This window comes from Thalassophryne amazonica, chromosome 20, assembly GCF_902500255.1.
Source record: "Thalassophryne amazonica chromosome 20, fThaAma1.1, whole genome shotgun sequence".
Taxonomy (NCBI): domain Eukaryota; kingdom Metazoa; phylum Chordata; class Actinopteri; order Batrachoidiformes; family Batrachoididae; genus Thalassophryne; species Thalassophryne amazonica.
In genome coordinates this window covers 10,492,206-10,564,294 of record NC_047122.1, presented here as the reverse complement: position 1 = coordinate 10,564,294, position 72,089 = coordinate 10,492,206, and the positions used below count along the sequence as shown (strand labels likewise).

At 43.4% G+C, this 72,089-nt stretch overlaps 2 long non-coding RNA genes across 2 annotated transcripts; one reads left to right on the top strand and one right to left on the bottom strand.

Moving 5' to 3' along the window:
• The first annotated feature begins 16,720 nt into the window (after positions 1 to 16,720).
• Positions 16,721 to 27,005, top strand: LOC117502190. Its single transcript, XR_004558217.1, has 3 exons — positions 16,721 to 16,874; positions 22,807 to 22,809; positions 26,959 to 27,005. It is a non-coding gene; the product is annotated as an uncharacterized LOC117502190 (long non-coding RNA).
• A 4,621-nt stretch (positions 27,006 to 31,626) lies between these two features.
• Positions 31,627 to 43,628, bottom strand: LOC117502481. The gene is made up of 3 exons (XR_004558312.1): positions 43,618 to 43,628; positions 36,294 to 36,304; positions 31,627 to 31,707 (listed from the first exon to the last, which is right to left on the bottom strand). It is a non-coding gene; the product is annotated as an uncharacterized LOC117502481 (long non-coding RNA).
• Between the last annotated feature and the right edge of the window lie 28,461 nt (positions 43,629 to 72,089).

Genomic DNA, 72,089 nt, shown 5'->3' with positions numbered 1-72,089 from the left:
GCATGTACAAAGTGAATAAAATTGGTCCTAGCACAGAACCTTGTGGAACTCCATAATTAACTTTAGTCTGTGAAGAAGATTCCCCATTTACATGAACAAACTGTAATCTATTAGACAAATATGATTCAAACCACCGCAGCGCAATGCCTTTAATACCTATGGCATGCTCTAATCTCTGTAATAAAATTTTATGGTCAACAGTATCAAAAGCAGCACTGAGGTCCAACAGAACAAGCACAGAGATAAGTCCACTGTCCGAAGCCATAAGAAGATCATTTGTAACCTTCACTAATGCTGTTTCTGTACTATGATGAATTGTAAAACCTGACTGAAACTCTTCAAATAGACCATTCCTCTGCAGGTGATCAGTTAGCTGTTTTACAACTACCCTCTCAAGAATCTTTGAGAGAAAAGGAAGGTTGGAGATTGGCCTATAATTAGCTAAGATAGCTGGGTCAAGTGATGGCTTTTTAAGTAATGGCTTAATTACTGCCACCTTAAAGGCCTGTGGTACATAACCAACTAACAAAGATAGATTGATCATATTTAAGATTGAAGCATTAAATAATGGTAGGACTTCCTTGAGCAGCCTGGCAGGAATGGGGTCTAATAAGCATGTTGATGGTTTGGATGAAGTAACTAATGAAAATAACTCAGACAGAACAATCGGAGAGAAAGAGTCTAACCAAATACCGGCATCACTGAAAGCAGCCAAAGATAACGATACATCTTTGGGATGGTTATGAGTAATTTTTTCTCTAATAGTCAAAATTTTGTTAGCAAAGAAAGTCATGAAGTCATTACTAGTTAAAGTTAATGGAATACTCAGCTCAATAGAGCTCTGACTCTTTGTCAGCCTGGCTACAGTGCTGAAAAGAAACCTGGGGTTGTTCTTATTTTCTTCAATTAGTGATGAGTAGAAAGATGTCCTAGCTTCACGAAGGGCTTTCTTATAGAGCAACAACTCTTTTTCCAGGCTAAGTGAAGATCTTCTAAATTAGTGAGACGCCATTTCCTCTCCAACTTACGGGTTATCAGCTTAAGCTACGAGTTTGTGAGTTATACCACGGAGTCAGACACTTCTGATTTAAAGCTCTCTTTTTCAGAGGAGCTACAGCATCCAAAGTTGTCTTCAATGAGGATGTAAAACTATTGACAAGATACTCTAACTCCCTTACAGAGTTTAGGTAGCTACTCTGCTCTGTGTTGGTATATGACATTAGAGAACATAAAGAAGGAATCATATCCTTAAACCTAGTTACAGCGCTTTCTGAAAGACTTCTAGTGTAATGAAACTTATTCCCCACTGCAGGGTAGTCCATCAGGGTAAATGTAAATGTTATTAAAAAATGATCAGACAAAAGGGAGTTTTCAGGGAATACTGTTAAGGTCTTCTATTTCCATACCATAAGTCAGAACAAGATCTAAAATATGATTAAAGTGGTGGGTGGACTCATTTACTTTTTGAGCAAAGCCGATAGAGTCTAATAATAGATTAAATGCAGTGTTGAGGCTGTCATTCTCAGCATCTGTGTGGATGTTAAAATCGCCCACTATAATTATCTTATCTGAGCTAAGCACTAAGTCAGACAAAAGGTCTGAAAATTCACAGAGAAACTCACAGTAACGACCAGGGTGGACGATAGATAATAACAAATAAAACTGGTTTTTGGGACTTCCAATTTGGATGGACAAGACTAAGAGACAAGCTTTCAAATGAATTAAAGCTCTGTCTAGGTTTTTGATTAATTAATAAGCTGGAATGGAAGATTGCTGCTAATCCTCCGCCCCGGCCCGTGCTACGAGCATTCTGACAGTTAGTGTGACTCGGGGGTGTTGACTCATTTAAACTAACATATTCATCCTGCTGTAACCAAGTTTCTGTTAGGCAGAATAAATCAATACGTTGATCAATTATTATATCATTTACCAACAGGGACTTAGAAGAAAGAGACCTAATGTTTAATAGACCACATTTAACTGTTTTAGTCTGTGGTGCAATTGAAGGTGCTATATTATTTTTTCTTTTTGAATTTTTATGCTTAAATAGATTTTTGCTAGTTATTGGTGGTCTGGGAGCAGGCACCGTCTCTACGGGGATGGGGTAATGAGGGGATGGCAGGGGGAGAGAAGCTGCAGAGAGGTGTATAAGACCACAGCTCTGCCTCCTGGTCCCAACGCTAGACAGTCACAGTTTGGAGGATCCCAAAAATTGGCCAGATTTCTAGAAATGAGAGCTGCTCCCTCTAAAGTGGGATGGATGCCGTCTCTCCTAACAAGACCAGGTTTTCCCCAGAAGCTTTGCCAATTATCAATGAAGCCCACCTCATTTTTTGGACACCACTCAGACAGCCAGCAATTCAAGGAGAACATGCGGCTAAACATGTCACTCCCGGTCTGATTGGGGAGGGGCCCAGAGAAAACAACAGAGTCCGACATTGTTTTTGCAAAGTTACCACTTTGCAAAAAGTGGTAACTGCGCCGTGATATCACGGCGCAGCTGTGAGGGACTTTTCTTCACCGTTACACACTGTTTTGAATAATCAGGATGCTTTATGTGGAATATTTTCTTCAGAATTTAATGAATCCCACTGAAACTAATAGGTAAGAATTTATATTTACTACGTGTCTTTTACTCTGCCAATCAATGCATTAATGGACAAATTTCAGTTGTTTAAGCTGCAGGGTTCAAAGTGTGTGAAAAAAGCAGCAGGTTTTAGTTCGTAAATGACAGTGTATCTAATACCGAGATAAACTGTGACTTCTAATACTGTGTTTTGCTGCTTTTGAAAGAGGATGACAGTGTTTGGGCTTTTATTTTTTTATTCATTCATTTTTCATGCGTTCTTTTTGTGTTTGTGATCCTTGAATTTACCCAGCAGCCCCTACCGCACTTAAAGTGAAACTGGTTTATCAGAAACCAACAGTGTAATCTGATGTGGCCGCGTCCGACTCAATACTAAAAGTTATCAGTTATCGCCTATCTGTAATAAAGATACATTTTTTTTTAGCAGTTTATCGGTTTAGCGTCATAAAAGATAACTTTTCACTTATCGGATTAATGGTTATTGAAGCTACGTTTTTGGTTAGCAGGGGCCTCCACTGGTTATTTGTCCATATCTTTTGCTCCTTTGCCATCTAGTGGTAAAGTAGAGGACCATTTATTTATTTTAATATTCCCTAATGAAGTGTTCAGAAATTAACAGATAGATAAGAGCTGAGAAGAACATTTAGCCCCTCATGGATGTCAGCTCACGAGGTTTGTCCAAATTTGTTTTTGTTGAATTGTATTTAATTGATGGACAATTCATATTTTAATATTTATTTTGTTGTATTTCTTTTTGTGACCAGTTCTCATGGGTTGCCAAAGGTTGTGAAGACAATGAGCCCTGTTTTTGCCTATGCTACACTGTAAAAAGTGTAACATGCAGTTGTTCATTCAAACTAAAAACTGTCATTTAAAACAAGATAAAATATTGATTTGATTGTGAAACTCATTTTCTTTACATTTAGTGACATCAAGTTTGATATGAAGTGAACTAAATATACATCTAATGGACTCAAAACAAATTTTTTTAGTTCGCTCAATTGTTTTCTTCTTCTTTATGACCTGCAATTAATATTTTTAGTTTGACTCAAATGTGAATTGCGCATGCACATTACACTGGTCTCTTTCGCCTTTGGGACCCCAGCCAGATGTGGATGCAGTGGGTGGATTTCGTCCAACAATAAACTGAAGTAGCAAAGCTGTTGCTGATAATTAAAGTTTGAGTTGTATGGTCAGAATTGCAAAATAATAGCCTATTATGTTATATTATTGTTAATATTATTGCTTACATCAACATAAAATAATCAGGTCATAGGAAGTTAAATAATTTAGATTCTGTGAAATGAATTAATTTAGATTATGTGAAGTCACATTTTTTTTTTAGTTTAAGCAGGGTTATACTTTTTTCAGTGTAAATCCTTGAGGATGCTACATACACACACACGAGAGTTATCTGATTTGGGAATTGGACTCACACTGTCACACTGAACCTCGTGTGAAGTAATTTGGGAGTTGTGATGACACACAGAGTGAAAACTTTTGAGAAACCCAGTCCTCCTCAATCAGCAGTGTGCCACTTTGATTTTAGAAAAAAGGAAAACAAATGAGACGGGGGACATTGTGTGCACGGGAGCCGCCGGGCGGTGTGAGAGGTGCTGGGTGGCCCTGCATGATTTCATGCTTTTCCTGCTGTGTGAGAAGCACTTTATCGTTTACTAAAAGATGAAGAAATGCCCAACTCACATTGCCTCAGCAGAGTAGCATGTTTGCAATTAAGTAGTCCAAAATCAAAGCAATATGTGGAATGATTAATATTTAATAACATGGAGTTTTTATGGCTCTGTTAATTGAATACCTTATCTTTATTATGCAGATGCTTCATTAATATGAAATATTACACATAGCTGCACTTGGAAACTTCACTGAAGCATTTAGAAATATAATTAAGCTTAGCAATGAAAGCTTTTATCTACAAAAAAATAAATGAATAACAAATAGCTGTTTGGGCTGGGGTCTGAGAGAATGGAACGCTGCCGCTCCCGCCACCCACCACCCGCCACCCGCCAAACACCTCAAAGACAAACAAGCATCCTGCTAAATGTCTGACACATGCATTCTTGCCTTTTGGAACCCCCTCAGAAATACTCTTTGTCTTTTATTCTTTAAGGATCAATATAAGCTCTCTGAGAGGGTTGATTAATCGTAGGATTACATCTGAGCTTAACCACTCACTTTTTCTAAATAAAATGTAATCTCCTCATTGTTTGGTGTTCTGGTCAGGGCAGGCACACTAGATTTATAAAGTCCAAAAGCGATCATCTGCGGTGGATTATAGAAAGCTGCGCACAGTATTAAAACTGTAGGAATGGTGCACACACACAGACGTACCTCACTGCGCTCGTCCACACATCTACAGTCATTTTCATTCTTAATATGAGCTGACTGCAGATGCACAGCATTTGTCAATCAATCAATCAATCAATTTTATTTATATAGCGCCAAATCACAACAAACAGTTGCCCCAAGGCGCTTTATATTGTAAGGCAAGGCCATACAATAATTATGTAAAACCCCAACGGTCAAAACGACCCCCTGTGAGCAAGCACTTGGCTACAGTGGGAAGGAAAAACTCCCTTTAACAGGAAGAAACCTCCAGCAGAACCGGCCGGGGCTGAGGGAGAGAACCAGGAAAAAGACATGCTGTGGAGGGGAGCAGAGATCAATCACTAATGATTAAATGCAGAGTGGTGCATACAGAGCAAAAGGAGAAAGAAACACTCAGTGCATCATGGGAACCCCCCAGCAGTCTAAGTCTATAGCAGCATAACTAAGGGATGGTTCAGGGTCACCTGATCCAGCCCTAACTATAAGCTTTAGCAAAAGGAAAGTTTAAGCCTAATCTTAAAAGTAGAGAGGGTGTCTGTCTCCCTGATCCGAATTGGGAGCTGGTTCCACAGGAGAGGAGCCTGAAAGCTGAAGGCTCTGCCTCCCATTCTACTCTTACAAACCCTAGGAACTACAAGTAAGCCTGCAGTCTGAGAGCGAAGCGCTCTATTGGGGTGATATGGTGCTATGAGGTCCCTAAGATAAGAAGGGACCTGATTGAAGAGAGGCCAATATGGGTGAGATATGCTCTCTCCTTCTAGTCCCTGTCAGTACTCTAGCTGCAGCATTTTGAATTAACTGAAGGCTTTTCAGGGAACTTTTAGGACAACCTGATAATAATGAATTACAATAGTCCAGCCTAGAGGAAATAAATGCATGACAATTTGTCAATTTAACACCTTCTGAAGTGGTTGGTAATGAAATCAAATCAGTGTTTCAGTTAAAAGTAGGGGATGCTGAGCCCATTTGAAAATGGTAAAACAACTACTGACAGTCATAATTTTAAGTGAATAATTGATCATATTGAAGATCAATAAGTACATCCTACTAGGGCTTGAGGCCCATGGCATCATGAGAGTCTACAGCTCTTCCTAGATGGGACATGTTGGAGCAGACCTTTTTATCACAGTTTCACACAACTATGAACCAAAAACATCCACATGTAAATATCAAACAATTTACCTCGGTCACTCCTCGCGCCTTGCAGATGAAGATGAAGATTTCGGAGGCCGGGGAATATTCTTAATTCAAAATTGGGAATATTCATAATTCATAATTGGGATTTGGTTGTTCAAGTGGAACTGTTAAAAAGTGTTTTTCACTGCTCAAACCACAACACGGCAGGCTTATCAGCCTGAAGGACAAATTGCCCTGCTGTTTTCCTCCAGAGGAATGTCTTTGGCCTTGGTGAACATTTGGCTGTTTCTTATCTCAATTCACAAAGACAATAAACTGTTTCACAGGACTGAAACATGCTCCACTCCCTCTCCCCACCCCCCTCCTACCCCCATCACACCTCCCCACTCCGTCTTCTGCCCATGTCACCCCTTCCCTTCTGCTGGGGCGGCACGGTTTTAGCTGCAGCACGTCCCCGTTCCCTCCCCCCAAGCTGATGGTGGCGCAATTTAGGGTTGCTGTGAGATCTTCACCCACTTGCCTCAATTCAGATAACGGACCTCTTCAAATTTAGTGCACATAAACAATGTCAAATGTGTATGTGCTGTCTTTAAGTCTCATGTGTGGCATTATTACGGTAAACAAGTAATAATTGTGGACTAATTGCTGTCTGAGGTAACTGGAGTGTAAACATATTCTCCATTGTGAGATCAATAAAGTATATCTCATCTCCTGCGCGTTCATTTAATGAGAAGACTATGATTCAGACTACTGTTCAGCTTGACCTCGTCACAGTTTTAATAACAGACCTAGTCAAAAACTGTAACAGCAGAAGTTCTGGTGGGTTCAATACAGGCCTGACAGAGTAAATCTATAGACCAGTAAACCTCGCTTATCACTTCTACCTTTCTCTTATATAAGTCTTGATTCCTCCCTAAACTGACACTGCGTCTCTCTTAGACGTTGTCCTTGTCTGATTGGTCTTCTGGACAGCCTTCTTGACAAGTGCCGTTTTTCCCCCACCTTTCTCCATCATTACCTAAGAAAAGAGTTATGTGTGCACTCAACAGATATTCACATGACTCACGGTTTTATCTGACCTTGCTAACTGAAACCAACAATTCTCTAATCTGCTCTCCCTAACAATTCCTGTATCAACAGTTTTCTCACCTGTGCCTCAGTTTCACATTCCTGTGTCACAAACATATTTTGCACAATGAACTGTTCTCTCAACATATCTACTTAGCAACAGGAATAAAAGTCACATCAGGTCACACCACTTCAACAATGGTTACATAGAAAATGAGATAAACATAAAACTAGTTCAAACAGCATATCATGAAAATAAACCACTAGCCTTAGCACAAGCAAGTATGATCATAACCACCAATATATCTTCAGACACTAGTCCATCGCAGATTACTTCCTCAGCCAAAGCTGGGACTTATTTACCGCTGGGTGGACTGGGGGGAAGTGCGTGTTAATCTGGCACAAGTTTCATGCTAATATCCCTTCTTGAAGGGCATTCAGGAAGCACAAACGACATTACATAGAGAATGAGCAGAGGTGGCACTGAACTGGGAACCTTCTGCACTGGAAACAAGTGCACTTCACCTCTTGACCACCACCCCTGCTACCAGCATTGTAAATTTCAATTCCTCCTTATTTCGGCTTCCCAAGACTTTTTGTGGTGAGAGGAATAAAAAAAATACACACAATTTCTGACACACGAGCTACTCTGAGTGTTTGGATCCTAATTACAATGAACCAATTCTAGAAAATGACCATTGCTTACCTTCAGATAAGTCCACTTTGTGTGCGAAGTTGTGGTTGGAAAAGTGTTTCATTCCTGCGTGCTTGTCGTACATATTATTGCTAGCACTAGCTTAGTGGATTCCTCATGGTCTGTGATTTGTACAGCTTTCAACATACTGTCTCACCAAGTGAGGATTAGATTTTTCATGCGACCCAGTACCTTCTTGCTGGACTACAGAGCTTAGCAACATCCATACTTTTGTTCACATTTTTTGTCCTACCTTTAGAATCCAAATCCCTTTTAAACTTTGCTGTTTTTTTTACGTAATTTTGTAAATGTTGCTGTGACATACTGTAACTTTCCAAGAATCTTGCACTGACCTTTAAATTTCTTTTGAAGTTTGAAAATATTTGAAAGCAGCAGCATAGCAACTTCACTGAATTGATTCGTAACTTGAAAAATAATCAATCAACTGGTTTATGTGTGTGTGCTTGCGTGTGTATGTATATATATATATATATATATATATATATATATATAAAAATCTCTCTCTCAACCTCCCCTAGGGAGGGGTGGTATGTGTGTTCCTCAAGCTTGGGTCCTCGACCAGGGCCTAACACTTTGAGGTTTCAGTGCAGTATCTTCCTAGTACTGCACTCTTCTGGACCTTCTGACATACAGAAACACAATCCAGGTACAGGTACTATCAAATAAATATAGCAACAGTTAAGCTATCAAATTTACATAAATTTACAATTTATGATGATGATCGTGCAATGACGTGTGTGACCGTTTTAAAGTTCTCCATCTCTAGATTATGCTTTGTTCTGAACTAATTTGACCCTCAACAAGCTTTTCTTTCTACAATCATCACCTCTACATCAAAGTTAAGATGTACAATTTTCCTGTTTTATCGTCTTTGTGCTGTAAAGTTCCAGACGTTTCCGATCCATTTGTAATCAAGCGTGCGCACTGCAAAAAAACTATATAGATTGATGGCAGATGAACAACTGAAAGCAGCAAAGTGTCAAATCTCAGCCAACTGTGATTTGACACTTTGCTGCTTTCACTACGCAGCCAGCAGATCAGCTGCGGCTCCGAGTCTGAGGCACGGTGTGGAAAAAAAATAAACGGTTGGTCCTTTTAATCACGGAAATGACTCCGGTCCACAATGCGCAGGTTTTAATGGAAGCATATTGCGAGTCGGACGGGACATTTTTCCGATGTGAGTGAAAATCCGTTATACAAAATCCGTTATATATGATGTTTATTACATGGAAAAGAATACAAAAACTCCTGTGACTGCAAATATCCGGTTTATACAATGACGGTTTAGTTGAGTTTTACTGTACATGGGACTGAACAATAAATTTACCTCTCAAAGCTTTGACGATGAAGTTTCTTCCATCCCACATGGCTGACTTTATTTTCCCAAATTTTTCTTCTGTTTGGATCTGAAGGGAATCTGTACATCTTGAAGCCCTTGCTTGTGTCTATTTGTGCCTCCAAATGCACAACCACCTGGCATTTTCAGCAAATAAATAAATAAAATAGCTGGATTTACATGCAGACAGATTAACAGTGAATGCTATTTTGAACCCAAGATGGTACCGTGAGTCACGTGACTGATTTTTTTCGACTCGTCATGTCGCCACTCTCTCTATGTAGGCACACTACTTTAGACTTTACGTTCCACATCTGCTCCAGTTGCTCCTTCAGCCCATGGTATGTCTCTATTTTACTGTTCTCCTTCTTTCTGATGTTGCTGTCAGCTGGGATTGCCACATCGATCACAACTGTGGTTTTCTTTCCCTAGTCAGCCACTACTATGTCTGGTTGGTTGGCCAGTATCTTGCTTGTCTGTCTGGAATTTGAAGTCTCACACGACTTTAGCAGTGTCGTTTTCAGCCACCTTTGGTGGTGTCTCCCGTTGGGACTTGGGGACTTCAAATCCATATGCGGCACAGATGTTCCTGTACATGATTCCCTACACTTGGTTGTACCTCTCAGTGTACGCTGTCCCAGCTTGCATCTTGCATCTGTGCTACTATGCACTGGACTGTTTCTGGGGCACATTTGTACAACCTACAACATGGGTTGTATTGGCTGTGGTAGATTCCTGGTGCTTAGGGGCTGTTCTCTGCTGCCATGATCAGAACCTCTGTGATGACTTATAGGCAGGCCTTTTCTAGTCATGGTAGGTCTTCTTGATGTCAGTCACTTCCTCTCTTTGTTGATGGTACATCCATGGGGGGGGGCTTGGTCTTCAATGGCATCTCTTTCCTCCTTTTCCTTATCACCATCTGTCTTCAGCTGCCTAAAGGTTAGCCCTGTTAACTCATGCGAGTTGGGGTCCACAAAATGGGACAGTGAGTTATCTGAAACTGCGAGTTAATCAAGTTGACCAAAAAGTTAGAATCAGCTTACCTTACCATATTATACTATCTTTCAACCATTTGAAGCATTATTCGTTCCTGGATGGTGATAATTTCTTCATGTGGAGTGGGTCAGGATCTTTTCTAGCTTCTCCAGCTGCTGCAGGGCAGCAATGAGGGGCTTTATCAGTGCAGACAATACTGGATGATGATTTTTTTTCATCTGGAGTGGGTTTTGAATCTTTATTTTTCCTCCACCGGCTGCAGCACATCAGCAATGAGGGCTTCATCAGTGTGGACGATTCTGGATGACTCAGAGTTTTTGGATGTGCCTCTTTACATCTTTACTGCCAGTTGACATTGGTCCAGAATTTATAAACATGCCTGCTGTATAATATATATATATATATATATATATATATATATATATATATATATATATATATATATATATATATATATATATATATATATATATATATATATATATACACTGTATATGTTAAGTATATAAGTATTTATAGCACTGCACTTTTTCCACAATTTTTAATGCTAAAGCCTTACTTTAAAATTGATTCAATTAATTTTTTTCCTACACACAATACCCCTTAATGTCAATGTGAAAAGTTTTTCTTGAGATTTTTGTAAAATTATTTTAAAAAACCAAAACAAACAAAAAACAAACAAAACAAAGAAATCACATGCACATAAGTATTCACATCCTTTACCATGAAGCTCAAAATTGAGTTTAGGTGCATCTTGTTTCCACTGATCATCCCTGAGATGTTTCTACAGCTTAATTGGAGTCCATCTGGGATATATTCAGTTGTTGGGACAGGGTTTGGAAAGACACACTCCTGTCTATATACAACCCCAATTCCAATGAATTTGGGACATTGTGTAAAATGTAAATAAAAACAGAATATGATTTGCAAATCCTCTTCAACCTATATTCAACTGAATACACCACAAAGACAAGATATTTAATGTTCAAACTGATAAATTTTATTGTTTTTGTGCAAATATTTGCTCATTTTGAAATGGATGCCTGCAAACACGTTCAAAAAAGCTGGGACAGTGGTATGTTTACCACTGTGTTAATTCAATTTTTTCAATTTATTTTCCTTTTGTATAGCACCAAATCACAACAGAGTTGCCTCAAAGCGCTTCACACAGGTAAGGTCTAACATTATCAACCCCCAGAGTAACAGTGGTAAGGAAAAACTCCCTCTGAGGAAGAAACCTCAAGCAGACCAGACTCAAAGGGGTGACCCTCTGCTTCGACCATGCTACATTGCTGTTGGTGCACAGGACAGGAGGATCGCCAACACAAATACAACTCCCATCTCTGGATGGAGCTGCACCTTAAACAGAGAAAAAACAGAATCAAGCAGAAAGACAAAAATACTGTATAATTTGCCAGCATTAAACAACAAGAAAAACAGAAGAAATACTAAGGTGATCGTCGGCCGCTAGCCCTAAGCTTCACTAAAAGACCCAGAATTTAGGTAAAGTTGAGGCCGTGGCCCACTCCAATTACTAATAACATGAATTAAAAGAGTAAAAAGCGTAAAACAAAGCTGTACCAGTATGCTAGCCATATGAAAGGGAAAATAAGTGCATCTTAAGTCAGGACTTGAAAGTCTCCACAGAATCTGACTGTTTTATTGATGCAGGGAGACCATTTCACAGAACAGGGGCATGATAAGAGAAAGCTCTGTGACCTGCAGACTTCTTATTCACCTTAGGGACACAAAATAGTCCTGCACCCTGAGAACTTAAAGCCCGGGCTGGTACGTAAGGTTTAATTAGGTCAGCTAGGTAGGTGTTACATCACCTTTCCTTCTAACAACACTCAATAAGCGTTTGGGAACTGAGGACACTAATTGTTGAAGCTTTGTTGGTGGAATTCTTTCTCGTTCTTGCTTGATGTACACTTCAGTTGTTCAACAGTCCGGGGTCTCCGTTGTGGTATTTTGCACTTCATAATGCGCCACACATTTTCAATGGGTGACAGGTCTGGACTGCAGGCAGGCCAGTCTAGTACCCGTACTCTTTTACTACGAAGCCACGCTGTTGGAACATGTGTAGAATGTGGCTTGGCATTGTCTTACTGAAATAAGCAGGGACGTCCCTGAAAAAGACGTTGCTTGGATGGCAGCATGTGTTGCTCCTAAACCTGGATGTACCTTTCAGCATTGAAAGGTTTGCAGCATTGAAACATATTGATTATTCTGCCTTACACAAACCTGGTTACAGCAGGATGAATATGTTAGTTTAAATGAGGTCAACACCCCCGAGTCACACTACTGCCAGAATGCTCGTAGCATGGGCCGAGGCGGAGGATTAGCAGCAATTTTCCACTCCAGCTTATTAATTAATCAAAAACCCAGACAGAGCTTTAATTCATTTGAAAGCTTGTCTCTTAGTCTTGTCCATCCAATTGGAAGTCCCAAAAACCAGTTTTATTGTTGTTATCTATCGTCGTCCTGGTCGTTACTGTGAGTTTTCTCTGTGAATTTTCGGACCTTTGTCTGACTTAGTGCTTAGCTCAGATAAGATAATTATAGTGGGCGATTTTAACATCTACACAGATGCTGAGAATGACAGCCTCAGCACTGCATTTAATCTATTGTTAGACTCGATTGGCTTTGCTCAAAATGTAAATGAGTCCATCCACCACTTTAATCATACCTTAGATCTTGTTGTGACTTATCGTATGGAAATTGAAGACTAGGACATCTTACTACTCATCACTAATTGAAGAAAATAAGAACAACCCCAGGTTTCTTTTCAGCACTGCAGCCAGGCTGACAAAGAGTCAGAGCTCTATTGAGCCGAGTATTCCTTTAACTTTAACTAGTAATGACTTCATGACTTTCTTTGCTAATAAAATTTTAACTATTAGAGAAAAAATTACTCATAACCATCCCAAAGACATATCGTTCTCTTGGGCTGCTTTCAGTGATGCCGGTATTTGGTTAGACTCTTTTCTCCCGATTGTTCTGTCTGAGTTATTTTCATTAGCTACTTCCTCCAAACCATCAACATGTCTATTAGACCCCATTCCTACCAGGCTGCTCAAGGGAATCCCTAACATTAATTAATGCTCGATCTTAAATATGATCAATCTGTCTTTATTAGTTGGCTATGTACCACAGGCTTTTAAGGTGGCAGAAATTAAACCATTACTTTAAAAAGCCATCACTTGACCCAGCTATCTTAGCTAATTATAGGCCAATCTCCAACCTTCCTTTTCTCTCAAAAATTCTTGAAAGGGTAGTTGTAAAACAGCTAACTGATCATCTGCAGAGGAATGGTCTGTTTGAAGAGTTTCAGTCAGGGTTTAGAATTCATCATAGTACAGAAACAGTATTAGTGAAGGTTACAAATGATCTTCTTATGGCCTCGGACAGTGGACTCATCTCTGTGCTTGTTCTGTTAGACCTCAGTGCTGCTTTTGATACTGTTGACCATAAAACTTTATTACAGAGATTAGAGCATGCCATAGGTATTAAAGGCACTGCGCTGCGGTGGTTTGAATCATATTTGTCTAATAGATTACAATTTGTTCATGTAAATGGGGAATCTTCTTCACAGACTAGGTTAATTATGGAGTTCCACAAGGTTCTGTGCTAGGTCCAATTTTATTCACTTTATACATGCTTTCCTTAGGCAGTATTATTAGACAGCATTGCTTAAATTTTCATTGTTACACAGATGATACTCAGCTTTATCTATCCATGAAGCCAGAGGACACACACCAATTAGCTAAACTGCAGGATTGTCTTACAGACATAAAGACATGGATGACCTCTAATTTCCTGCTTTTAAACTCAGATAAAACTGAAGTTATGTATTTGGCCCCACAAAATCTTAGAAACATGGTGTCTAACCAGATCCTTACTCTGGATGGCATTACCCTGACCTCTAGTAATACTGTGAGAAATCTTGGAGTCATTTTTGATCAGGATATGTCATTCATGCGCATATTAAACAAATATTAGGACTGCTTTTTGCATTTACGCAATACTGTAAAATTAGAAAGGTCTTGTCTCGAGTTATGCTGAAAAACTAATTCATGCATTTATGTCTTCTAGGCTGGACAATTGTAATTCATTATTATCAGGTTGTCTAAAAGTTTCCCTGAAAAGCCTTCAGTTTATTCAAAATGCTGCAGCTAGAGTACTGACTGGGACTAGAAGGAGAGAGCATATCTCACCCAATATGGCCTCTCTTCATTGGCTTCCTGTGTAATTCTAGAATGAATTAAAATTCTTCTTCTTACTTATAAGGTTTTGGAATAATCGAGGTCCCATCTTATCTTAGGGACCTCATAGTACCATATCCCCCAATAGAAGCGCTTCGCTCTCAGACTGCAGGCTTACGTGGTAGTTCCTAGGGGTTTGTAAGAGTAGAATGGGAGGCAGAGCCTTCAGCTTTCAGGCTCCTCTTCCTCTGGACCAGCCTCCCAATTCGGATCAGGGAGACAGACACCCTCTCTAACTTTTAAGATTAGGCTTAATAACTTTCCTTTTTGCTAAAGCTTATAGTTGGGCCTGGATCAGGTGACCCTAGACCATCCTTAGTTATGCTGCTATGTCTTAGACTGTCTGGGGGGTTCCCATGATTCACTGAGTGTTTCTTTCTCTTTTTGCTCTGTATGCACCACTCTGCATTTAATCATTAGTGATTGTATCTCTGCTCCCTTTCACAGCAGGTCTTTTACCTGATTCTCATCCTTCAGCCCCAACCAGTCCCACCAGAAGACTGCCCCTCCCTGAGCCTGGTTCTGCTGGAGCTTTCTTCCTGTAAAAGGGAGTTTTTCCTTCCCACTGTCGCCAAGTGCTTGCTCACAGGGGGTCGTTTTGACAGTGGGGTTTTTCTGTAATTATTGTATGGCTTTGCCTTGCATATAAAGTGCCTTGGGGCAACTGTTTGTTGTGATTTGGTGCTATATAAATGAAATTGATTTGATTTGATTTGATTGATGGTGCCATCACAGATGTGTAAGTTGCCCATGGCCATGGCCACTAACATACCCCCATACCATCACAGAGATGCTGGCTTTTGAACTTTGTACTGTAACAGTCTGGATGGCCTTTTTCCCTCTTTTGGTCCGGAGGACACAATGCCCATGATTTCCAAAAAACAATTTGAATGTGGACTCATCAGACCACCGCACATTTTCAACTTTGTGTCCTGTCCATTTCAAATGAGCTCGGGCCAGAGAAGGCAGCGGCATTTCTGGATTGTGTTGATGTATGGCTTTTGCTTTGCATGGTAGAGTTTTAACTTGCACTTGTAGCAATGAACTGTGTTAACTGAAGTGTTCCTGAGCCCATGCGGTAAGATCCTTTACACAATGATGTTGGTTTTTAATGCAGTGCTGCTTGAGGGATCAAAGGTCACGGACATGCAATGTTGGTTTTCGGCCTTGCTGCTTACATGTAGAAAGTTCTCCAGATTCTCTGAATCTTCTGATTATTTTATGGACTGTAGATGATGAAATCCCTTATTCACTGCATTTGAACGTTGATAAACATTGTTCTTAAACTTTTGGACTATTTTTTCACACAGTTGTTCACAAAGTGGTGATCCTCGCCACATCTTTGCTTGTGAATGGCTGAGACTCTTGGGGATGCTCCTTTTATACCCAGTCATGATACTCACAATTAGTGTCCTCATTTCCCAAATGCTTATTGAGTGTTGTTAGAAGGAAAGGTGATGTAACACAGTGGTAAACATACCACTGTCCCAGCTTTTTTTTGGCACAATGTGGTGCAGCTCGTCCCATGGAACACAGCTGTTGGCACTGTGTTCCTGCTCGAAAGACACAGTCGTGTGCACGAATCATAGCCCTGGGATCGTGCACGCCTGCCCATCACTGCGATTTGCAAATCGCATTCTGTTTTTATTTACATTTCACACAATGTCCCAACTTCATTGGAATTGGGGTTGTATAAGGTCCTAGTTGACAGTGCATGTCAGAGCACAAACCAAGCATGAAGTCAAAAGAATTGTCTGTAGACCTCTGAGACAGGATTGTCTTGAGGCACAAATCAGGGGAGGGGTCAGAAACATTTTTGCTGCTTTGAAGGTCTCAACACAGTGGTCTCCATCATCCGTAAATGGAAAAAGTTTGGATCCACCAGGACGCTTCCTAGAGTTGGCTGCCTGTCTAAACAGCAATCCCGGAAGAAGGTCCTTAGTCAGACAGGTGACCAAGAACCTGATGGTCACTCTGTCAGAGCTCCACCATTCCTCTGTGGAAAGGAGAACCTTCGACAAGAAGGTTTGCAGCAATCCACCAATCAGGCCTGTATGGTAGAGTGGCCAGACAGAACCACTCCTTAGTAAAAGGCACATGGCAGCCCACCTGGAGTTTGCCAAAAGCACCTGAAGGACTCTCAGACCATGAGAAACAAACTTCTCTGATTTGATCAGACAAAGACTGAACTCTTTGGCGTGAATGCCATCCATCATGTTTGGAGGAAACCAGGCACCATCCCTACAGTGAAGCATGGTGGTGGCATCATGCTGTGGGGATGTTTTTCAGCAGCAGGAACTAGAAGACCAGTCAGGATTGAGAGAAAGATGAATGCAGCAATGTACAGAGACATCCTGGATGAAAACCTGCTCCAGAACGCTCTTGACCTCAGACTCGGGCGACAGATCATCTTTTAGTAGGACAGTGACTCTAAGCACACAGGCAAGATATCAAAGGAGTAGCTTCATAATAACTCTGTGAATGTCCTTGAGTGGCCCAGCCAGAGCCCAGACCTGAATCTGATTGAACATCTGTAGAGAGATCTGAAAATGGCTGTGCACCGAAACTCCCCATCCAACCTGATGGAGTTGAGAGGTGCTGCAAAGAGGAATGGGCAAAACTGCCCAAAGATAGGTGGACCAAGCTTGTGGCATTTTCTAAAAGAAGACTTTAAGCTGCAATTCCTGCCAAATGTGCATCAAGAAAATACGAGGTCTGTTAGAAAAGTATTGGACCTTTTTATTTTTTGCAAAAACCATATGGATTTGAATCATGTGTGATTGCATCAGCCAAGCTTGAACCTTCGTGCGCATGTGTGAGTTTTTTTCACGCCTGTCGGTTGCGTCATTCGCCTGTGAGCAGGCTTTGTGTGAGCAGTGGTCCACCCTTCTCGTCGGATTTTTATTGTGAATAAATGTCTGAACGATTTGGAGCTTTGCTGCATCAATTTTTTCCAGAAACTGTGAGAGACCTCCAGGTGGACACCATTCGGAAAATTCTGTCGGCTTTCAGCAACGATTTTATGGGGATTACACAGATTAAGGAGTGCTCCAGCCGGTTTAAAGACCGCCCACAGCTGCTGATAGCGCGGCGCACTCCAAGCGATGATTGACAGGCTGACACCCCACTGAAACAACCAGATCATTTCCAATGTGAAGACTTTGTTGAGCCGGGACATCAACCGACTTCCACAAAAAAGTCAGAAGACGTGGACATCAGCACTTTTTCGGCACATTCCACTGTTACAGGAGTCTTTTTCATGGAAAGAGAAGTGGAGGGATGCATCACCGTGCTGCTCATGGCGCGGACAAAACCACCTCCGTGTTGGTCTCACAGGACGGCTTTCAGATGGATTTCAGATGGATTTCAGCTGTCAGTTGCTTTTCAGTCGTGTGAATATCCAAGAAATTATGCATGAGCTGGACATGCCACAACAGGTCCTGTGAGGCTTCATCACTGCGTTGCCTTGCGCCATGCGGAAACGTCCCGACGCGCCGAATTCCTCCGCACGTCTGTCTCAATGTGCCGAAAAAGTGCTGATGTCCACGTCTTCCACAATTTCTGTGCTAGTCAGACGACGTCCCAGATCAACACAGCGTCCAGTTTAGAAATGAACGGCACATTCCACTGTTACACGAGTTTTTGACATGGAAAGAGGAGCGGAGGAATTCCGCGCGTCGTGGCGGAGCCGCATGGTGCAAAGCAACACCGTGATGAAACCTCACAGTACATGTTGGGGCATGTCCAGCTCATGCACAATTTCTTGGATAGTCACACGATTGAAAAGCCACCGACAGCCGTCTGAAATCCATCTGAAAGCCATCCTGTGAGACCAACACGGAGATGGTTTTGTATGCGCCATGAGCGGCACGGTGGCTCATCCTTCTGCTTCTCTTTCCATGAAAAAAACTCAAGTAACAGTAGAATGTGCCGAAAAAGTGCTGATGTCCACGTCTTCTGCCTTTTTTGTGGAAGTCAGACGATGTCCCGGATCAACAAACCCTTCACGTTGGAAATGATCTGGTTGTTTCAGCGGGGTGTCAGCCTGTCGATTGGTGCTCGGAGTGCACCGTGCTCTCAGCAGCTGTGGGTGGTCTTTAAACCGGCTGGTGCACTCCTTAATCTGTGTAATCCCCATAAAATCATCGCTGAAAGCCAACAGAATTTTCCGAATGGTGTCCACCTGGAGGTCTCTCACAGTTTCTGGAAAAAAATTGATGCAGCAAAGCTCAAAATCGTTCAGACATTTATTCGCAATAAAAATCCGATGAGAGGGGTGGACCAGTGCTCACACAAAGCCTGCTCACAGGCGAATGACGCAACCGACAGGCGTGAAAAAACTCATGCATGTGCATGAAGGTTCAAGCTTGGCTGATGCAATCACATGTGATTCAAATCCATATGGTTTTTGCAAAAAATAAAAAGGTCCGATACTTTTCTAACAGACCTCATATTAAGCAAAAGGCTTGAAATACTTGCGTGCATTTCCAACCTACCATCCCTGGTTCTCAAGACCAGGCACCTAAGTGGCTCTACTGTACTCTATTCTACTCTTCCTTTTTTAGATATTTAGGTGTACCTTAGTATACACTAGTAGAGTTCTACCTTAGAATTGGATTATATTATAGAAGACCTACCTTACTGAATTTTCACGTGATTTCATTGTTTTTTTTTTAAATAAATTAGCAAAAATTTAAAAATAAGTTTTTTAATGCTTGAGGGAAAAAATAATTTAGTCTGTAACATAACAAAATGTGCAAAATTGCAGCACTATGAATACTTTCTGGATACACTGTATGTGTGTCTTTTGGCGATCTGTCACTGAAATTTCACATAAAAAAAAAAAAAAATCATTTTCTAGGCCACCATGAGGCTGTGTGACGCAACAGTCAAATGTTGCACTGTGCACAGTTTCTCCAATTACAGCAACAGAAACCTGTAAGTCCCTCAGAGTTGTCATGGGTGTCTTGGCAACTCATTAGGCTCCTTTTTGTGTGGTCACTCAGTTTTTGTGAACTGCCTACCCCAGTATAACTTTTCCTCCAGCCGTCACAACCAGCTATATGTGCAGCTACAGCTACAGTACAATTTTAACTTATTTTGGATGTTTTCTTCTGTGGCTTCCCCCTTTTTTAATTGAATGATTCTTGTCCTCTCTCTGAGATGGAATTTAATGAACAATGGGTTCTTGTTACTCTTATATTCAATGATGATGCCTGATCTGAGCCCACAGGTGGTGAACACAATTGAAATTGGCATCATATGTTGACTTCATCTAAAAACTAATTGAATAAATAAAATATTATTGGATGAGTACTCCCTGGCATTTTTGACTTTGAGGGCTCCCTTACATACAGCATGGTGGAAACAGTGGATAGTATGTTGGCAAAGCTAATGGTGTGGCAGGTCACAAGTAAAGCATGGCCTCCCCTTCTCTACAGTACTTTAGAGAAGTCCCAGCCAGTGTTGTGTGTTTGTTTTTTCCTTGGTGTCTGAGGTTTACCCCACTCACTGACAGTGACTGTTGAGAGCACACAACATATTATTTTGGGACCATTTTGGGAGCAATGGGCATAATCACACATCATGTTCAGGAAGACACAAAACTACAACCGTTCAGAGATATTATGTATGTGTTGTACCTGAATAACCACAAACCGCAAAGAGTACAGTTTGCAATTTTTAATGTCACCATTATGCTTCCAAAGTTTGTCTCTTAGCTGTCCATCGTGTCCGTTGATGACTCTTATTCCAAAGGGGGTGGGGGTTGGGGGAGGGGAAGGGTCAATGTTGTTGCCGTTGATGCCACCTCATGTGGCTATGGAGGCCGATTTTGGAGCTGCACACTCTTCCACAGATGGAGCAGGCATGTCCTGATGTTTGAGAGGAGTTTTCTTCTGCCTGCTGGTGTCATTGTGCACATCTTGTGGTCCTCCTTTCAATAAAGATGTTGTTTATTTGCTCAGTAGCTTTCTTGCAGGTCTTTCTCCAGGTTTGTCTATTAGCAGCTAGGTGCTCGAAGTGACCAGGGTTGATGTTGCAACATCTCAGGAGTTCTTTCGTATAGTCCTGGTAGAGCCTCTTCTGGCCACCAGGAGCCCGCTTTGACTCTAGTAGTTGCCTGTAGAGGACTTGACGTGGGAGACGGTATCCAGTCATGCGGATGGTGTGGCCAACCCAGCGTAGATGTCTGTTGGCCAAAGCTGCCTCCATGCTGATGGTGCCAGTCATACTCAGGATGTCAGTGTGGGGGATCCGGTCTTCCCAGGTCAGATTGAGTATTTTTTGTAGACATCTGATGTGAAACATCTCCAGACTTTTTATATGGCGTCTGTATGGGGTCCATGTTTCTGCCCCATACAGCAAGGTGGAGACACAGACTGCATTGTAGAAGGCAACTTCAGATTTTTGTTTCCAAACACTCTTTTCTGGAGGCGGCCAAAAACAGATGAGGCTTTATTAATCCGATTATGTATTTCATTGTCAAGACAAGTGTCAGCAGAAACTGTGGAGCCTAGATAAGTGAAATGGGGAACAATGCTGAGGGGACTTCCATTGATATGAAAGCTAGCAGGTGAGGGAGATGCAGTGCAAAGTGAGCCATGACCTCAGTTTTTTTGGTGTTAACCTGAAGACAAAAGGATTGGTATAAAGCTGAGATGGTGTCCAGAGCGTGCTGCATAGACTCTGGGCTATGTGCCAGGATAGCACAATCGTCTGCATACTGGAGTTCATGAATGTGCTATGTTGATGTCTTTGTGTGAGCCTGGAGCCATCTGATGTTAAAGAGGCTACCGTGGAGGTGGTATTCCAGGTCCACACCATGTTTGTACTGCAGGGCATGGTGGAGCAAGTGGGTGACTGCTGAGAGAAAGAGATTGAAAAGTACTAGTGCCAGGACACAGCCTTGCTTCACCTCGACATTGACAGTGAAGGGCTCAGACTGGAGTCCTCCCATGACAACTCTGGCTTGCATTCCATCGTGTAGTTGCTTTAAGATAGAGAGGAACTTGGGTGGCACACCGAGTTTGTGGAGTTGTTTCCAAAGCATGCCACGATTTATGGTGTCAAATGCTTTGCTGAGGTCGATAAATGCAACGTAAAGGTCTCTGTGCTGCTCTCTACGTTTTCAAGTAGTTGCCGCAGAACAAATATCATATCAGTTGTGGATCTGGACTTTCAGAAGCCACACTGCATTTCAGGTAGAGTACATTCTGAGATGTACTCCACCAGCCAAGACAACATGATTTTTGCGAGTACTTTGCCTGCTGTGGAGAGGAGGGATATTCCGCGACTGCTTCCACAGTCTGCTCTGTCCCCTTTCTGCTTGTAGAGGGCAATGATGTTAGCATCCTTCCAGTCCTGGGGTACTATCTCAGATTTACAAATTTGGGTGATTAGAAGGTGTACACGGCGTGTGAGGAGATAACCTCCATGTTTGAACACTTCTGCCGGGATACCATCAGGTCCTGAGCTTTTGTTGCTTTTTAAGCTACTGATGGTCTTGGATGTTTCACTGAAGTCAGGAGGGGTGTCTAAGTGTTGCATCTGAGGCATAACTGGCGCCTTGTCAAGGATGTTGGGATCTGCAGGGTTGGTGTGATTAAGTAGGATTCAAAGTGATTTGCCCAGCGGTCAAGGATCTCTTGGCGGTCTTTGAGAAGATTGTCTCCAGCAGCAGTTCGGACAGGGGTGAATATCTGCTTCCTTGGACCATATAAGGCTTTTGATGGCATTGTAGAAGCCGTGAGTGTCATTGCAATCAGCAAGGTGTTGAATTCTCTTTTGCTTTTCCAGCCACCAGGTGTCTTCCATGGTCCTCAGTGCCAGTTGTGCTTTGGCTCTAGCCTTAGCGAAGTTAGATTTTAAGCTGGGGCATTGTGGGTTAGAAAGTAGAGCTTTGTGAGCCTGCTGTTTTTCTTGTAGACAGTGTGGATATGAAAGGAATTGTTGTCAAACCAGTCTTGATGCTGTTGGGTCTTGGTGCCTAGGGCTTTTGATGCGCAGAGTGGATAGCTCCAGATGAACTGGCCAGTCATTGGCATCAATGTCCTCCTGGATATGGGAAAGGTTGCAGGCAAGGTGACGTCAGAGGTTGGCAATGATGTCTGGGTTGGAGAGAGCTGCAGTGTTCAGTCTTTTCTTTGGGCCGTCTTAGAGCGACAAGGAGGACTGTTCAGGTGTAGTTTGGATCTGACCATGCGGTGGTCAGTCCAGCACTCTGCCCCGCGCATGGCTCTGGTGATCGTCACGTCCTGTCTGTCTCTTTGGCGGACAATGATGGTAGTCCAGGAGATGCCAGTGCTTAGATCTGCTGTGTTGCCAGGTGGTTTTGAGATGTTTCTTCATCTGGAAGCTGGTATTGTTAATGAGCAGCTGGTGTTCTGCACAGAGGGATAGCAGCCAATGCCCATTGCTGTTCATTTTCCCTACCCCATGCTGTCCAATGACCTTGTTCCAGATTAGATGTTCAGTACCCACTCTAGCATTGAAGTCACCATAAGGAGGAGTTTGTCTGTAGCAGGGATTTTCTGGATGACTGCATCAAGGCTCCTGTAGAAGTCTTCTTTCAGTGTGATATCTGTGTCCAGGGTTGGTGCATAAGCGATGATGATGGTGACTGCTGAGTGAAAGCTGCTGAGTTGATGCGCTGCCCCATCCCGCAACACAACGACCGTCACTCCACTGCCTCCTGTGTGCATGATTTGACTAGGCACTCCCAGCCACGTCCTTGGTCTGTGCCTGCCGCCATTCCACATCGCCACAGGGCTTTGGAGGGGGAGCTTGGGGGGTGGGGTAGACAGGAAAGGGAATGGATGGAACAAGGAGCTTGCGCAAGAGAAGAGATTAGGGTGAGGGTAGGGGTGCGCAGTCCTTACTCCCAGCATTCTTCTTGCAGTGGAACTGCAAGGAACTCATGACGACCTTCACTCTGGTTTGAGCTGCAGAGGAATGCCAGTAATCCAGTCTGCTGGGTTCCGCCTATTGCCTGTCCCCAGCTGCAGTTTTGTGTTCAGGGTTTACTCCCCTAGCCTTCATCCGCCTTCCCAGCCATTGTGGTACGTCATTACTGTTGCCATTCTCCGCCTAGTCCGCGTTTGAGGTCTTTGCTATTTACCCATAGCTGGGACAGGGTTGACTGGCAGCAGGGCGCATCCACACTAGAGCGGGCCTGCATGCCGCGTCTCTGGGGCCCCCTGCTAATCTGAGATCCATACAGCTTTTGCCTGGACCCGCAAGGTACCAGTTACCGTGTGTGGCCACAAGGAGGTGTGTACGGGTCTTGGCAATGGAGAGGGCTGCTGTACCGGCAGAGGAGACTACGCACTTGGCTTCCTCTTTTCGCCTCCCCGCCTGGGGAGGTGGCTAGCCGGTGGCCGTAGCTGAAAGCAGAAAGCAGCAAGCAGAAGTGACATGCAGCATGCACTGACCTGCACTACCCAGCATGCACTAACCTGCAAGCACTCGTTCTACTTCACACCTACTGCACGGACGCATCACATGCCCGTGTGTTACACATACACACCAAAGTTTGTACTTCATGAAGAGTATGACAACATTATGATGAGTTACGTAACCACATTTTGTGATTCAAATTAATCTGGAAAGTGACCTTCGTATTTGCACCACATTTTTTTTAATGTTACAGCTTTAGTCCTAAGGGATGAAATAATTTTTTTTTTTCCCCTCAAATTCTAAACACAACACCCCACAATGACAATGTGAAAAAGTATTCTTTTGAAAATGTTGCAAATTTATTAAAAATAAAAATAAGAACTCACATGTAGATAAGTGTTCACATCCTTTGCCATGAAAGTCAAAATTGAGCTCAGGTGCCTCTGTTTTCACTGATCATCCTTGTTTCTAAACTTAATTGTAGACCATCTGGGGTAAATTCAATTGGTGGACATGATTTGGAAAGACAGTTGACAGTGCATGTCAGAGCACAAACCAAGCATGAAGTCGAAGGAACTGCCTGTAGACCTCTGAAACAGGATTGTCTTGAGGCACAAATCTGGAGAAGGGTACAGAAACATTTCTGCTGCTTTGAAGGTCCCAATGAGCACAGTGGCCTCCATCATCCATAAACTGAAGAAGTTCAGATTCACCAGGACTCTTCCTAGAGGTGGCCGCCCATCTAAACTGAACATCCATGGGTGTTAGGGTTAGGGTTAGGGTTAGGGTTAGGGTTAACCACTCCAGCAACGCCGACACTACGGCTCACACGGCTGGAGCCAGAGGAGAAGAGAGGGAACAAAAAGAAAATACCCCAAACCCCCCCCTCCCCTCCCGGGTGCAGAGGTCACCTGGGAAACGCCCAGCACAACCTAACTGCACCACTCCAGCAACGCCGACACTACGGCTCACACGGCTGGAGTAAGAGGAGAAGAGAGGGCACAACAAAAGACAAAACAAAAAAAAAAGAAAGAACAAACAACAACCCAAATACCCCCCCATGACCCCCCAGGGGACCGTCCCATCAAACCCTGGGAGGTGAAACTGAAAAAATAAAATAAAAGAAAGACTAACAGACTGACATAAGGTTGCTCGGGTCCTTTTTTTTTTTTTTTTTTTTTTTTTTTGGCCAGAACTGCAGGGTCACGACCCCAGACACTAAATAGTGAAAAACAAAAATAAAATCCCACACAAAAACCAACTCAAAAAACACCCACACAAAATGAACTAACACAAAACAAATAAGTGACGTTATACCGTTAAGCTCAAACAAATCGAACACACCTGTTCTAACTTAAGGCTTAACGGTAATATGACTAAGTCACCAAAAGAGGGAGCCAAAGTGCTAAAATGAAAAAAAACCCCTTTGGTGACAGAAAACAAACGAGCTGCATCTCCGTGCGCAGCTGTGTGCAACACACAACCAAAATGTGCTCAACTAAATAACGCCGGGAGTGATACAACAGACGCAGTAGTTATCTTTATCCGGGGAGGAAACGGGGGCTACAACTGTAACACAGGAAGCTCAGCGACCCGTGCCACAGAGCTCCGCCGTGCGAGGGCACCCATCACAGACACACTCTGCAGCTCCGTTTAAACCTCTTATCCGGTCGGAGCGTGACGCGAAGCCGTCACCAGTCACACTCCACCACGACCACGGATAAGGCACAACACAGGAACACGGCTGCAAGAGAGCACAAATCAGTATTCAGTAAGGGTCTCAAACACGCACCATCCGGGCGGAGAGCACCCGCAACTGATCCGGATAACTACTGACGTCTGCTGCCGCCTTCCCGGCGCGGTTACCGTCTCTGCTACCGTTGGGTCCGTGATGTTAGGCCAGAGACTACTGTTATGTGTCGGACGCAGCTCGGAGAACCGACCAGCGTTTGAAGGACCCCAGTATGAATAAGCAGAGCACGGTACAAAGGCTAACTGAATTTAATACATAACAGTGATACAAAACATAACAAAAGAAAGTGCGGTCTGGCGTGGTGCGCTCCCAGCAGCGCTAACAGTCCGGTGCCAGAAGCTGTTCGGACCCAAGGACCCCGCCGACAACCCCCCAGGTGGCCGCAACAAACCGAGTCTGTGAAAGAAGGAACCATTATGTGAGTCCACACTCTACACACAGAGAGAACACTTAAAGGTGTACAAACAGCAAACACTTCCTGGCTTGATTACTAATCAGCTTCCCAACCTGCAGGCATGGAACATCCAGTTCACAAAACTCCACTGCAGTGGAAGCCGATACATGACTAACATACAGCTCAATATAAAAAGGTGTGAGGGACACCACATTTACTGACTGTATAAATGTTAGTCACAAAATCTAACGTACCTCAGGAAGTGTGCTGACGAGCGTGAGACCTCACCCCCTCCTCTTCACAGACTGTGCATCAAACCCTGGACGTTCTCTGCATCCACTGATGATGAGATGGCTCCCGAGACGACGATCTCACCCGTCTGGTCACAAGGTCGAGTCTCTGGCAAATACACACTGTATACTCCAGTCTTAAATGCCACCATGTTCCAATCCATATAGATGCACCTCAGCTGTGAGTCCTGATGAGCCGCAGGTGATCAGGGTGAGGTCCTGATAACCTCAGCAACACAGCCACTCAGTCCCAAATGCAAGCCACCTGGAAGGAAAAAACAAAAGACAGAAACAAAAAGGCAGCCAGGCCCCCCAGCCATACAACAGGCACATGGAGTTTGCCAAAAGGCAAGTGAAGGACACTCAGAGTCAGACCATCAAAAACAAAATTTTGTAGTCTGAGACAAAGATTTAACTCTTTGGCATGAATGCCATGCATCATGCTTGGAGGAAACCAGGCGCCATCTCTACAGTGAAGCATGGTGGTGGCAGCATCATGCTGTGGGGATGTTTTCTGCAGCAAGAACTGGGAGACTAGTCAGGATTGAGGGAAAGATGAATGCAGCAATGTACAGAGACATCCTGGATGAAAACCTGCTCCAGAGCGCTCCTGACCTCAGACTGGAGTGATGGTTCATCTTTCAGCCAGACAATGACACTAAGCACACAGCCAAGATATCAAAGGAGTGGCTTCAGGACAACTCTGTGAATGTCCTTGATTGGCCCAACCAGAGTCCTGACCTGAATCTGACTGAACATTTCTGGACTTGTGAATATGTACGTGATTTTAATTTTTTTTTTTTATATATATATTTAAGAAATTTGCAAAAATTTCAAAACATTTTTCATGTCGTCATTCTAGGGTGTTGTCAGCAGAATGTTCAGGGACAAAATTAATTAACTCCATTTTGGAATAATGCTTTAACATAACAAAATGTGGAAAAAGTGAAGCGCTATAAATACTTTCCAGTATGTATGGTGTCAAGGAGAGAAATGTGGAAGAGTATATGATGGTAGATTTTGTAAAAAGGATGGAAATGCCTTTCTTGAATACTTAGTTTAAGAAGAAGGAGAAGCACAGGGTGATGTCTAATAGTACATGGAAGGTGCACAATGGACTGCATTCTATGTAGGAGATCCTATTAGCCTATTAGAAAACTGTAAGGTAGTGGCAGGGGAGAATGTATCTCCACAGCATCGGGTTGTGGCTTGTAGGATGAAGTTAGAGGTGAAGGACAATTGTGAGAGCTGAACAAAGGACCAGATGATGGAACCTGCAGAAGGAATAATGATGTATGAAACTGAGGGAGGAGTTGATGCAGGCATAGATGGAGGTGAAGTAATTTGAAAACTATTGCAGATGTGGTGAGGGAAACAGTTAGAAAGTTACTGGGCCTGACATCAAGACAGGCAAAGGAAGACAAGGAGACCTGGCGGTGGAATGAAGATACTCAGAGATAAACAAGTAAACAGCAGAAAATGAGATGTGGCATAAAGTGAAAATAAAAGCGGGAAAGGCTAAGCAAGGAAAGGCCATATAGCAAGCTCCACATGAAGGTGAACTCTAAGCAAGAAGAAAAAAGACTTGCACTGATTAGCCAGACAAAGGGATGAAGTTGGAAAGGATATACAGCAGGTTAGGGTGGTAAAGGATGCAGATGGAAATGTCCTGACAAGTGATGACAGTGTGTTGAGAAGGTGGAGGGAATATTTTGAGTAGCTGATGACTGAAGAAAATGAGAGCGAGAAAAGGCTGGATGATGTGGAGAGAGTAAATCAAGAAGTGCAAGAGATTAGTGCAAGCATAGTGCAAGCTATGAAGAGGATGAAGAGTGGAAAGATAGTGAGTCTAGATGCCATTCCAGTGGAGGCAAGAGATTGCAGTGGAGTTTTGATCCAGATTGTTTTACAAAATTTTGTAAAGTGAGAGGATACCAGAGGAGTGGAGAAGTGTACTGGTCTAATTTTTAAGAACAAGGGTGATGTGAAGAGCTTCAGTAACTAGAGGCAGAACATTGATCAGCATAAACACATGGGAAAGAGTGAAAAGCCTCGTGGTCGCCATCATTCTTCATTTGTCTCCAACAGGTGCGCGAGTGTACTGAACTGTTTAAAACACTTGCAGCAGTTGTGCAACTGGTTAAAAGATACATGGTCTCCTAATCAGTTTCGTTAACTTTCACAGGTCCCAGCCCATTCCCAAACTGATCCTATGGGTCGTAATAGACTCTGAAATGACTCTGCATTGGGTTGCATCATGGATCGTGGATATTAACATATATGTCACTTGCACAAAGCAGTTGCAATGCATGCTGGGTGTAAACGCGAATGACAGATTAAACTGATGACCAACCCAGACTTGTAAGAGTTACCAACACGTGGCCTTATATGGGTCTCAGTCTGGTGTAAATAAGTGAAGATCTGTGAACAGCAATGTTTCATGTAGAGATACAGCGCTATGGAAGCAATGTTTGCTCTGAGAGTGCTGATAGACGAGCATAGAGAAGGCCAGAAGGAGTTACAATGTGTTTGTGGATTTAGAGAAAGCTTATAAATATCCCAAGAGAAGAGGTGTGATATTTATGAAGAAGTCTGGAGTGGCAGAGAAGTATGTGAGGGTGGTGCAGGATATGTACAAGGATAGTGTGACAGCAGTGAGATGCACAGTGGGAATGACAGATGCATTCAAGGTGGAGGTGGGATTACATCAATGATCAGATCTGAGTCCTTTCTTGTTTGCAATAGTGATGGACAGGTTGGCGTATGAGACAAGATCAGACAAGAGTCTGCATGGACTATGATGTTTGCAGATGGCATTTTGATCTGTAGTGAGAGCAGAGAGCAGGTTGAGTCTAGCCTGGAGATGTGGAGATACACTCTGGACAAAAGGGGAATGAAAAACAGCAATCCACCAAATTGTCAATAGGAGCAAGACTGAGTAAATGTGTGTGAATGAGAGGGAGCCCAGTGGAATAGTGTAGTTACAAAGAGCAGAGGTAGTGAAAAAGATACTTGGGGTGGTCAACTATCTAATGTGTGTTAGTAAGATGAAGTAAAGAGTTTATAAACACTACCCAATCTAGAGCCTGTGGATCCCCATGGCCACTGGTGGGCACAGCTAACCAAAATGTTAGTTTTGATAACACTAAGCCACTAACTGAAAAGCTAATTTTTATAACGCTAAACCAATAAATTCCTAAAAAAAATAGCAGAAGTTACAGCTGACTTTCAGTGTTGACTTAGCACAGTGTTAATAACTTTTAGCACCACAGAGTCTTTTATGTAATTTCAGTCCACCACTTGTGTCTTTAAACACCCTATTAGCTGCTGCAGAGACATCTCACTTACCATTCACGATAGTAGTGAAAATCAAATGCAAAGCACTTTCACTCATGGTTTCATTTATAAAGTGACTAATTCTGGACAGTTTATCAAGTCACACTTCACAAACAGAATTTTCAGTTTTGCAAATGCTTTTCTTTTTTTGTTTGATTTTTATAAAATGGAAAAATTACATATTTAGGATACACACATACATTTGTAAAACCAACACACGTTATAAATCGGAAATTTGTGTTTGTGGATCACAAAACATGTGTGCAAATCAAGGATTATTTGTAGATCACCTTCTGTACATTTCCAGGCATTAATGAGACAAATATAACTCCACAAATAAGGGTCTTTTCACTTAAAAAAGGTAAAGGTTTGCATGTACACCCTGACTTTTAAAGCAGACACACTGTCAATTATAATGTGTTGTAACAATGCATTATGGGAGTTTGGGGTTTGTTTGTTTGTTTGTTTGTTTTTTTAGTGTAGTACATGTTAGTTTAGGAGTGTTGTTAGTGTTATATATTTGTTGTGTTTTTATAGTTCAAGGAATGTAGTTATACTCAACAAAAATATAAACGCAACACTTTTGGTTTTGCTCCCATTTTGTATGAGATGAACTCAAAGATCTAAAACTTTTTCCACATACACAATATCACCATTTCCCTAAATATTGTTCACAAACCAGTCGAAATCTGTGATAGTGAGCACTTCTCCTTTGCTGACATAATCCATCCCACCTCACAGGTGTGCCATATCAAGATGCTGATTAGACACCATGATTAGCGCACAGGTGTGCCTTAGACTGCCCACAATAAAAGGCCACTCTGAAAGGTGCAGTTTTGTTTTATTGGGGGGGATACCAGTCAGTATCTGGTGTGACCACCATTTGCCTCATGCAGTGCAACACATCTCCTTCGCATCATCCGTGAAGAGAACACCTCTCCAACGTGCCAAACGCCAGTGAATGTGAGCATTTGCCCACTCAAGTCGGTTACGACGACGAACTGGAGTCAGGTCGAGACCCCGATGAGGAGGACGAGCATGCAGATGAGCTTCCCTGAGACGGTTTCTGACAGTTTGTGCAGAAAGTCTTTGGTTATGCAAACCGATTGTTTCAGCAGCTGTCTGAGTGGCTGGTCTCAGACGATCTTGGAGGTGAACATGCTGGATGTGGAGGTCCTGGGCTGGTGTGGTTACACGTGGTCTGCGGTTGCGAGGCTGGTTGGATGTACTGCCAAATTCTCTGAAACGCCTTTGGAGACGGCTTATGGTAGAGAAATGAACATTCAATACACGAGCAACAGCTCTGGTTGACATTCCTGCTGTCAGCATGCCAATTGCACGCTCCCTCAAATCTTGCGACATCTGTGGCATTGTGCTGTGTGATAAAACTGCACCTTTCAGAGTGGCCTTTTATTGTGGGCAGTCTAAGGCACACCTGTGCGCTAATCATGGTGTCTAATCAGCATCTTGATATGGCACACCTGTGAGGTGGGATGGATTATGTCAGCAAAGGAGAAGTGCTCACTATCACAGATTTCGACTGGTTTGTGAACAATATTTGAGGGAAATGGTGATACTGTGTATGTGGAAAAAGTTTTAGATCTTTGTGTTCATCTCATACAAAATGGGAGCAAAACCAAAAGTGTTGCGTTTATATTTTTGTTGAGTGTAGTTTTGTGAAGAGTTATGTTGTGACCATGAGTGAAAACGACATTGCAATTTACCTCTTCTGCCACTGTGTGAAGTGCTATATGTTGAAAGAAAATTATATATTTTTTTTCTCCCCAGCTGCATTGGCAGCCCGTCTGTTTTCTTCTGCTGTAGTAAAATGGAGGACTGAGTTCCTTAGGGCAGCTTGGCTGTTGCAAAACACCCCAGACAGGAATTAATGTTTGGGTTTAGGGTTTACAAACATTTTTGACCATTCGGTCTTGCTTACTATGTCAACAAAGCAATGTTAGCAGATTGAAAGTTAGCGGAATCTAATTAATCCACTGATTGTTTTCAAAATTATTTGAAAAGATAATCCACTAATGCAAAAATTATCTTCGCTAATTAGTGGATAGTGGATTGGCAGAACTGTGCCCACTGCCCACGGCCAACGCGCTAGTCACATCATATTCAACAGAGTACAAGTTGCACCTTTAAAAAAAATCTGTTGAAGAGAAAAAATAAGTTCCATCTTATTTCTGTTATATCTGTTGTTCAGTTTGGGATTGTATTTATTTGTTTTGATTGGAGTTAATTTTGTTTAGTGTTTTAATTACAAACAGTAGCATTACTGATTTATTCAGAAATGTTATTACAGTACAAGTTGTATAATATTGCAAAAAAAAATGTTATGTAGCTGATACAGCTCCTGAAACTCATAGAAATTTGTTGAACATGACATCTAACTCACAGCAGAGCGTTTTTTTTTTATTATCAGTAAACTACAGTTTTACATGTGGGACAAACACTACACTGGCATCAGTGTACCAACTCCTATGGACATGAAAGTTACTGGCTCTCATAATCACCTCAGAGGTTGGAAGGGACAATGCCCATTAAGTATTTGCTTACCAGCAAGTAATTATGATGTGCAGTACCATCCAGACACATAGGGTCAATTATGTACTGTATATTGTTTATGTCAGAGGTTGGTGCCCTTTAGCCACACCGTAAAATATAGCAGGCCTCTCTGTTCCACACTTTCTGATTTCTTTGTAGGCAGTGGTGGGCACAGTTCTGATAATCCGATAACAAATAATTATCGAAGATAATGTTTTCATTATCAGATTATCTTTTTAGATAACTTTATCATTATAACTTTATAATTATCAGACTAATTATCTTCTGATTAACTTTAGTCCGATAACTTTTAGACTGATAATGTAGTAAAAAACTACCCTCTGCAAACAGAAGAGAGCTGCTTCTAGGAGAAACTACTCTATCCTCTGCAGGCAAAGTAAAATCGGTCACAAAAAAAAAAAATATATATATATTTCTTTTAACCCCATACTGATACACTGACAATATCACCCAAGTCATCCAGAGGCATACATTTTTAACTTATGGTTCAAATTTTAACCAAACTAATTTCAGACAAGTTACTTAAAATTACTGTCACGTCTGAAGTTTTATAAAGTGAAAATCTCAGATATATGTTTTAGTTTTAAAGCATTGCGCTAATTTTTAAGGTTTTAGTGAGCATATGCTGTGCCCAGCAGTGCATTATGGGTAGGATAGGGTAATCTCAGACAGGACAAATGCATTTGAGACACTCTGTTCAGGCTCCACGGACAACAGCATTAAACTCTAGTGCCTAAAACTCTCGTGAATATATTCTCTGGGTTTACAGACATTGTTTTTGTATTTGCGTTTGTTAAATTCCACACATCTTAAATGTAGCAGACACGGAGCATCTGGAATTTTGTTTTGGCAAGTTTTCACGGTCTCTACTGCCATCTACTTGCCAGTAGTGTTCATGGCAGTTCATGGCACTATTCGTCCTGAAGCTGGGCAGACACTGTATGATATTTTTAATCACTGTACTCGGTTTCAGTTCAAACTGTACCACAGAACCGCACAGTGTAAAAGTTCAGAGCTCCCGATTTATGTTCTCACACACATTGTACATTCAAAAACCACACGTTGGACTCGTGTTTCCAGAAGCAAATCATAAGCTTTTTTCAAACTTAATTTACAAAAACTCTCGATGGGAGACATCAAAGCTTAAAAACAAAACAAAACAACAAAAAAACATTACAAGACAGGTCTGCGGTGTTTGCACATGCACAGTGCGAGCGGTTGGATGCTTGTAGCTCTTCAGCAGCAGGATACCCACATGACGGCCGACCAGAATAATATCAAACAGGTTTGATTTTCATTCGACCATACGATCGGCGATCAGGAGGTGGTCATGAGATGTTAAACGCAGCTTGTTACTCCATGTATACTATATGATGCAGGACGCGCTATTAACCTGAAACTCAGTCCAAAAATTCTCGCACGAATGAAAAATCATCTGAAAAAGGGCCAAAACTTGCACAGTGTAAAGCCAACATTTATGTGTCAAGACAATATTGAATGCACGTTTTACAATATGATAAAACGTGCGCACAACATCATAAAACATGCGCACAATATAATAAAATGAGCGCACATTCTCTACACATGCAAAACAATGCGATGACACTTCCAGGGCTCCATAAAAATGCCTGTTTTTACAAACAAAAAATGGGATATTTTACAAAAGCACATTTATCTGTAAACACCAACACACGACACACATCACATTAACGTGTTGGTTTACATAATGAATGACTGAACTAATCAGTGTTTAGCAGAGGCACATTTTACCCAGAATCCTTTGCGATCTGTGTTTGTTACAAAACCTCAGAATTAGTGCATTATTCAACATTAAAAGATATGTTATATTTTAACTTTGTACAAATGACAGAATTGACATTAATCAAATCAAATCAATTTTATTTATATAGCGCCAAATCACAACAAACAGTTGCCCCAAGGTGCTTTATATTGTAAGGCAAAGCCATACAATAATTACGGAAAAACCCCAACGGTCTTAACAGGAAGAAACCTCCAGCAGAACCAGGCTCAGGGAGGGGCAGTCTTCTGCTGGGACTGGTTGGGGCTGAGGGAGAGAACCAGGAAAAAGACATGCTGTGGAGGGGAGCAGAGATCAGTCACTAATGATTAAATGCAGAGTGGTGCATACAGAGCAAAAAGAGAAAGAAACACTCAGTGCATCATGGGAACCCCCCAGCTGTCTAAGTCTATAGCAGCATAACTAAGGGATGGTTCACGGTCACCTGATCCAGTCCTAAGTATAAGCTTTAGCAAAAAGGAAAGTTTTAAGCCTAATCTTACAAGTAGAGAGGGTGTCTGTCTCCCTGATCCGAATTGGGAGCTGGTTCCACAGGAGAGGAGCCTGAAAGCTGAAGGCTCTGCCTCCCATTCTACTCTTAAAAACCCTAGGAACTACAAGTAAGCCTGCAGTCTGAGAGCGAAGCTCTCTATTGGGGTGATATGGTACTATGAGGTCCCTAAGATAAGATGGGACCTGATTATTCAAAACCTTATAAGTAAGAAGAAGAATTTTAAATTCTATTCTAGAATTAACAGGAAGCCAATGAAGAGAGGCCAATATGGGTGAGATATGCTCTCTCCTTCTAGTCCCCGTCAGTACTGTAGCTGCAGCATTTTGAATTAACTGAAGGCTTTTCAGGGAACTTTTAGGACAACCTGATAATAATGAATTACAATAGTCCAGTCTAGAGGAAATAAATGCATGAATTAGTTTTTCAGCATCACTCTGAGACAAGACCTTTCTAATTTTAGAGATATTGCGCAAATGCAAAAAAGCAGTCCTACATATTTGCTTAATATGCGCATTGAAGTACATATCCTGATCAAAAATGACTCCAAGATTTCTCACAGTATTACTAGAGGTCAGGGTAATGCCATCCAGAGTAAGGATCTGGTTAGACACCAAGATTTGTGGGGCCAAGTACAATAACTTCAGTTTTATCTGAGTTTAAAAGCAGGAAATTAGAGGTCATCCATGTCTTTATGTCCTGTAAGACATTCCTGCAGTTTAGCTAATTGGTGTGTGTCCTCTGGCTTCATAGATAGATAAAGCTGGGTATCATCTGCATAACAATGAAAATTTAAGCAATGCTGTCTAATAATACTGCTTAAGGGAAGCATGTATAAAGTGAATAAATTGGTCCTAGCACAGAACCACATTAATGGAGTTATTCTATCTGTGTTAATGTTATTTATAAATCAAACCATAAGTCAGCACTGCTTTATCTTCCAAACCTCCACCTGACCGGAGCATTGTGATTAGGGAGAGAGCTGGGCTTTGTGGTTGCTCTCAGCTTGTGTCTGTGCTGGAAGCCATGTAGTAAACAAGAGCTTCCAGCAGGGAGCAAGATGTTCAAAGACAGAAGTGTGGGCTCATTGTTTGGGTCTGTTGTCGCTTTAGATGCAACCAGAAGTGATTGTGGTGTTAAAACTCAAATTCAGTTATTAGTAGGGCAATTCTACGGTAACAGAATTACAATCTGATCTGTCATGGTTAGATGCCATATGTCCAGATTTTGCTGCTGTTGTAATTCCATTACCATAGAATTGCCCAATATTACAAATGTACCAGAGACAATACTGGAATTTATTGGTTATCTGTAACTTCTGATACATTTTTGGGTGGTTTATCATTTTATCTTTATCAAAGATAACTTTTCAGTTATCTGATTATCTGTTACTGAAGTTAATTTTTTGGTTATCTGTGCCCACCACTGTTTATAGGTTACAATGTAGTCACTTGGGCCAAAGGATGTCACCATATGATGTGAAGCTATTCATGATTTGTAAAGCAAGTTAGTTAAAAGCAACACTATCATGGTAAAGGACAAATCCAGGCCCGAAAGGCAATCTGTTGGGAAATTTTTTCAAGTAATAACCTCTGTATGGTGTTTCCAACTGAGGGAACCATTAAACCAGAGGAACAAGCATTTGAAGGGTGAAACTTGCTCTGTCACAATGCCAGTAATTTACTTTTGAGGACTTCCATAGTTCTTAACAACCACTGCTGGAGCCATAAAAGCATAACTTCATATAAATCTTAACAACATTCAGTATTTGTTTACTTCAATTTGTTCACACACAGACTGTAAATCTGACATTTTTGCCTCTCAGGAATGTGTTTTCATGAGAAGAGTAGTGTAATGAGTGTAAAATATGACTTTGCTATACATGACAGGTCAATAAAATAGTGAAAAGCAAGGGTGCCCACACTGTTTTTGGCTTGCGAGCTACTTTTAATATGACCAAGTCAAAATGATCTACCTACGGGGGTAGGCTGAAAAGTTCTAAGGCTCCCCATGAAGGAGTAATGCATTAACTGCATTATAGTGAGCCTTAGAACTTTTCAGCCTACCCTCGTACATTACAAACGCCAAATATATACATTGGCTCTTCAACTAAACTTGTGTCGTGCTGCAACAGATCAAAGTGTTTTATCATGTTGTTCTCATTCTGTTCCAAATAATGTGAATACTTTGGTTTTATCAATTAGACAGCTATAAAAAAAGATCAGGGTCTGTATGCACGAAGCACCCTCATCTGCGTAACAATGAAAATTTAAGCAATGCTTTCTAATAATACTGCCTAAGGGAAGCATGTATAAAGTGAATAAAATTGGTCCTAGCACAGAACCTTGTGGAACTCCATAATTAACCTTAGTCTGTGAAGAAGACTTCCCATTTACATGAACAAATTGTAATCTATTAGATAAATATGATTCAAACCACCGCAGCGCAGTGCCTTTAATACCTATGGCATGCTCTAATCTCTGTAAAAAAAAATTCATGGTCAACAGTATCAAAAGCTGCACTGAGGTCTAACAGGACAAGCACAGAGATGAGTCCACTGTCTGAGGCCATAAGAAGATCATTTGTAACCTTCACTAATGCTGTTTCTGTACTATGATGAATTTTAAAACCTGACTGAAACTCTTCAAATAGACCATTCCTCTGCAGATGATCAGTTAGCTGTTTTACAACTACCCTTTCAAGAATTTTTGAGAGAAAGGAAGGTTGAAGATTGGCCTATAATTAGCTAAGATAGCTGGGTCAAGCGATGGCTTTTTAAGTAATGGTTTAATTACTGCCACCTTAAAAGCCTGTGGTACATAGCCAACTAATAAAGATAGACTGATCATATTTAAGATCGAAGCATTAATTAATGGTAGGGTCTAATAGACATGTTGATGGTTTGGAGGAAGTAACTAATGAAAATTACTCAGACAGAACAATCGGAGAGAAAGAGTCTAACCAAATACCAGCATCACTGAAAGCAGCCAAAGATAACGATATGTCTTTGGGATGGTTATCAGTATTTTTTTCTCTAATAGTTAAAATTTTATTAGCAAACAAAGTCATGAAGTCATTACTAGTTAAAGTTAAAGGAATACTCGGCTCAATAGAGCTCTGACTCTTTGTCAGCCTGGCTACAGTGCTGAAAAGAAACCTGGGGTTGTTCTATTTTCTGCAATTAGTGATGAGTAGTAAGATGTCCTAGCTTTACAGAGGGCTTTTTTATAGAGCAACAGACTCTTTTTTCCAGGCTAAGTGAAGATCTTCTAAATTACTGAGACAGCATTTCCTCTCCAACTTACGGGTTATCTGCTTTAAGCTGCGAGTTTGTGAGTTATACCATGGAGTCAGGCACTTCTGATTTAAGGCTCTCTTTTTCAGAGGAGCTACAGCATCCAAAGTTGTCCTCAATGAGGATGTAAAACTATTGACGAAATAATCTATCTCACTCACAGAGTTTAGGTAGCTACTCTGCACTGTGTTTGTATATGGCATTGGAGAACATAACAAAGAAGGAATCATATCCTTAAACCTAGTTACAGCGCTTTCTGAAAGACTTCTACTGTAATGAAACTTATTCCCCACTGCTGGGTAGTCCATCAAAGTAATGTAAATGTTATTAAGAAATGATCAGACAGAAGGGGGTTTTCAGGGAATACTGTTAAGTCTTCAATTTCCATACCATTAGTCAGAACAAGATCTAAAGTATGATTAAAGTGGTGGGTGGACTCGTTTCCATTTTAAACAAAGCCAATCGAGTCTAACAATAGATTAAATGCAGTGTTGAGACTGTCATTCTCAGCATCTGTGTGGATGTTAAATCGCCCACTATAATTATCTTATCTGAGCTAAGCACTAAGTCAGACAAAAGGTCTGAAAATTCACACAGAAAAGGTGGACGATAGATAACAACAAATAAACTGTTTTTGGGACTTCCAATTTGGATGGACAAGACTAAGAGTCAAGCTTTCAAATGAATTAAAGCTCTGTCTGGGTTTTTGAGTAATTAATAAGCTGGAGTGGAAGATTGCTGCTAATCCTTTAAACTAACATAATCATCCTGCTGTAACCAGGTTTCTGTAAGGTAGAATAAATCAATATGTTGATCAATTATTATATGTTTACTAACAGGGACTTAGAAGAGAGAGATCTAATATTTAATAAACCACATTTAACTGTTTTAGTCTGTGGTGCAGTTGAAGATGCTATATTATTTTTTTCTTTTTGAATTTTATGCTTAAATAGATTTTTGCTGGTTATTGGGGTCTGGGAGCAGGCACCATCTCTACGGGGATGGGGTAATGAGGGGATGGCAGGGGAGAGAAGCTGCAGAGAGGGTGTAGACTACAAACTCTGCTTCCTGGTCCCAACCCTGGATAGTCACGGTTTGGAGGGTTTAAGAAATTGACAGATTTCTAGAAATGAAGATGCTCCATCCAAAGTGGCATGGATGCCGTTCTCCTAACAAGAACAGTTTTTCCCCAGAAGCTTTGCCAATTATCTATGAAGCCCACCTCATGTTTTGGACACCACTCAGACAGCCAGCAATTCAAGGAGAACATGCGGCTACACATGTCACTCCCGGTCCAACTGGGGAGGGGCCCAGAGAAAACTACAGAGTCCGACATTGTTTTTTGCAAAGTTACACACCGATTCAATGTTAATTTTAGCGACCTCCGATTGGCGTAACCGGGTGTCATTACTGCCAATGTGAATTACAATCTTACCAAATTTACGCTTAGCCTTAGCCAGCAGTTTCAAATTTCCTTCAATGTTGCCTGCTCTGGCCCTCGGAAGACAATTGACTATGGTTGCTGGTGTCGCTAACTTCACATTTCTCAAAACAGAGTAGCCAATAACCAGAGTTTATTCCTCGGCAGGTGTGTCGCCGAGTGGGGAAAAACGGTTAGAAGTGTGAACAGGTTGGTGGTGTACAGAGGGCTTCTGTTTAGAACTACACTTCTTCCTCACAGTCACCCAGTCAGCCTGCTTTCCCGGCTGCTCGGGATCTGCTGGAGGACAGCTAACGTCGGCCAATCTACCTCAAACACAATACACTTTTCACTTACAGTGGGGCAAAAAAGTATTTAGTCAGTCCCTGATTGTGCAAGTTCTCATACTTAGAAAAATGAGAGAGGTCTGTAATTTTCATCATAGGCACACTTCATTCACACTACAGAGGAGAGGGTGAGATGGAAACGATTGATCTGCTGTGGCGACCCCTAACGGGAACAGCCGAAAGGACACAGAAGAAGAAGAAGGTACACTTCAACTATGAGAGACAAATTAGAAAAATAAAATCCAGGAAATCACTTTGTAAGATTTTTAAATAATTATGTGTAAATATGGTGGAAAATAAGTATTTGGTCAATAACAAAAGTTCAACTCAATACTTTGTAACATCATCTTTGTTGGCAATGACAGAGGTCAAATGTTTCCTGTAAGTCTTCACCAGGTTTGCACACACTGTAGCTGGTATTTTGGCCATTCCTCATGCAGATCTCCTCTATAAGCAATGCTGTTTTGGGGCTGTCACTGGGTAACATGGACTTTCAACTCCCTCCACAAATTTTCTTTGGGGGTGAGGTCTGGAGACTGGCCTCAGTCACTCCAGGACCTGAAATGCTTTTTTATGGAGGCCACTCCTTCGTTGCCCCGAGTGGTGTGTTTGGGATCATTGTCATACAGGAAGACCCCAGACACTTGCATCTTCAATGCTCTCACTGATGGAAGGAGTTTTTGGCTTAAAATCTCATGATACATGGTCCCGTTCATTCTTCCCTTAACACAGATCAGTCGTCCTGTCCCATTTGCAGAAACCAGCCCCCAAAGCATGATGTTTCCACCCCATGCTCACAGTAGATATGGTGTTCTTGGAATGCAACTCAGCATTCTTCTTCCTCCAAACACGATGAGTTGAGTTTTTACCAAAATGTTCTATTTTGGTTCATCTGACCATATGCTATTCTTCCAGTCCTTGTCCGGATCATCCATATGCTCTCTGGCAAACTTCAGACGGGCCTGGACACGTGGACACGCTTGACACCGCAGGATTTGAGTCCCTCTCTGCGTAGTGCGTATCCTTTGTTACTTTGGTCCCAGCTCTCTGCAGGTCCTTCATCGGGTCCCTCCGTGTAGTTCTGGGATTTTTTGCTCACCATTCTCATGGTCATTTTGACCCCATGGGATGAGATCTTGCGTGGAGCCCCAGATTGAAGGAGATTATCAATGGTCTTGTATGTCTTACATTTTTTTTTACAATTGCTCCCATAGTTGATTTATTCACACCAACCTCCTGACTATTGTAGATTCACTCTTCCCAGCTGTGCACATCTACAATTTTCTTCCTGGTGTTCTTCGGCAGCTCTTTGGTCTTGGCCATGGTTGAGTTTGGAGTCTGACTGTTTGAGGATGTGGATAGGTGTCTTTTATACAGATAATGAGTTCCAAACATGTGGCATTAATACAGGTAACAGGTGGCGGACAGAGAGCTTCTTAAAGAAGTTACAGGTCTGTAACAGCCAGAAATCTTGCTTGTTTGTGGGTGACCCAAATACTTATTTTCCATTTACTACAATGAAAATTACGACCTCTCTCAACTTTCTAAGTAGGAGACGTTGCACACTCACGGACTGACCTAACTACTTTTATACCCCACTGTTATGGTGACAAGATTGTGACACTTAAGTCACTAAACAACTTGTACAACAAAACACAATAATCTATGACACTAAGAATTAACATGAAACCACACAATAACACCATTTTAAAAACCCAAAACCCCAGAAATCCCATAATGCATTGCAGCTCAAGAATTACAGGTTTAGCGACTGGCCTGAAATCCCTCCAAATTAATTATGCTGCGTATCATCATCATGATATAACTTATTTTCACAATTACACCTTTCTTTAATGTAGTTATGTGATCGGTTGATTTTACTGTTCATATATACAACCCCAAGAAATGGATGGATGGATGGATACAACAATTTGCAAATGCTCTTCAACCTATATTCAATTGAATACACCACAAAGACAAGATATTTAATGTTCAACTGATAACTTTATGGTTTTGTAATTAATTTTGCAACACGTTTCAAAAAAGCTGGGGACAGTGGTATATTTACCACTGTTACATCACCTTCCTTCTAACAACACTAATAAGCATTTGGGAACTGAGGACACTAATTGTTGAAGCTTTGTAGGTGGAATTCTTTCCCCATTCTTGCTGATGTACGACTTCAGTTGCTTCAACAGTCCAGGGTCTCCGTTGTCATATTTTGCGCTTCATAATGTGCCACACATTTTCAATGGGCCAAAAGGTCTCGACTGCAGGCAGGCCAGTCTAGTACCCGCACTCTTTTACTACTAAGCCACGCTGTTGTAACACGTGCAGAATGTGGCTTGATTAATGTCTTGCTGAAATAAACAGGGACATCCCTGAAAGAGACATTACTTGGATGGCAGCACATGTTGCTCCAAAACCTGGATGTACCTTTTCAGCATTAATGGTGTTATCACAGATGTATAAGTTGCCCATGCCATCAGTAAGAAGTGGGCACTCACTCAGATTTGCTCGTTTGCATGTTTGACACTAATTCATGCCCCAGCTGCTCTCCAACACTTGCACCCCAGTGATATAGGACTCTAAAGCTCACTGCAGGTGTGCTGTCATCACCACAGTTTGAGACACAGGGCAGATTATGACAACAACTGTTTTTTTTTTTTATCTCTGAGCTGCTTGCACTAAACAGCAGAATAAGCAGTTTGCTGCATCAAATGCTAAAGTGGGCAGTTCGGCAGAACTCCCAACCTCCCCCTGGCTATGGGCCAGTTTTAATGCCATGCGATCTACCCACACTATCTTTGTGATTGACTGGCCAATAGATACATAGGGCACCCCTGGTATAAAGAGTAGTGGACCAAAGATGAATCCCTGTGGCGCACCCCACATAATGTGGCGTGATCTCAATATCACACCATCAGTTTTAATTTTTTGACATCTATTTGTAAAATCTACAAACCACTTAAAACAAGTTCTTGAAAATCTATGGCATAGACCCATGGCAGGTAGCATTGGGGTTAAATTGTAATCAAATGCCATTGTGAAATCCCAAAAAAAGTATGATATGGATTTTCATGTTCATTTGGTAAAATTCTATACTGGATGGCCATCCTGATGGAAACTCAGCAATGGGGCATCAATGGGCTTTGAAACTCAGACCTTCTTGTTGGAATGCAATGCATCACCATAAAATCCCTACTGGTCTCTCCTTTGATGGTGTTCCCCACTGTTCTCTGTCTTTTACAGTATCCCTGTGTGAAACATTTCATCAACTGGCTTTCTTCCAGTCAATCCAGACTGTCCTCAGTTTGATCTGTGTGGTCTTCGAGTTGTGGGTGATTGCTCTGTCAACCAGTAGCTTGTACGCTGACCCTCTGGTGTTGTTCCTTGTTGTCATTCGATGCTTTGCTGATTCCTTTGTCTGCTCAGGTTTTGTAATGACACTTGACAGGAGGGTGGCAGAGGTGGTGGCCCAGTGGTTAGTGCATTTGGTTTCAGTGTGGAAGGTTTGTGGTTCAAACCCCACCCCTGCCACATTTCTGTAATGTAGAGTTGCATCAGGAAGGGCATCCGGTGTAAAACCTGTGCCAATTTAATATGCAGATCCACCTCAGATTTGCTGTGGCGACCTCGAGTGCAAACAGGGAGCAGCAGAAGGGGCTTACTGTACCTAACAGGAGTTTCCATGTTGTGGAGAGGTAGGTTATTGGATGCAAGTCTAATGGTGTTGTACCCTTGTGGGGATTGTTCATAATCTGTATTGTACTGCTCTGTCTTAAGCTGCATTTACCACATAATGACAGCAAGTCACAAATGCCACGAAGTATACATTCTTGGCCACATATCATGAATATTATGATTTGAGGCAGAGGCGTCAGGTGTCCTCAGGAACTGCTGCAACCTGTTACCAGGCGTTACGATTAATGGCACGTGTTTCTGGAAAATAATCAGGAACCATTATGCACGGTCAAGAATAATGTTCCGCAATAGCACATAACAGTGCATTGTTAAGTTCTGTCACGTTGTGAATGAGGCAAATTGTCTCCACACACACATCATATTCATCCTGTCAGTTGCCGAACATTTCAGATCGCTCCAGTTTGCTCCTCAAAATCCACAGCAGAAGTACTTTGTGACTGCATGCTTATTTGGGCTCTGTACCATGGAATGGTGCAGAAAGGAGGAGGAGACGGAGAGAGCCAGATGTGTGGCTCCACGCGGCTATCGCCTTGTGCGTTTTCTCACACATCAGGCACAGCAACAGGTGGAACACCTGCAGGAGCATGCTGAGGAGCATTGGAATGAAACTTTTAGCCAATTTGGCGTCGCTGTCCTTCTTCAGCAAACTGCAGCAATGAAACTGAATGCAGTGCAGCAGGCATGTCAAAGAATGCTGTCATGGTCTATTAAGGATCACCACGACATGAGGCGAAAATGAGGGTGGTAGCGTGACATTTGTGGAAGATTTTTTGACAGCCAAAAACATGCACCACGAAAATCACAAAAATGACATTCGTAACGCGTTGTTGCCTATGTGTAAACACAGCATTTGTCAGCCAGGATGGCACCGTCTTGTCAGCGGCTGATGTATTTTCTGTGGCCAAATGCTCACAGAATGCTGTTAATTTCTTCAGCCAGTAGGTGTGGATCATGTTAAGTCCTGGTTGCTGACCACCTCCTCACCTACCCTTGTGACAATGACTAGTTTTTGATTTGCTAGTTTATTGCAAGCTGCTTTTATGTCCATCAGCCATTGGGATGTGTGTGTGTGTGTGTGTGTGTGTATGTAGTTTTACATAAACGTCAGCTATAACTTACTGTGGTGTTTGAGTTGTGCCCCTTCCATGCATGCACTGCGACAATGATTTCTTTACTGATTTTGGTATGTGGTTTGCTAGTAATTGTTATTCCCCAACATTGAGTGTGTATATACAGGGCCCTCCGTTTGTGTGCAGGCGTACGGCTTGAATTTGTGAGAAGAAAATGTTCACTTTCTGTTTGCTGTGTGCATGTTGAGAAATCTTGGTGTATCAATGTGTTGGCTGTTGAGGAAGATTGTGAGAAAATGTAATGTCGGGCTTAAAGGTTAATGAGGATCCTGGGCAGGGAAATCACTGATGCACTGCAGAGAACTTCATGCGCACAGTCTGAGACAAACTACAATACAGAAAATTAAAAATATAGCCAATGCAACATGGCATTGGCATGGGGACATGGCCAGATATATTTAAGACATGTCTGTGTGATATTAGGTGGATTTCACCCAAAGCAAAAAATTATCACAAAAAAAAAAAAAAACCTCCATAGGTAATACTCTTATTTTATGATCTTATATAAAACAGTATTCAGGGCCTGTTTGCACAGACTAATGTTTTTATTGCATTTTTACTGATAAACCATCCGCTGCTCATTTTTCTTCTGCAGACAATTATGGATCAAATTGAATTATCACAGTATAATTGGATTTGTTTTAGGATTACGTACATGTAATAGTCATCTTTGCTAAAAAAATAAAATGAGTGCATTTGCGAATGGCTCATAACACAACTTTTCCAGAAAAAAAGAAAATGAAGCAGCAGTGTTTGATATTTCTGATTGAGTTTTGCATTGAAAATGTGATGCAGGTTTAACTGAGTGCAGGATATTTGCAGTTGGAGCCTGGACATGTTGGACTTGGACATTAGAGACATGGGTAGATGCCAAGGATGAACGCTGAAGGAATGTTTACTCTCAGGTGATTACCTCATTAATCTTGGGCCTTTAAGGTTATGTCATAAAAGGATTAGTTACATATTTGAAATGTGTCCTTTGGCCAATTCATCAATCTCCTGTGGAGTTTGGGTGCTAATGGACAGATAACATCAGGTAATATCACATTTCCCCACGATTTTCACAGGGCAGAAGGATTCTCTGGTTTATAGAAAACCTGATGTCATTTTGTCTCATTGTTCTTGCAGCATGACATCAAAAGAGAAAGAGAGAGAGAGAGAGAGAGTCAGAAAAAATAAGACTTTCTGACGAACTTATTATAGTGTCAGCTCCTCGTACATTCCTTGATCAGTCATACTGTGAGTGGGGGCTTTAGAAAGGAGATGAGGAACATTCGGGTTTTGGCATTTAAACCTTGAACAAGTCAAGCTCTTCTATCAGGATTCACACTCAAGAGCAATGTGGTTTGCAAACGCTACACCTTCACAGTAAAATCACCAGTGTAAAACTAACACTGGCAGTGTTAAATGACACTGCCTGTGTACATATGGTGCTACTCTGGTCAGAGTAGGACCGTATGTACACTGTCAGGGTTAATTTAACACTGGTAATTTTACTGTGTTAGACTATCCATAACAAAAGCAGCCAGGCTCACAAAGAAATACTATGTGTCAAGAATAGCTTGAAAAGAATCTGTAAAATTGAATAAATTGTCAAATAATGTTTTGTTGCAAGTTAGAAAACATAAGCAGCTATTGTGCTAGTATTTGAACTTTTTCTGAATACCTGTCACTGAGAAACATGCATGTTTTTAGCTATAGCACCTCCTAGTGGTTCACTTAATGTACCATGGCGCGCTTCCTATTGTTTTATTTAATGTGGCATGCAACGTATGTGTTAATGTTGTGGGAAGACAGAACTTAATTACTGTCGTTATGCAGTTTGAGTCATCTTGACTGGCGTAATGAATTGAAACAGATTCACATCAGAATTCTTTCTGTGATTTATTTATTTTATTTTTTTGGCAATAACTTGTTGAAATAAGGGGCTGTCAAAGTAAATGCTATAATACCGTGTTTATGCAAATTCCTTTTAATGCCACAATTTTTTTTAATGTACAATTAACAATAAGCACCTTCTGTGACTGATCAAGGCATTTTTGGATTGTTATATTGTAATAATTAAACCCGAGTCAATAAGTGTGTGCACTGATGACCTCATGTCTCTGTCAGGCAACTTCAGTTCAAGCTGATCATAATGTGTTAGTTTTCTACCATTCAGGTTTTTATATTATCATATGGTTGTCAAAATGATGAACTGATTTAATTCATTTTAAAGCCAGTAATGTCAAATTTAAATGAATTAATCTCATCATGTTAGGCCAGGAATGTATCCATCATCCATTTTCTTCAGCTTTATCCGGAGTTTGGGTCGCGGGGCAGCAGCTCAAGCAAAGCCGCCCAGACCTCCCGATCCACACACACATCTCCCCCAGCTCCTCCGGGGAACCCCAAGGCGTTCCAAAGCCAGCCGAGATGCAGTCCCTCCAGCGTGTCCTGGGTCTTCCCCGGGACCTCCTCCCAGTGGGACGTGCCCGGAACACCTCTCCAGCGAGGCGTCCAGGGGGCATCTGGAAAAGATGCCCGAGCCACTTCAACTGACTCCTTTCGACGGGAGGAGCAGCGGCTCGACTCCGAGCTACTCCCGAGTGACCGAGCTCCTCACCCTATCTCTAAGGGAGCGCCCAGCCACCCTGCAGAGGAAACTCATCTTGGCCGCTTTGTACTCGCGCTCTCGTTCTTTCGGTCATGAGCCAAATCTCATGACCATAGGTTGGATTGGAACGTAGATCGATCGGTAAATCGAGAGCTTTGCCCCCTACTCAGCTCTCTCTTCACCACGACGGTCCGATACAGCGACCGCATCACTGCAGATGCTGCAACCGATCCATACCGAGGAATGTATATATGTTTTAATAAAACAAATGAAAACAAGAGCAATCAGAGATTTCTGACGTCCGCCAATCCCGATACAGATCACCTCCAAAATTCAGTGGCGTCTTCCAAGCCCTAATATCTATGTGTGCTACAAATTTGGTGAGAATCTGTGAAGTAGTTTTGAAGTAATCCTTCAAAGCGTATATTACGGGAAATCCTGATCCAGAATCACATCCAAAATTCAGCGGAGTCTTTCATATGTAATGAAAATTTTGTCAAAATATGTTCAGTAGATTTGACGTAATCCTGCTAACAGTAATCCTTCAAAGCCTATATAAAGTGAAACTTGATCCAGAATCCAGATCCAGATCCAGATCACCTCCAAAATTTCTTCAAAATCCGTGCAGTAGTTTTGACATAATCCTGCTAACAGACAGACAAATAAATAAATAACACCAATGATTTTATTATGTCTTTGGCAAACATAATAACACCAAATATAATTTTTCTGGAAATCAATAATGATTTCAGCACATCAGTAGAAAGGTGAGGAGATTGGAGCGTTGTTCATTTTTTCTCTCGCTCTGCTGTGCATACACATCAAACACCTGCTAATTACTTTTCTTGCAGAAGTAATTTGCTTATAATAAATGTCAAAGAATCTACAGTAAAATGTATTGTCCGTGGGTGTTTGTGTGTTTAAGTAGCAGGTTTTGCAATGAAACAACTTTTATATGCTTAACCGATTGTCAATTAAAAACAGGCCACTGGAACTCTGAAAGATGTGAAGCATGTAAAAAAGATTGATTTATGCTGTTTTTGTTGTGTGGGCCGCTGAAGAGGAGGTACTTGCTGGCCCACCCACCAGCCAGTCGGCGCCCTGCTTGGAGTGCGGGCCTTCAAGCATGAGAGGGCGCCGAGACAACAGAGAGTGCAGCTGTCACTCATTTACCACAGCTGTCACCAATCACCACCTTCCCTACAAAAGCTGTTTATTACTCCACCTCCTCGCCGGAAATCAGCTACCGTTAAGGTAATTCTCTGCAATTCATACTTTCTGAGACTAATTATTGTTCTGTGTGCAGCCGTATTCCTGAAGTCTGTATAATTGGATTGGCGTGCAGTGAGAGTCTGCGATGTCTTCGCCTCTCACTCCATCCAAGGAGCAACTGTCAGGAGCTGCACGGGTGATTCTGTATCGGAGGTGGAGGTTTCCCTCCCTGAAGACCTGTGGGTGAAGGATTACTGGGTGTGTGGATACACACTCATCATTAACTGTTTCATCTTCTGCCAGCAGTACCAGGGTCTGCAACAGAAGACGGGTGACCACCTGGGGACTCAGGACTTGGCGGCTCCGGTGTTCTTCAGGCCGTTGGTGGTGGAAGCTGTGTGGGTCCTGGCTCTTGATCGTCAGAGGTCTCCTATCTTCGAGCCTGCCCGCACGTCACCTTGTGTTTAATTGGCATTATATATTTTTGTCTGTATCCAGTTGTGCGTTTCACAACATTAAATTGTTACTCTTTGTCTTATCCATTGTCCGTTCATTTGCGCCCCCTGTTGCGGGTCCGTGTTACGACACCTTCCCAACAGGATTTCTCGGCCATTCGTCATGGATCCCGAGGTGCGTCAACCACAGCTTGAACAGCCAATGGAAGAACAAGGAGCGCAGGCATCAGCAGGAGGCGTGGTAAGTGATCTGCAGCAAATCCTTACCGCTTTCACCGCTCAGTTAAATCTGGTAGCCGAGCAGAATGCAGTCCTCAATCAGAGGGTGGAGGCTCTCACCACCAGAGTGGAAGCGCGCGACTCGAGCGCTGCTGCAGTGACTCCTCCTGCTGGCCCTGGGCCACATACAGACGTTCCAATGGCCGTTCAACAAACCCCCCCCACCGACCCCTGAAACTTACATAAGCCCTCCAGAACCGTACGGAGGCTGTGTCGAAACGTGCGCAGACTTCTTAATGCAGTGTTCGCCAGATCGTTTTGCACAGCGTCCAGTTATGTACGCATCAGATGCCAGCCAGGTGTTTATGTGATTAATCTGCTTCGAGGTGAGGCACGCGCCTGGGCTACAGCGCTTTGTGAACAGAATTCGTGGCTCCTAACGTCATACGCTGGGTTTGTACGGGAATTCAAACAGGTGTTTGATCATCCCAACAAGGCGAGACCGCCTCGAGCGTGCTGCTGTCAATGAGACAGGGGCGCCGGAGCGCGGCTGATTATGCAGTCGACTTCCGCATCGGCGGCTGCGAGGTCCGGCTGGAATAACGTTGCGCTCCGCACTGCCTTCGTAAACGGACTGTCTCTGGTCCTGAAGGAGCACCTGCTGGCTAAGGAGGAACCGCAAGATTTCGACGGGCTTATCAATTTGGTTATACGCTTAGACAACCGGTTGAATGAACACCGTCGGGAGCAGGCGGGGGGGCGTGGTCGGGCACAAGCCGTCCTCTTTCCTCCGTGTCCGAAAGGGTGTCGTCGTCCCCACGCTCCACTGCCAGAGGGCTCCGTGTGGCAACAGCTTCCCCCTGCTGACGAAGCTATGGACACGAGCAGGGCCAAATTAAAATCAAATATCAGACAAAGGAGGCTGGCCCGCGGGGAGTGTTTTTCCTGTGGCTCTTGTGAGCACATGTTAAAAGACTGCCCCAAACAATCAAACTCCAACGCCCATCCTTAGGAACTGGGCTAAGGGTGGGCCATAATATGCACACGGGGAAAACCCATAAATCTGCAACGAATTGTTATATGGCTGGGGGGCCTGGCTGCCGGTTTGTTTGTCTTTTTGTTTCCTCCCAGGTGGCGTGCATTTGGGACTGAGTGGCTGTGTTGCTGAGGCTGTCAGGACCTCACCCTGATCACCTGCGACTCGTCAGGACTCACAGCTGAGGTGCATCTGGATGGATTGGAGCATGTTGGCATTTAAGACTGGAGTGCACAGTGTGTATTTGCCAGAGACTCGACCTTGTGACCAGACGCGTGAGATCGTCGTCTTGGGAGCCATCTCATCAGCAGCGGACGCTGAGAATGTCCAGGTTTGATGCACGGTCTGTGAAAGAGGAGGGGGTGAGGGCTCACGCTCGTCAGCACACTTCTGAGGTACGTTGGATTTTGTGACTAACAGTTATACAGTCAGTAAATGTGGTGTCCCCTCACACCTATTTGTATTGAGCTGTATGTTAGTCATGTATCAGCTTCCACTGCGGTGGAGTTTTGTGAACGGGATGTTCCATGCCTGCAGGTTGGGAAGCTGATCAGTAATCAAGCCAGGAAGTGTTTGCTGTTTGTACACCTTTAAGTGTTCTGTGTGTAGAGTGTGGACTCACATAATGGTTCCTTCTTTCACAGACTCGGTTGTTGCGGCCACCTGGGGGGGTGTCGGCGGGGTCCTTGGGTCCGAAACAGCTTCTGGCTCCGGACCGTTAGCGCTGCTGGGAGCGCACCACGCCAGGCCGCACCTTTCTGTTATTACATTTTCACTGTTATGTATTAAATTCAGTTAGCCTTTGTACCGTGCTCTGCTTATTTCATACTGGGTCCTTCAAACGATGGTCGGTTCTCCCGAGCTGCGTCCGACACATAACAGTAGTCTCTGTGCCAACATCACGGACCCAGCGTTAGCAGAGACGGTAACGCGCCGGGAAGGCGGCAGCAGACGTTCAGTGGTTATCCGGATCAGTTGCGGGGCTCTCCGCCCGGAGGTGCGTGTTTGAGACCCATTACTGGATACTAATTTGTGCTCTCTTGCAGCCGTGTTCCTGTGTTGTGCCTCATCCGTGGATCGTGGTGGAGTGTGACTGGCGACGGCTTCGCGTCACACTCCGACCGGATGGGAGGTGTAAACGGGAGCTGCAAGAGTGCGTTTGTAATGGGTTCACGCGCACGGCGGAGCTCTGTTAGCACGGGTCGCTGGGCTTCCTGTGTTACAGTCGTAGCCCCGTTTCCCCGGATAAAGGTAACTACTGCGTCTGTTGTATCAGCTCCGGCGTTATTTAGTTGAGCACATTTTGGTTGTGTTGCACTCAGCTGCGCACACAAAAGCAGCTCGTTGTTTTTTTCTGTCGCCCAAGGGTTTTTTCATTTTTAGCACTCTGGTTCCCCCTTGTGGTGACTGAATCACGGTACCGTCAAGCTCTGGAGTAGGAACAGGTGTGTTCCATTTGTTTAGCTTGACGGTATAACTCACTGATTTGTTTGTGTTAGTTCATTTTGTGTGGGTGTTTTTTGAGTTGGTTTTTTTTGGGGCTTTTCTTTTTTGTTGTCCACTATTTGTCTGGGGGTGTGACCCTGTAGCCTTTGCTAAACAAGAACAAAAACAAAAAAAAAAACGGGGACCCAAACAACTGTGTGTTGGTCTGTTTTTTTTTTTTTCTTTTGTTTCTTTTTGTTTCACATCCCCAGGGTTAGATGGAACGGTCCCCTGGGGGGTGATGGGGTGGTATTTGGGTTGTTTTTTCTCTTTGTTTTTTGTTGTGCCCTCTCTTCTCCTCTGACTCCAGCCGGGTGTGCCGTAGTGTCGGCATTGCTGGAGGGTGCAGTTAGGTTGTGCTGGGCATTTCCCAGGTGGCCTCTGCACCCGGGAGGGGAGGGGGGGGGGGGGTTTTGGGGTTTTTTTTTTTTTTTTTTTCCCTCCCCCAGTTTCCGCCCTCAGGGTTTGACTGTGGTGTCCTCTGGGGGGAAAAGGCGTTGGGTCCATCTAGCCGTGGACGGCCGGGGCTGGGTCCATTGGTCGTGAGGGGAGGCGTCTCCTGGGGTTGACGAGTGGTCCTCTGGGGGGCGCTGGTAGTCCCCGTGGGTGACGGTGGATCCCAGAGGGACCTCGGCCGTGGTTATTACTCCTGGAGCTGGCGGGTGGCCCTCTGGGGGGTGTTGGTCCCTGCGTGTCGTTTGGGGGGGGGGAGGGGGGGTATTTTGGCATTTTTGTTTGTGAGCTTACATGTGGGTTGTTTTTCTTTTCTCCCCTTCCCTGGGGTTTGATGGAACGGTCCTCGGGGGGGGGGGTGGGGGGGGAGGGGGGGGGGGGGGGGGGGGGGGGGGGGTGGTTTAGTATTTTTGTTGTAGGCTTGGGTTTGGGTTGTTTTTTCCTTTTTCCCTTCCCTGGGGTTTGATGGGACCGGTCCCCTGGGGCGGGGGGGGGTGTTTTGGTTGTTTTGTGTTATGACTAATCAACATGTTTGGTTAAAGGCTGACCGCACAGGTGTAGGAACTCCTGGCCACACCTATGCTGAGACTGTCAAACAAGGGCAAAGATGCAGCCAGTTCAACCAGTCTGTTGGAGGACGAACGCAGACGCGGTTTCCAGCCATGGTCCCTGGAGGGGGGTGTTTCTCCTGGGCCAGGTGTGTGTGGTCGCCGGGAGGCTTCCCGTGAGGGTGGGGTACTGTTATATGGCTGGGGGGGCCTGGCTGCCGGTTTGTTTGTCTTTTTGTTTTCCTCCAGGTGGCGTGCATTTGGGACTGAGTGGCTGTGTTGCTGAGGCTGTCAGGACCTCACCCTGATCACCTGCGACTCGTCAGGACTCACAGCTGAGGTGCATCTGGATGGATTGGAGCATGTTGGCATTTAAGACTGGAGTGCAGTGTGTATTTGCCAGAGACTCGACCTTGTGACCAGACGGGTGAGATTGTCGTCTTGGGAGCCATCTCATCAGCAGCGGACGCTGAGAATGTCCAGGTTTGATGCACGGTCTGTGAAAGAGGAGGGGGTGAGGTCTCACGCTCGTCAGCACACTTCCTGAGGTACGTTGGATTTTGTGACTAACAGTTATACAGTCAGTAAATGTGGTGTCCCTCACACCTTATTGTATTGAGCTGTATGTTAGTCATGTATCAGCTTCCACTGCGGTGGAGTTTTGTGAACGGGATGTTCCATGCCTGCAGGTTGGGAAGCTGATCAGTAATCAAGCCAGGAAGTGTTTGCTGTTTGTACACCTTTAAGTGTTCTGTGTGTAGAGTGTGGACTCACATAATGGTTCCTTCTTTCACAGACTCGGTTGTTGCGGCCACCTGGGGGGTGTCGGCGGGGTCCTTGGGTCCGAAACAGCTTCTGGCTCCGGACCGTTAGCGCTGCTGGGAGCGCACCACGCCAGGCCGCACCTTTCTGTTATTACATTTTCACTGTTATGTATTAAATTCAGTTAGCCTTTGTACCGTGCTCTGCTTATTTCATACTGGGTCCTTCAAACGCTGGTCGGTTCTCCGAGCTGCGTCCGACACATAACACGAATCCCAGTAACAATCCTGAGTGGGGATTTACCCTTCACGCCCCAGCACTGGTAGACACGGGGTCAGAAGGGAATCTGCTGGATAGCAGATGGGCAAGGGAAGTAGGGCTCCCTCTGGTGGCTCTGCCTTCACCATTGAAGGTGCGAGCACTAGATGGCACTCTACTCCCGTAATTACACATCAGACACAGCCCGTGACCTTGGTTGTGTCTGGGAATCACAGGGAGGAGATCGTGTTTTTTGTGACACCTTCTACCTCCCGAGTGATTTTGGGATTTCCATGGATGGTGAAGCACAATCCCGGATTGATTGGCCGTCTGGGGTGGTGACGCAGTGGAGCGAAACCTGCCACCGGGAGTGTCTTGGATCCTCGGTTCCACCCGGAATCACAGCTAAAGAGGAGGTTAAAGTCCCCCCCAATCTGACGGCGGTGCCCGAGGAGTACCACGATCTTGCTGACGTCTTCAGCAAAGATCTGGCACTCACTCTTCCCCCGCACCGACCGTACGATTGTGCCATCGATTTGATCTCGGGCGCTGAGTACCCGTCCAGTAGATTGTACAACCTCTCACGTCCGGAACGCGAATCGATGGAGACCTACATCCGGGACTCCTTAGCCGCTGGGTTGATTCGGAACTCCACCTCCCCAATGGGTGCGGGTTTCTTTTTTGTGGGTAAAAAAGACGGCGGACTCCGTCCATGCATTGACTACAGAGGGCTGAACGAGATTACGGTTTGCAATCGATACCCGTTGCCCCTGTTGGATTCGGTGTTCACGCCCCTGCATGGAGCCAAAATATTCACCAAACTAGATCTTAGGAATGCGTACCACCTGTTCGGATACGGAAGGGAGACGAATGGAAGAACGGCATTTAACACCCCGTTAGGTCACTTTGAGTACCTGGTCATGCCGTTCGGCCTCACTAATGCCCCCGCGACGTTCCAAGCATTGGTTAATGACGTCTTGCGGGACTTCCTGCACCGGTTTGGTCTTCGTATATCTGGATGATATACTCATTTTTTCTCCGGACCCTGAGACTCATGTCCAGCATGTACGTCAGGTCCTGCAGCGGTTACTAGAGAACCGGTTGTTTGTGAAGGGCGAGAAGTGTGAGTTCCACCGCACGTCTTTGTCCTTCCTGGGTTCATAATCTCCTCCAACTCCATCGCCCCGGATCCAGCGAAGGTTGGCGGCGGTGAGAGATTGGCCCCAACCAACAAGCCAGTAGGAAGCTGCAACAGTTCCCTCGGCTTTGCAAATTTCTACCGGAGGATCATGTTAAAGATTTTGTATATATGTTATCACTGTTTAAACATTTGTACATTTGTCTTCTTTCTCATGAGAACGGTGTTGTGCTGTTTTGCACTTCACCCTGAGAATGTACGTGTTATTCACCTTGTTTTAGCTTTGTCTTCTTTCTCATGAGAAACGGTGTTGTGCTGTTTTGCACCTGTCTTAACGCAATCCTGAGAATTCAATTTTGTTTTAGCACTCTGGGGTCAATCTGAGCTGGGGAATGAAGGGCTGGATGTACTTATTATTATAATATAACTTTGTTTTCGCAGCCTCTAACGACTGGGAGTAAGAGAATGTTTTGACTGTTGTGATGTGGTGCTTAGTGTGAAGGAGTGTGAAGGACAGGACACTTCAGGCAGATGCAGAACAGCTGATCTGCAACAGACGAACGAGATGTGCTGACCTGTGTAAAAGAAAGTGTTCTTCCTTACAGCTGCACTTATTGACGTATGCGTTTATGTTACGGGAAGAAACTTGTCTTGCGTCATCACCCCCCCCACCCTTAGGACAAGTTTTTGTTTATGTGATGAGGGCGTCTCTAATAAAAGAGCGGAAAAGCAGGCCAGACTTTAGTGTAGCCTTGGTGTACAGCCTGACTGCACTCCGCGCGTAAAATTTGACTTTCTGTCTCACTGGTGTTTCTTGACTCTGTTTGTCTTGTTAAAGGTTTTAAAAATGTTTGGAGGAGAAAATACCCAACATTGACTGGGGGCTCGTCCGGGATCTCAACAACACCGGAGGTGTCCGGCGGAGGTCGTCAAGTCCAGACGTAAATCCTTGGCCAAGGTCCGATCGATCGATTGATCGTGATCTGCAATTGTCGACCACCGTTGGCATCGTCTGGTTGACGAGATTTTCCCGAAGAAGACAGACAGGAAGTCGAGTCAGTGAGTAAAATTTCTTTGTAAACAGTACTGAGTGAGTGGTGATCAGATCGCATAAAACAGTTAAATTCCGCTGCGATGATAACAGAATCGTCTGTTAATGCAAAGCAGTTAAACTCTGTAAGGAGGTGCGGACTCCTCTGTTTATATACGCGTACCGGTAGGGGATAAAAGTGATCACATAAAACAGTTAAACTCAGTAAGCGATGATACAGAATCGTCTGTTAATGAAACACAGTTAAACTCTGTATGAGGGGCGGACTCCTCTACGGTTGCCGAGGACGCACGTAGTTAAATTCGGAAGGAGGATACGGACTCCTCTGTTTTAATACGTAAAGGAAATCCCGGGTAGAAATACGTGCACTGTAAAAAAGCAGTTAAATTGGCAGGGACGGCGGAGTCCCCTAATGCAGGACATTAGTTAAATTTCACGGGAGGGCGAGCTCCCCTGGCATAAGAATACGCGTACGATTATTAAAAGTGTTTTCTATGTGTACATAGTGTTTTGTGTAAGTGTAAATAACTGTGTGAAAGTGTAATACTTTGGACAACGTAGTGACAAACCGTGCGTGTGGAAGCCAGAGGCAAGTGATTCCGCTTCCTACGGGGAGGTGAAAGGAATCAACCACACGACGGCAAATTAATTGTCACGTCCAAAGAAAGTGTGAAAACTTCAGATTTAGAACACCCTAGGTGTGCCCCCGTCTGAAGTCCAAATTATACAAGGGATAATAGTTTCTAATAGTTCTCAGTAATTGACCATAAGTAATGCATTTTTCTCTGTGCCAGTACATCCAGATAGTCAATTCTGGTTTGCTTTTACCTTAAAGGACAATGATATACATTCACCAGATTACCGCAGGGTTACGCAGAGAGCCCAACTATTTATTCTCAAGTCATGTCGGCATGTTTAGCCAATTTCGTTCCACCGGCAGATAGCCAACTATTAGTGTATGTTGATGACATTTTGATTGCCTCTGACACACGAGAAAACTGCATAGACTGACACAGTAGCATTATTATGTTTCTTATTTGACAATGGCCACAGAGTGAGTAGAAACAAAGTTCAGTTGTGTAGGGATAAAGTAAAATATTTAGGACATGAGTTATCAGCCACTGGGCGCACGATCCTGTCTGACACGAAGGAAGCAATTTTGCACGCTCCAAAACCACAACCAAAAAGCAGATGATGTCATTCTGGGACTGACTAATTACTGCAGGGCATGGAGTCCTTGCTATGCAGAGTGACTAGTCCACTTTCTGATTTGATGTACAAAGATGATATTTCAATGTCAAACCGTGTTGGAATGGAACAAAGATGCTGAGGAAGCCTTTGTAAAAGTAAACAAACATTAGTGTCATCCACAGTTTTGGCACTACCAGATTATAGTAAACCATTCATTCAACAGTTGATTGTAAGAATAAGTTCATGACTAGGTTTTGGGTTCAAGTGTATGGCTCAAAATTGAGGCCAGTTGCCTACTACTCATCTAAATTGGATGCAGTAGCAAGTGCTTTACACCATGCGTACAGGCTGTTGTTGCAGCCTCTATGGCTGTTCAAAGTAGCAGTAATGTTGTTCTATTCCATCAGCTGACATTGAAAGTTCCACATGCAGTCTCTGCACTTCTGTTGCAGACGAACATGAGCCTTTTGTCCCCAGCAAGACATCTTTCGTGCATGTCCTTGCTATTATCACAGCCACACCTTACGGTAGAGCGATGTACAACATTGAATCCCTCCACATTGATACCTTTACCTGAGGATGGTGAGCCGCACAATTGTCTTGATGTAGCAACAGTCTGTACGAAAGCACGCCCAGACCTCCGGGACACACCCATCCCAAACAGTACAATCGTGTATGTGGATGGTTCTTCCACTAAAATGCTTATGGACAAACGCAATCTGGATATGCTGTCGTCACAAATTCAGAAGTATTAGATTCTGCTTCATTGCCATCGTCATTTTCAGCACAAGCAGCTGAATTAGTTGCTTTAACTGCAGCTTGCTATCTGTTTCGAGGTACGGCCGTATCAATTTATACAGACAGCCAGTACGCTTTCAGCACAGTGCATGTGTTTGCAAAACTGTGGGAGGAGCGTGGAATGGTGACATCATCTGGAAAGCCAGTGACTCATGCCACTCTCCTAACTGCCCTACTGCAAGCTGTGAAGTTGCCTCAACAAATTGCTATATGCAACTGTGCGGCTCACACCAAAGGCTCTGACAGTGTTTCAAAAGGAAATGATTTTGCTGACAGAGCAGCAAACGAGGCAGCAGCAGCTTCTTCTATTTTTGTTGTACAGGAAACTACTCCAGATTTGCATTTACGTCATACACTGCTTGCTGACATGCAACAGCAGGCAACTGACAGAGAAAAACAAATGTGGATAGCTAAAGGAGCTACGTATGCAAATGACTTGTACGTATGACCACAAAAGAAACCCATATTGCCAAAAAATATGTTTAAATGGGCAGCTATTATGAGCCATGGCGTGACGCATGTCTCATCAGGGGGTATGATATCGCAATTGCAATCTATTTTTTGTCTTTATGGGTTCGATGCATATGCAAAACAGCATTGTAGAGCATGCATGATATGTGCAAAACACAACTCACAAGGCAATTTGAGACCCCAAAGAGGTAAATTTCCAACACCAACAATATCCCTTTCAAGTGATTCATATGGATTATATACAGCTGAGTAAACATGAAGGGAAGGAATTTTGTTTAGTCATAATTGATGCCTTCTCAAATGGGTAGAATTGTTCCCTACAAACATGCAGATTCACTTACAGTGGCTAAAGCATTATGCAAAGACATCATCCCACGATTTGGAATACCAGAACAGTCTATTCAGATAATGGAGCGCATTTTGTTAATACAATAGTGCAATACGTAGGAGAAGCACTACAGGTTAATCTCAAAAATCATTGTGCTTATCATCCACAAAGCGCCGGATTAGTGGAAAGGATGAATGGAACAGTAAAAAACAGACTTAGAAAGACAATGGAGGAAACAGGCAGACCATGGACGCATTGTGTAGATTTGGTAAAAATGTATATAAACATAACTAGTACCATGGGGTTGACACCGTATGAAACATTGTTTGGCAGAAAATATCGATTGCCATATTATGGACAAATTTGGGATGTACCTGAGGAAGCCAATTTGGCGGATTACATGAGAAAAATGTTAGAAGGACAACGAGGGAGAGTTCCAAACACTGATGATCCCATTTCTCCACAGGAGGACCCTAAAGTGGTACCTGGAGACTGGGTGTTGATAAGAAGCATCAAGAGAAACACTGGCATTCACCTAAATGGGAAGGGCCCTATCAAGTACTACTCACAACACCCACAGCTTTGAAAATTGGGGAAAGAAGTACATGGATTCATTTAACTCACTGTAAGAAAGTCATTTCTGCAGACACAGACAAACAGTAAGAACAGTAGGACAACACTAGTAATAGTGTGTGAGCTTGGTGTTAAGATCCAGGTTAGACACGAAAGCTAGCAGAAGACATTAAGAAGCCACTGTTCTGAACATAGGTGTGCTGTAGTGTGCAGAAATGGCGAAAGAAAAAAATAAAAGAACGAGGGTTTCTGGACCCCACGGACAGTCCTTGTTATGCTACTTTTCTTTTTTTGAATTGGGATTATATTAAAAGCCATGAGCACGGGACATGATAATAAGGATCACATCCGCAGATTGCAGAGACCAAAAAGAAGTAACGAAGACCCCAGTCCGATAATAAATGCCACAGTACATAGCTGTGATGGGAATAATGCGTACCGATTTGGTGTACAAGCCTGCATTCCTAGAAATACTTCTGTGATCATCTCTGTACCATATAGTGCTCTTACCCATGGAATGCCGGATGGTGACAGAGGGACTAATTACGGAAATAGTTTCTCATGGTATATGACCAACGATCAACAAGATAGGAGATGGGAAACGTTGGTAGCCGATGAATGGAGTAGATGGACACCAAGATGGGCACAAACCGAGTGGGCTAAGTACCAGAGTCAAATTCTCAAAATGTATCAAACAGATGATAAGCTGTCTATAGTGGTGAATACCACAGAAAAAGGAACCATATTCCCACCTGATATAGAGGGAGACTGTTGGTTGTTCCTCCTTTGGGTATACAAACAAGGAAAAGATCCGTATTTCCATTTCTTCCTCTGTGAAACAGATAGAGTACAGCAACCAATATTGACCGAATTAAGTACGTCAAAGGGGGTGTCCATACAAGCAAAGGGGGTGCCCATACAAGCAAAGGGGGTGTCCGTACAAGGCACAAAGACATGAAGGCAGATGACTGGTTCCTAGTAACTACAGGAATTAGTGGACAAAATAACAATTGGCTTTTAATGGCAGAACAAGCAGGACTAGCAGCAAAGAAGGACTGTGTTGTATGTATGGGACCCAGACCTATATTACAGGTAATACCGGCAGCATTACCCAAAGACTGTCTACTGACTGCTATGACACAGACATACATTGCGGCAAACAACAATGTTCTAAGTGGGACAAGATCTATCCAGTGACCAAATTGACTAAGATTAAACCTTTATTCTCAAGCAAAGTTGGGCATGCTAACCATACATGTGTACACTTGACAGGGACAAGTAAGACTTTGGGTAGCTTAAACCACACCGCCTGGTGTAAGAATGTGGTCCATAGTACTCCCACATTCAAACCTGTCGGGAGGAGTGACGTATGGTGGTGGTGTGGGGATAACAGAATCTTTGACAGACTGCCACGAAATGTGTCAGGTTATTGTGCATTAATATCATTATTGTTACCAGTTGAAGCCATACCCATGACCCCTGAAGACGTTACGACATATGCAGCCTCTCTTATTCCTGAAGATTGGCAGAAAGGCATAGCCAGACATAGAGTAAAAAGAGATTGGAAAGGAGTGGGAAATCCAACATATATTGACGCAATAGGAGTCCCCAGGGGAGTGCCTGACGAGTATAAACTGGTTGATCAAATAGCAGCTGGATTCGAATCTTCCATCTGTTGGTGGTGTTCAATTAATAAAAACGTGGACAGAATAAACTACATCCACTACAATGTACAGAAATTAGGAAATTGGACTGAGGAAGGATTTAAGGCTGTCCATTCACAGTTAGAAGCCACGTCCCTTATGGCCTTCCAGAATCGTATTGCTCTGGATATGTTGTTGGCAGAGAAAGGAGGTGTTTGTGCCATGTTCGGAGAACAATGCTGCACATTCATTCCCAACAACACGGCTGCAGACGGCAGTCTCACTCAAGCCATTGACGGGCTGAGGACGTTGAACAGGAAGATGAAAGAGCACAGTGGAGTAAACACCGAAGGCTGGGATTGGTGGCTGGAAGGGATGGGAAAATGGAGGTCTTTGATTTCTTCACTATTAGTGTCTATAGCAGTATTTGCTGCATTCTAACATTGTGTGGATGTTGTTGTATTCCATGTCTCCGAGGCCTTGTAAATAGAATGATAACCACAGCAATAAGTCCAGGACCAGGAGGGGGTCCGGCATCATATCCACTTCTGGGGACAGACGACAAGGAGGAGGACGATGGCTCTCCTGACCTGTACCCAGACCAATGGAAGTATGATGACCTAGACACCGATGATGGTGACAATGATGACATCACCTCTGGGGTGTAAGCCTATAGAGAGAACATACCATGATGAACCTCTTAGTGAAAATCTCAAAAGAAGTGCTAAGCTGAGTGATGCCTACTGTATGTTTAACAGGCGATAACAGGAGGGGAATGTTAAAGATTTTGTATATATGTTATCACTGTTAAACATTTGTACATTTGTCTTCTTTCTCATGAGAATGGTGTTGTGCTGTTTTGCACTTCACCCTGAGAATGTACGTGTTATTCAACCTTGTTTTAGCTTTGTCTTCTTTCTCATGAGAACGGTGTTGTGCTGTTTTGCACCTGTCTTAACGCAATCCTGAGAATTCAATTTTGTTTTAGCACTCTGGGGTCAATCTGAGCTGGGAATGAAGGGCTGGATGTACTTATTATTATAATATAACTTTGTTTTCGCAGCCTCTAACGACTGGGAGTAAGAGAACGTTTTGACTGTTGTGATGTGGTGCTTAGTGTGAAGGAGTGTGAAGGACAGGACACTTCAGGCAGATGCAGAACAGCTGATAACTGCAACAGACGAACGAGATGTGCTGACCTGTGTAAAAGAAAGTGTTCTTCTTACAGCTGCACTTATTGACGTATGCGTTTATGTTACGGGAAGAAACTTGTCTTGCGTCATCACCCCCACCCTTAGGACAAGTTTTTTGTTTATGTGATGAGGGCGTCTCTTAATAAAAAGAGCGGAAAAGCAGGCCAGACTTTAGTGTAGCCTTGGTGTACAGCCTGACTGCACTCCGCACGTAAAATTTGACTTTCTGTCTCACTGGTGTTTCTTCACTCTGTTTGTCTTGTTAAAGGTTTTAAAAATGTTTGGAGGAGAAAATACCCAACAGATCATTAAAGGTTACAGTCAGGTTGTTAGCCCCCTGACTGCCCTGACCTCCACTAAAGTCCCTTTCACCTGGTCGAATCAGTGCGAAGCCGCGTTTAGGGAGTTGAAACGCTGGTTTTCGTCCCTGTTCTTCGGACGCTTTGACTTCCGGATCACCTACCGTCCCGGGACTAGGAACCAACGATCCGACGCACTGTCCCAGGTGCACGAAGAGGAAGCCAAGGCCGAGTTGTCAGACCCCATCGAGACCATCGTTCCCGAGTCCACTGTCGTGGCCACCCTCACCTGGGACATGGAGAAGACCGTCCGGGAGGCCCTGGTAAGGAACCCGGACCCGGGGAACGGTCCTAAGAACAGACTCTACGTCCCACCAGAGGCCAGGGCTGCCGTCTTGGACTTCTGCCACGGATCCAAGTTCTCCTGTCATCCCGGAGTGCGTAGGACCGTGGCAGTGGTCCAGCAGCGCTTCTGGTGGGCATCACTGGAAGCCGACGTCCTGGACTATGTCCAGGCCTGTACCACCTGTGCTAGGGGCAAGGTGGATCACCATAAGATCAGGGGCCTCCTCCAGCCCCTGCCTGTGCCTCATCGCCCCTGGTCTCACATCGGCCTGGATTCGTCACGGGCCTCCCGCCATCCCAGGGCAACACCGTCATCCTCACGACTGTGGACCGGTTCTCCAAGGTGGCCCACTTCGTGGCCCTCCCGAAGCTCCCGACGGCCCAGGAGACAGCAGGCCTCCTGGTCCACCACGTCGTGCGTCTGCATGGGATACCATCGGACATCGTTTCGGATCGTGGTCCCCAGTTCTCCTTGCAGGTCTGGAGGAGTTTTTGTAAGGAACTGGGGGCCACCGTGAGTCTCTCGTCCGGGTATCACCCACAGACGAACGGCCAGGCAGAGCGGGTGAACCAGGAGTTGGAGCAGGCCCTCCGCTGCGTAGCCTCCACGCATCCGGCGGCCTGGAGTGACCATCTGGCCTGGATCGAGTACGCCCACAATAGCCAAGTCTCATCAGCTACCGGCCTCTCCCCTTTTGAGGCGTGTTTGGGGTATCAGCCCCCATTGTTCCCACTTGTGGAGGGAGAGGTCGGGGTCCCCTCGGTCCAGGCCCACCTGCGGAGGTGCCGCCGGGTGTGGCGGACCGCCCGTTCTGCCCTGTTGCGGGCCCGGACGAGGGCTAAGGCCCATGCAGATCACCGGCGATCCCCGGCCCCTACATACCAGCCTGGGCAGGAGGTGTGGTTATCAACTAAGGACATCCCACTTCAGGTTGAATCGCAGAAACTCAAAGACCGGTTCATCGGACCTTTTTCCATAGTCAAGATCCTCAGCCCGGCCGCGGTGAAGCTGAAACTCCCAGCTTCACTGCGGATTCACCCAGTGTTTCACGTCTTCAGATTGAAACCATACCACGCCTCACCACTCTGCACCCCTGGACCCATACCACCTCCTGCCCGTATCATCGAAGGGGAGCCGGCATGGACTGTTCGTCGGCTCCTGGACGTCCGTCGGAAGGGCCGGGGTTTTCAATACCTGGTGGACTGGGAGGGGTACGAACCCGAAGAACGCTCCTGGGTGAAGAGGAGCTTCATCTTGGACCCGGCCCTCCTGGCCGATTTCTACCGCCGACACCCGGACAAGCCTGGTCGGGCGCCAGGAGGCGCCCGTTGAGGGGGGGGTCCTGTTGTGTGGGCCGCTGAAGAGGAGGTACTGCTGGCCCACCACCACCAGTCGGCGCCCTGCTTGGAGTGCGGGCTTCAAGCATGAGAGGGTGCCGAGACAACAGAGAGTGACAGCTGTCACTCATTTACACCAGCTGTCACCAATCACCACCTTCCCTACAAAAGCCGGATTATTACTCCACCTCCTCGCCGAGAAATCAGCTACTGTTAAGGTAATTCTCTGCAATTCATACTTTCTGAGACTAATTATTGTTCTGTGTGCAGCCGTATTCCTGAAGTCTGTAATAATTGGATTGGCATGCAGTGAGAGTCTGCGACGTCTTCGCCTCTCACTCCATCCAAGGAGCAACTGTCAGGAGCTGCACGGGTGATTCTGTATCGGAGGTGGAGGTTTTCCCTCCCTGAAGACCTGTGGGTGAAGGATTACTGGGTGTGTGGATACACACTCACCATTAACTGTTTTCATCTTCTGCCAGCAGTACCAGGGTCTGCAACAGAAGACGGTGACCACCTGGGGACTCAGGACTTGGCGGCTCCGGTGTTCTTCAGGCCGTTGGTGGTGGAAGCTGTGTGGGTCCCGGCTCTTCGATCGTCAGAGGTCTCCTATCTTCGAGCCTGCCCGCACGTCACCTTGTGTTTAATTGGCATTATATATTTTGTCTGTATCCAGTTGTGCGTTTCACAACATTAATTGTTACTCTTGTCTTATCCATTGTCCGTTCATTTGCGCCCCCTGTTGCGGGTCCGTGTTACGACACCTTCCCAACAGTTTTCCCATCGGATTTTAATGTTCAAGGAGCAGATATAGGAGCAGGTGATGCAGTGATACACAGAATTGTTATTCACATGCTTAAATAATAAAGGAACTAGCAAATGCCATATTTTCCCAACTTAAATGTCAAGTTCTTTATGTTTTCAGATGTGTTTTCTTGAAATAACTAAATCATGTTGTGTGATAAGGTATGACCATGGAGTTGCATGAACACAGTAAATGCAGTGTGCAATAGATCAAGCTTGGAAACAATATGGCTTCAAACCAGTAGCTGTCACCACTCTCTAGTCACCCTGGCTTAGTTTTAGGCTTCCTTTTTCTTTTCTTTGCTTTTGCTCACTCCTCCTCCCTTAGCACGCGCCTTCCTTGGTCTTGTGTCTCCAGTCATTGCGTTCTGTTTGGTTTTGTGGGTCATCCAGGGCTGTCCCTTGAGGAAGGGGTACTGTTATGGTCCGTTCCTTGTCTTTGACAGGTGTCTACGAGGTCTGTCCAAGTTCTCTTATACTCACTCGACTGGTAAGCACTGAAAGCCGAGATAGGCATGTCCAAACTTGTCCTCTGACACGCCGAAACGGAGGTGTTCCTTTGTCTCGCTTCATCAGCGAATCGGTCGTGACGCGCAAAGCCTCCGTGCGGCTTTCCATGACAAAATCTCTTGTTAAAAGTGAAATCTGCCAGAAAATGACTGATGTCCAGCTCTTGTGATAACCAGAGAAAGAGCACACGACGGTCTCGTATCCACAGAGCCATCAGCTTAGAAATGATCCAGTGGTTTGTGCCGCGACGTCGTAGCTCGGAGCGCGGCGCACCGACCGTCCTTAAAGGGGTCCTTAAAGCTGTAGTTAAAGTCCTTATTCTCTGTGAAGCCCGTAAAATTTTCATCGAAAGCCAGATAAATTTTATCGAATGGTTTCCAGGTGCCAGTCTCTAACAGCTTCTGAAAAAATTCTGATGGAAAAAAAGTCCTTTTCATTCCGCCATTTCCAGACAATGAAAATCCGACGAGGGGGCGGGACCACTCCTTCCACAATGCGTGCTCACAGGTGAATGACGTCACCGCCAGGCGTGGAAAAACTCACGCATGCACACGAGGGTTCAAGCGTGTCTGACGTAAAAACATCATGAACAACATGAAATCCATATGGTTTTTGGAAAAAATAAAAACGACCGTTACTTTATGGACAGACCTCGTAGTTTGTTAAATGTTTGTAGTTTTCATGGTTTGTGTAGTGATGCTGTTAATTCAAACTTTAGTTATTTTAGTTTTTGTGCACTTGTCTTGGTCATTCTCACAATATACAGGAAACTGTGTGTTTTTGGTTCTTTGAAGTGAGTTTCTCCCTATGGGTCTGCACCTTTTACCTTTTCACCTTGTACTGCACACAGCAGCACCTTGTCTTGTTTTCTCTCCTGCACCCAGTTATGGTGATTTATCTCACAGCATTTTGTTGCTGACTTTGCCTTGCCCTGCATGTTTTCAATTCTATGAACTTTTTAGTATATATTTTATTATATTAAGCACTTTGTATTAGGGGTGCCGGAAAAAATCGATTCACGTCCAAATCGCGATTCTTATTTATTACGATTCTGAATCGTTCCAAAATGTCAAAGAATCAATTTTAAAAAGCATTTTTAAAACATTTTCTTACTTACTCGCTGCGTGTACTGTTTGTCAGGCAACGGCCTCCATACTACAGCGTCCCCACAAGGGGAGGGTCCGGCGTGCTTCAAACATTCATGAGCTGCAGCTTAGCATGGCGGACGAAGAGCTAATTCAGCCAGCACTGTCTTTGCTGAAGGCAAATGTTTGGGAGCGTTTTGGATTTTATTATTTGCTGCGTAAGAAAGAGCTTGACATGACTTATGCAGTGTGCAAAATCTGCAAAATGAAAGTCAAGTACTTCGGAAACGCTTCAAATCCGCAAGCCCACATGCTACGCCATCACATGGAGTAAAAGAAGCGGAGCAGCGGTATCTGCCGACTACTGACCAGCGCTTCACTAAACTGCCAGCCAACTCTGAATGAGCAAAGCAGATAATTAAATTTATATCTGGAATCACTTGATTAACCTTGTAAAGCTGCGTTTTCTTAAACATAAACATTTTTAAGTAATATAACTATTTCACAGAGCTCTCTGAATCGAAAATCGATTCTGAATCGAATCGTCACCCCAAGAATCGGAATCGAATTGAATCGTGAGTTGTTGTAAGATTCACATCCCTACTTTGTATGTTTTCTGTAAAGTGCTATGTAAATAAATGTATTAGTATTATTATTATTGCCTTATGAAAAACTGGTAATAAATGACTGTCTTTCAGCTTATTTTCTGTGTGCTTGCGTCCTACATCATGGAGTTCATTTTGCCTCTTTTGTGACAGAAGCATGTGGTGGACTGTGGCAACTCGAAGGCTCCAAAGGATTAAGAGTGAAATCCTGTGTTCTACATTTGATTGTTTGTGTTACATATCATTTATTTTCTCTTTCTTCTGTTAATGTCTTTTCTGCACTTGTATGTTTTTGGTAACATGATTATTTCATCACCAACCAGCATGTCGACCAAAACCTCCCACAAATTTATTTCATAACCATTAAAAAGAGGAAAAAAAATCTGCTTTGCATGAGCAAACTTGAAATGTGGTGCACCTTTTGGTGTGACGATGAAATATCCTGCCCACAGAAGGGCTCCAGAATCTGAGGTGGCCGATGGAATGCAGCTTTGATGCTGTTTCATCCTGACCACAGGCCGTGATCACAGACATTCTGGATAAAACCAGAGGGGAGGTTTGTTTTGTGGCTGTGATCTATACACTGTCAGCCGTCCCTTGAAGTGTGCGTTATGATAAATTCAAGCCTCAGCGTTTTCCAAACCGTCTCAGTCATGTTAGATGATGACCACTCTTCACACAACAGTGACAGACAGCCCGCTTCCCCCGTTTCTTGCCTCCTTGCTAGAAGCTGTCCTGCCAGTCATTTTGGCTGAAGGTCCCTGATGGTCCCCTGAGGGTCTTGTTATAATGCGACACGGTGACAGACATTAACCAGGAATTAAATCTTAAAGGTAAGATGGCAACAGGGATTTGCAACTGTCACAGAAGCTTACAGGCGATGTGGCGCATTTTGATTTGATTTGATTTTTCACTGAGGTTGGGGGGAGGGGGGCAGTTGGTGGGGGTGGGGGGGTGGTGTGGGGGGGGATGTATTAACCTCCTCGTGGGGAAAATTCTATTACAAGCCCCTATTCTGCCATGCAAAGTGTGGTACGGGAGATGTCACAGGCCGTCAAGCAGAAAGCCAGGGCTGTCTGCATTTTAAACCAAACTTCCAATTTTCTCCCCCTATCTTTCTTCATTCTCACTGAAGCTGGAAATTGAGTACGGCACACTTATGTGGAGAGAGAGGCAGAGAATAAAAGCTAAGCTGCATTTCAGGAGTTTAACAAGTCATTTATTCAGCGTACGTTACCTGTGTGTTGGTCGGGGCTGAGCGGCAGACTTGTTTGTTCTATTTCAAGCATCTGCTAAGATATACAGGCCCCAACTAAATATTTAGTCATACAAAGTCAAAAAAGTTTGTTTGATGACTGTGCCACAATTCTCTACACATACCTTACTTGCATTTGAAGTTCTTATTAACATAAATATTTTATGCATTTGGCAATTTCAAATTTTAATTACAATCAGATAGCGATCCTGGAGTTTCTATGAAGGACGTTGCCACAGTTAAAGAGGCACTATGCAATTCTGGTCAGTTTTTCACTGTTTTGTTTGTCATTTGTTTGTTTGGTGCTTGGGTGCACATAGGTCACAAAACTGTCTTTAAAAACTCACTGTTGGCCCATCCCCTTCCCCTCTTCCCCACTCTCCATGTTCATTTGTATTCAACAGAGCCAGAGAATGTAATCCGTGGAGCCGTGCCATGAAAGTGACAGTACACTGAAATACACAAAGACCAAGGGCTTATCTCCATATACTTGCACGTATAGCAGCAGAACATCAGGTCTGCATCTGTTTACATGCTTCTTTATCTTTCAGCTCTCAATATTCCAAGAAAGTCCGACCAAGGTTGACCGAATGTGACTCTTGGGATAAATCAGGGGTCTCCAGTGACCTCGCTGTCCCCTGTCCTCATCCCGCACATCCTTGATTTGAAAGAAGGTTATGACCAGCTATTTGAATTTGATCACAATTACTCTGAGGGCAAGACCACCACCCAGAGATTTACTGAACAGAATTTAAATGTCACAGAATTTGACAAAAATTTGAGTTTTCTAGAATGAGTGAGATAAACAAAACCATACCCAGAACTTCTGAGGTTCCAGGAGTTGTAAGCTTCAAAACCAGCTGTCTGGTGTCCCAGCAAGCTGACAGCAAGCAGGAAGTGGGCTGGGCTTGTATTATATACCCTATGCTAATACAATGCTTCTGTGCTAATCTTAGGCGTTGTCCTTCATCTGAGTGGTCTTGAACCCTCTATTTCATGGCATGGTCCTGCCCACATGCACAGTGAAGTCTTCTTTTCTTCTTCTTTTCTCCTCAAGTGACACCTGTTTTTGAACTGATAAGAAATTGTTTTTGGGCACCAACAGCTAAGTGCAAAACTATCAGCAAGTCACATCACGCGGCCTTACCACAACTATTTGTCCATGTCCAAAATTACAGAACCGTCTGACAAACAGGACTAATCATACGCATGCATCAAGTTTAATCTCTTTCTCTAATGGTTTGTGGTCAGGCTTGGCATCCTGTTCCATATGCTGGTTGTAACATACAGATATTTCTCAATACCTCCACAGGGCCTTTCCAAACAGGGGGCACATCACATTTACAGCACTTTTGAAAATGATTATATAAGTAACATATCTTCATAACAGCTTGCTTAGAAACTAAACTAATATTTAAGCATAAGCAAATCTTAGAACAAAAGCAAATGTAATCATAAACATAACATACCTTTATTTTGGTTGACACAATACATGATTCCACAGCATTTAAACATATGACTCAAAAACTGTTTAGACATTTGGATATTGTGTGATTAACCTTAGCTATTGATTACATGTTTAATGAGCACTAACATTTGTTAATCATTGTGGGCCTATGAATAATGTATATTTCTATAGTAAGAAGCTCTATTAAAATGTAACTGATCACTTTGAAACATTTGAACACATTCAAAAGAAAGTAAAGAATAAAACAATAAGCTGATTCTAAATAGAGAAGCACAAATGCTTAATGCATATCTCAAAACACATTCAAATAAAACAATATATTCTTCAGACCCGTCAGTCAGTCATATGCCTTTTTCTCTTTCTTGCTTTCTCTGACATCACTTGTCTTTGCTTTGGCTTGTTCTTATAGCTGCTTCCTCGATGGTGCCTCGATAGAGGGGCGTGTTTGTGTTGCCGTAGTGCCGTAAACCAATTTGTTTCTCTTGCAGGACCCGAGACTTTTGTTCAAAGGACACCAGTTCGCATCCTTGAAGTTGGAAGGCTAGTTTTCCACTTTGAGATGCTTGGTGGGGGAGAGAGAGTATCCACTCTCCCCAAACAAATCATTTAGCGATATACAATTACACCCAAACTGTAAAATTAAGGTAAAAATGTTGCATAGTTCCCCTTTAACGACTGAGCGCCTCCATACTGAAGGTTTCTGGTATCACTTTACTTGAAGGTATCATCTTATGACTGCTGTCATTAAGTCTCATTCAGTTTTTGTAATGACAAATTGACATTTTTTGGGTTGTCTTGTTTATGACAACTTGACATTCATCAAAGTGACATGACCAGAAGTTGTCTTTGTCATGACAACCTGACATTACATTTGTTTGGGACGTCAAGTTGTCCAGCTCAGATTCCGCCATGACCGCAAACCAGAAGTACACTTTTGTCACCACAAACAGGAAGTTCAAACAGGAAGTACACAGGAACTACAAAAGAAGCATGACGAGAGAACTTATTCCCAGAAACGCGTAGAAACGGTGTTACATCATCACGCTGGACACCAGCAAAAGCCTGGCGTAGGAATACACTGAGTGAGCCGCATTACCACTGTACCTCTATAGCTTCAGTCAACAAAGTAGTTCTGAAAAATGAATACGCCAGTTTTGAGTTTCTCAGTGCACATGTGCAGTGAGCTAGCTAACGCTTTCAGTTCACAGGACAGTGCATACAAACACGCTGCAGACGCTGTTCACGCGCGTAAGAAGACAATGTTTTTGAAGCAACATAGCAGCTTAAAGAGCTGAAAGAATTTACAGAAAATAACACCAAACATTAAAACAGTATGAAAACATTTCTAAAGTCAGTAGTTGGACCACGTAGGCCCCATTCTATGACAAGCCACTTCCAGACTTTGTAAACAAAGTAGAAACATTATCAGGCTATTAATGAGCCGTTTGCGTAATAATTAAAAGGCAACGGAATAATAATGAAACTACCCTCTGAACGACACTCAGGTTAGTAATGTTTTTATCTGAAAGTCAATTATAACGCCCTGTTAGTTATCTATTCATGTGTTGCATACATCTTCTTAGTGTTGAAATATCCCACAAATCCACCTGAAATCTGACTATAATGTATCAGCTTCTTAAAAAGTGCTCAGTGGTAGTTATTTATAATGAAATTTGTGAATTTGGCTTTAATAATATATATTGTTGTGACATTGATTTACAGACCTTGAAGAATGAAATATCTATAATATATAGAGAAATAATATGAACTGTTAATAATCTTTTGCTTATTCATAATGGCAGGTACTATAATTTTATAAATAGGAACACTGTGAACTGTTACTAATTTGTTGCTTATTTATAATTAGAGGTCCTGTAATGAATATTTGTACATTGCACATAGCATAAGTATCTAGTTTCAGCCCAGTCTCACGTTTCTGTTTCGTGCTCCCATCACAAAATGACTCAAACTTTCGTGATGTTTTTTTTTTTAAATCACTAATACTAACCCTACTCCTGTACCCCAACCCTAGCCTTAACCATAACCTAATCCTACTCCTTCCCCCCACCCTAACCATAACCACCCCTGACCCTCCCACTTCACTTTTAATTTTGTGCAGCCGTCATGGAATGAATTTGAATGAATTTGTGCTGCCGTGATGAAAATGAGCCGCTTTTCGTCACAACATCACAAACCAATAGATTAATGTATATTTTGTGCTGCTGAATCACGACTTGCCGTGAGACCAGGTTGATAGTTTCATTGAATTAAATGTTGTTTCGTGATATTGTCATTAAATATCTCCCAGTATATATCAGGCTGGATGGACAGAAACACAAATGCACGGCTCGAACAGACAGCTCTGGTTGTAAAAAGGCTTTACTTGGGTGGATAGCAATGGTCGGTACACAAGAAGACAGTCAAGGAAAAGCAGCATTACAATAATCATCAGATTGGAGGTCAGGATCACTAGAGGCAAGCAGGACTATGGAACGCAGGAACAGAGCTGGAAAGTGACACAAGGCACAACAATCTTGCGGGGGACTAACACACCCAGTGAGCTTATACGTATAA